The sequence below is a fragment of the Coregonus clupeaformis genome, unplaced genomic scaffold (assembly GCF_020615455.1).
Source record: "Coregonus clupeaformis isolate EN_2021a unplaced genomic scaffold, ASM2061545v1 scaf2489, whole genome shotgun sequence".
NCBI lineage: Eukaryota > Metazoa > Chordata > Actinopteri > Salmoniformes > Salmonidae > Coregonus > Coregonus clupeaformis.
In genome coordinates this window covers 1-71758 of record NW_025535943.1, presented here as the reverse complement: position 1 = coordinate 71758, position 71758 = coordinate 1, and the positions used below count along the sequence as shown (strand labels likewise).

At 43.1% G+C, this 71758-nt stretch overlaps 1 pseudogene; it reads right to left on the bottom strand.

Moving 5' to 3' along the window:
* Positions 1-21865: 21865 nt before the first annotated feature.
* LOC121532981 lies at positions 21866-70566 on the bottom strand (annotated as a pseudogene).
* Positions 70567-71758: the final 1192 nt, after the last annotated feature.

Here is a 71758-nt window from a genome sequence, read left to right as displayed (position 1 = left end):
AATGTCTGCTTTTTGTGCCCATCTGCAAAGTTTACTAACTGCGAGGCATTGAAAACCTCCCTGGTCTTCATGTGGTTGAATCTATGTTTGAAATTCACTGCTCGACTGAGGGACCTGATGATATAAATTGCATGTGTACGAGATTATGTAGTCGTTCAAATCTGTGCTTTTGCACACGCAGTATCAATCTAACTGATTATGTGACTTGTTAGGCACATTTTACTCCTGAGTTATTTAGAGCTTTACCATAATGAGTTGAAAACTAGTGATTGAAATTACTAGATACTAGACTCTGTCAATATGTTTTTTAGGAGAGTGGCTCTGCATTTCTTACACTTGTATCATATTATTTTAAGGATTATACGACTTTCTAAAGGACAAAGCTGTTTCTGTGTATCCCTTGTCTCCACTGTCACTCACCACATCCCTCGTGCGTGCAAACAGAGCATCTATATTAGGGATAGGCACTCCAGTCCTAAACCTGATTGGTGTTACACTTTCTAGCCCACTAACACGTTTGACTCTAATAATCCCAAGTACTCATGGGTTTCAGTTTAGGGTACAATAAGTTTAATCATCTGTTTGCTAGGGATGGGGAAAAGAGTGTGTTTCACCTCCACTCCAAACTGGAGTGTCACATCCACAGTCTATCTATGTAGACCATACCAACCTGAATGAATGTGTCTGTTTTGAATATTCACGAGACGAATGATGTGGTTGATAGCAGAGGCAATCATGCCCAAAGGGGGCTGGTCACTTGCCCCCTCAGATTTGCCGATGTTTAAATTTGTCTTGTTATATTTTCTCTGTCCACTTACTACTAACCACATGAAGATGGCTTCACTAATGAATGATCCCAATCTCAACCTAATAACTACACTGAACAAAAATATAAGCATAACATGTAAAGTGTTGGTCCCATATTTCATGACTGAAATAAAATCCCAGAAATGTTCATTAACTTCAAAAACATTTCTCTCCAATTGCCTTTTCCAATTTGTTTACATCCTAGCGAGCATTTCTCACTTTGCCAAGATAATCCATCCACCTGACAAATATGGCATATCAAAGAGCTGATTAAACGCACATGATAATTACACAGATTCACCTTGTGCTCACCAATAAAATGCCACTCTAAAATGTGATACAGTTTTTTCACCCCTAATCACAGATGTTTCAAGTTTTGAAGGCGGCGATACCGTTGGCTTCTACACTGCAGGGAATATCCCCAGGAGCTATTAACAGATATCTTTTTATGTTAATTTCTCCCATGCCAAGGCGGCTTTGACTGGCATACTTCTAACTGGCCTCCCGACTTCAACCATTTAAAAAAGCAGCGTACTGGGCGAGCTGTTGGCTGATTCCGTTGTGAATGCTCCATGGTGGCGGTGGGGTTATGTATGGGCAGCGCCATACTCACAATACTATTCATATTTATCCAGAGATGGTGGATTTACGTGCACAAGAGTAGTTTTACATTATATCATTCTTACTTTTTGTTCTTTATATTTACTACCATTCCTATTTTTGCCTCTCTGTGTTTACTCTGTTGTGTAATACTCATAGTAGCATTATGCACCATTAATACACCCTTCCTTTGTTAATAAGCGTTTTGCTCTACTTGTGCTATCAGTTGTGTGCATATTCATGTACCCTTTATCTGTCATTACACCACTATCATTCCACTATTTCCATTCCATTTCATCCGTGTGTGTCAATAAAGTATCCTTGAATTAACTCTGAGTTCCTTATTCCCCTCTACTGAAGCCAACCTGGTCTCAACATTCTATTATTCTGTATGTACAAAGCTGTGATCAAGGCAGAAATTTGGCTACTTTAAAATCTCAATCTGAAATATATTTTTGATATTTTGACACTTTTTGGTTACTACATGAAATGCCATATGTGTTTATTTAATAGTTTTGATGTCTTCACTATTATTCTACAATGTAAAAATACACAAGACACAAGGAGAATTCCAACACCCTGGGAGAGAGCAGTACCTCAGTCGAACTCACGCCAAAGATTTAATGGGGGGGGTTACCATCACCCCTGCTCCCTGTCAGACAAGGATAGGAGGAAGCCTTCTAATCAGGCCAGCGGGCAGGCGGAGGCGAGGTCATAGTATTAGTATTCACACCCAGAGACGAACCACAACCCATCACAACCTCTTGCTGAATTAACCACACAGAGGTAGAGGCAGAGGGCCTTCAGGGCAAGCTCAGTCAGCCTGCCTGCTCTGATCCTCAAGTCAATTGTATTTAAATTCATATTCATTAAGATTTTTATCAAGACTTAAAAGTGCCATTTATTTCAAATGATAATTATTCAGTGTCTGCAACCCTCAAAACCAGGGTGAGTCTGGGTCCCCCTTTACTGAGAACACTTGCATATACATCATGTGCTCTTAATCTTTTAACCTTTGCTTAAATACTCATTTTTAATAGTAGAGTTTTCTATGATGATGAAATTTTTTGTCGCCCCTCCACTTTTTTGTCAAATAATACATCTAAAAAAAATGTAATAAGTTAATTATTGAAAGCATTAAAATTGGGATTGGATGTTTCCCCTTATTTTATACAACCTACTCCACAAAGCTTAGAGAGAAATGTTCTGAAATTCGTTAAGAATTAAACAGAAAAAATCAGAATTGAAGGCAACTATAATGCAAAGAATTTAATGGTCTATGGTTCAATCCTGTTTCTATTTCTAATAATAATTAATATTGTTCCCTCCTCTTCTTGTCAGCTCGCAGCTTTTACTCCCTCCAAAACCTACCAACACTCACCTTTCCTCCCCTGCACTGAACATCCAGGTCATCTGGTGCCGTGTGGGGGTGACTCAGAGTACCAACAACATCCTCTGGAAAGGGACAAAGCGGACAAATTAAATAAATAAAATAATTCTATCCACTGGCCAGTTGAATAGATCTTTTATTTCACTCATGAAACATAACCAACACTTTGTATGTTATCACTGATGAACGGCACCCTGTCAGAGTGCTTTCTATAAGTCTTACTCACCTGCTCGGATGTCAAGATGGCAGAGTGGCGGAGGCTACCACAATGAGACTATCTCTTCAGGTATAGCTCCCCCAACCTCCAAGAGTGAGGAGCGGGGGTATGCATCTGTGTTAGGGGTGAGTCCACAAGCTCTAGGTGGGAAGAAGCAGGATCTGCCTCTGTGTTTGGATGATATTCCCCAACCTCAGGTGGGAAAAAGCCAGGTGTGCCTCTTTGTTAGAATTGATATCCAATCTCCAGGTGGGAAACCGGTCTGCCTCTGTGTTTGGGGTGATGTCCCCAAGCTCAGGTGCAGGAAGAAGCTCTGTCTCTGTGTTAGGGTGTTTCCACAACCTCCTAGAACGTCTAACTCTGTGTTAGGGGGTGATATCACAAACTTCAGGTGGTAGAAACCGTCTCAGCCTCTATATCAGCTGGGGTGATGTCCACAAGCTCCTGATGGGAGGAAGCCAGGGTGTGCCTCTGTGTTGGGGGTGATGTCCTCAACTTCCCAGGTGGAAGATACCGGGTCTGCCTCTTGCTGTTTTGTCAGCAACCTCCAGGTGGGAAAACATGTGCCTCTTGTTCAGGTATTCAAAACCACTATGTGGGAAAACCGGTCTTCCTCTCTGCTCCCGGTTGATGTCAACAGCATCTAGGTGGGGAGAGCTGGGTCAAACTCTTGTTAGGGGTAATCCCTCAACTCCAGGTGGGCAAAGCGGTCTTTCTCTGTGTAGGGTGATGTCACAACCTCCGGTGGGAAAAGTGGGTCTCCTCTGTGTTATGGTTTCCCACCTCCAGGTGGAAGAGCCTGGTCTGCATTTGTTGGTGACAGTCCAAATCCTAGATTGGCTCTACTACTACAGCACCGATTCATACAGGCATCTATCAGAGTGCCTTTCCTATCTACTCACCTGCTTGATATCAACTGGTGAAGTGTGGCGGAGAAGGCCACCACTAGGACAGAGGGAACTCTGGGGTGTCTCCCGGTAGGCTGGAGTTTTTCACTCGTCACGCCACAAAGGCACAGACAGGGCTCATAAAGGGAGGTCTTGAGGTCATCAGGGACTGCTGATTCTCCCGAGATCACCTCACAGATCAAGGCGCCGGAGGGGTGTGAGGAAGGGCCTTCAACGTGTTTGGAGAGCTTCTCCTACGACCACCACCATACTCCGCCATCCCGCTTAGGAGGATGGGGTGATCTGAATAGCCTTCCTCTGGCTACCCACAGGGCCAGGAGGATCCTGGGCACCAGCTCCACCACCATGCGTATGGGCTAGCTGTTTTCTAGGAGTTTTGACAGCATTGTCAATGCTCCCTCACAGCTCTCTCCACCATGCTTGACCTTAGAATCGCTGAAATCTACAAAAAAGCAGCAAAAGCTAAGCGATGTGCAATAGTTCACACAGAGAGCCTGCTATTATTTTTGCATAGCTCCAATGTGTAGATGAATGAGCAAGCTTATCAGCAGTACATGAAACTCACATGTCAGGCGCCAGCTGAGAGAGGTGTTGCATACAGCGGCCGAGCTTGCACGATGACAACCTTGTGCTCCATCTCAATCATTTTTAGGCTGTTTACCTTCCCAGAGTCCCGTAGGAAGAAGTCCCATTAGGTGTAATTTCTGTAGATATTTCTAAGTTACTGACTATTGTTAAAGGCTGAAAGACTCACTGACTATTCTTTCTCTCTCTCATTCCTTTTACATTTTCTCTTCCTTCCCACCCCTTCATACAAACACAGTTAAGCATTTCAACTTTCCTGGCTTCTCTATTTATCTGTTGTTTATTTTACCCACCTCTGGGGTGCTGTGGAGGATCAGTAATAATAATCTCTCACCCTCTCTAAGGATTTTTTGCCCTGAACACCCATCCAATCCTCATGTCTCCATGGTGACATGCGGCGAGACCATGTCGACTCTGCAACAGACATACCATACTTCTTCTGCAAGATGAGTAAGTGTGACCGTGCCACTAAAACCATTAATGTATTTCAAGGAGCCTCTCCAACATTTCACAACTTTGCTCATGTCTCACAATTTGTGATATTAAAAACTCTTATACCATCTTCTCTAAACTGTCTTAAATAAAACTCTTGTTTTGGGATTAAAATCTATCTCTTTTTTTCTGTGTTACTGTTTTTGTCAGGATGAATCTTACCTGTTTTATTCTAATATGCTTCCTCCCCGCCAGGCCTGCAGGAGGTCTGAAATAATTAAATTCCTTTGAAGATATTAAAATAATTATGCTTTATTAAATTTACATATGCACTACATTTAATCTCCCAAAAGGAATATCTCCTAAATTACCTTAGTGGGACCATACGTAACTCAGGAATGTCCCAACCCTATCCATGGTCAGGGGGACCCGAAATGCACGCTATAAATATGCAGGATGCTCTAATACAGGAATTACTTAAAGTCGCAATATCAATGCCTGTGAGTCGTCAATATGCTGCTGAGAATTAGTTGTAGGCGATATTTCGATATGTTGGCGCTTTTAATTTACATGTTTACATTCTATTGCCATGAAATTGAGTTTCTACCTGTTTTCTTCTATTCTTTATTTTAAATTTAAGATCTTTATTTTGTCTAATTGTATATGGTTCCGTTCCATTCTTTTCGGTGCATGTTGCATCACCTACTAATCAACCTTGGCCCTACAAGTTAAATTAAATGAGGTATATATGCCTATACAAATCTGTTACCACATCCATTTAAATCAATATTGTCAATTGAAAATTAGTGGTAGTTGTGTTATCCTGTTGTGCGTGACAGGGGCTCCTCTTAAGCACGTTTATTCAATATTTCCTAGAATTACGCCAGGTTACACTTTTTACAAAACTACTAGGTTAAAAATAAGAGCATGAATACAATAAAGGTATTACTTGAATCTAATGTGTAGTAGTGTGAAGTTGTTCCCTATTGCACCAAATTGCACACAAAAGGACAGTTTCAAGTAGGCCAAGGTCAAGAGGGGATGTTAATAAGTTAATAATAATAATATTCATGTGGTTTCTTTATTTAATTACAGCTGCCTACTAATGTTATTTTTGGTGTACAAACATTTTTATTATCTATATTTCAAATACACCTAATTGTAAAAGTTGTGTATATTTTGGTTTGGTCCATCCAGTTATCTGTTTTGTACCCTCTTATTGTTCTCTTTTGCCTGACCTCTCAACTAGCAAGGTATGTTGTCCTTGGCGCCGTAATTTGTCAATATAAAACTGTGGTAAAGTTACAAAAAGTGCTGTTGACGCAACTACAGGTTTTCTGTTACAACTGTGGACAATATAAAGATGTATGTTAACAACTTTCACTGAGCTCGCTAATTAGAGGTACTATTGTAACTCGGGAGGATTTGGGGCAGTGTTTGAGTGAGTTTCTATGTGCTCACGCCCAGGTGTCCGAGAGCTGTGGCTGCACCAAGGGCTGACCCTATTGTGTGTTGTCTCGTGGGTGTGCAGGTATGTCTTTTATTTTGTCAGAATTATGTTGTATATCATTTTACTTGTATTGTATAGTGTGTTGTTAGGCACTGAATGTGCACATGCAGCACCTGTTCTCTTTTGCCTGACCTTCAACTAGCAAGGTGCCCGAGAGCTGTGGCTGGGCACCAAGAGCTGTTTATATTGTGTTGTCTCTTCGTGTGCAGGTCGAATAAAAAAATTATCCAACCATCAGAATTCCAGTTGTGGCAGTAGTCTAATTACGTGACCTGCCGACTGGTCAACTCGAGCCGACCGCCGGAGCTGTGCATGTAGATGAGGTGCACGACCTGCACGCATGTGAATTTGTTGATGGTTTACTGTAAGTGAATATATACTGTAAACAGTGAAAGTGAATGTAGCATATTCATTAGATACAGGTATTCGTGCTTATTTGTATGTTTTGATGAATTTGTTTATTGCATTTTTTTGTTGGGTATTTGAATGCACTAAATTACATTGTATTTTAGTGCTCTGTTGAGCTACGTGGAAGATTCTCAAATCCATAAGACGTGTTATGCTGGGGATTTTAGTGGGTAGAGGGAGGGGTGTCCTTCCATTTACACCAATTGTACAGTCAGCTCCTGGGAGTAGGCGTTTGCTAGTCCTGAGTTTGCAAAGCACTGGGAGGGGGTAGGGCTGTTTGTTCCACCCTGACCAGGGTATCCCACCTCTGTCTTTTGATGTACCATCATCCACAGTACTCGGTGATAATGGGCGCCTCCGAGTCAGCTTATTGACCTTGTATTAAGCAGATTGGTTCAGAGATAGGAGAATCTATCAGAGCGAGTTTACTGCAGCCTGGGGTTTCAAGTCTTTCTCCTGCCCGTCCCCTCACCAACCCCAGCAGTTTCCCCTGCCTGAGCAGTGTGGGGTCAACCCTTATGATGCGTCCAAGCTGAATCTGGTTGTGAAAGTCAGATGTTAGTGCTCCACCTCTTTTTTAGGGGTGATGGCTCAGATAAATACTCTGTCCTGGGAGTGGGAGGAGTTAATGGAAGTCTACCTAGAGAAGAGGGGTTACACTGGGTCTGGGAATGTTTGGGAGGTGATAGTCTAGGGGCTCATGGGGAGGGCACGGGATGTGACCAAAGTCTGGAAGCGTAACAACCTTGTTGTCACAGATGTTAAGGCGGTGTTCAGTGTTTTCAAGCAACACTTTGGGGATACTGTCTGCTCAGGTATGCCATTAGCTGATTTCTATTCAATCAAACCATATGCTAATGAGGGTCCAATAGATTTCTGGATTAGGCTTAACAAAGCTGCAGAGGCAGCCGAACAGTACCTTGTGGAGTGAGGGCAGGACCTTACCCAATCAGTGCTCAGAGTTGGCAGTCATGTTTACGTAACTGTCTCTGATAAAGAGTTAGCCCAAGTGTTCAAGAGGAGCAAACCCATTCGTGACTGGACAGCCAGTGAGGGCAATACAGGATCGGTTGGATGAACTGTTAAGGGAAACGTAAGCATGTAGAACACAACTCACAGCAGGTTGCTGCTGTTTTTGACTGCCCTCAGGAGGAGTGGGTCCTGTGAAAAAGACCTAATGTGTCATCTTTCTCAATGTGATGTGTGGAACCAGACCAGGCACCACGTCTGTATAGAGGTGGGACATTAAAGAAAGTTTTTGACTTTGTTAGAGAAGGCTCTGGTCAGCAATACTCAGTCTGCTGAGTGGCGCAGTGGTCTGGCACTGCATCGCAGTGCTAGCTGTGCCACTAGAGATCCTAGTTCGAATCCAGGCTCTGTCGGTAGCCGACTGGAGACCCATGGGGCGCGCACAAACCAGCGTCGCCGAGGGAATGGCTGGCTCAGGGGTTCGTAGAGCATGGTGTTTTGCAACGCCAGGCTATGGGTTCGATTCCCACGGGGTATGGGAAAAAAATAAGTCGTATGCACTAACTGTAAGTCGCTCTGGATAAGAGCGTCTGCTAAATGACTTAAACATGTTAAATGTAGAGGGCCCCATAAACAGTTCCACAAAGCGTCAGCATGAGTGTGCAGTGTCTGTGGAAGCACTAATCACTGGACCAAAGCTCACTGTCAGATGTCCACCAGCTGTGTCGTCAGTGCTTTTCTCCGGGCCACGAATGAGCTTTGACTGTAGTGAGGCTGGGCAGCGACAGAACCCTGGATGTGGACAGACTGGCAGGTCTCAGGGAAAACTAGAAAGCCTCCGTTCTGAGGGAGGGCAATGTGGGGCATTCTTATTTTTCCTCCACTGATGATGATATCCAATCTGTTTATTCTTACTTTTGTGAGTCAGTACCCAAGAACAACACTGTGTGTTGTGTTTCCTCGAGCAGCTACTTCCTGTGCTACGAGGACGTCCCTGAGGAGCCTCTGAGGGGCGATGGAGAGGGTAAAAGGGGGAGAGCGGTTTGCTATGAGGCAACGTGGTCGGATGTAGTCAATCGGTCAGTGGGTCCAAACGCAGCCTGAACCTGTGACAGACGACATCTACGAATGGTACAAAGTCACACTCAGATCGCCTACACAACACTCTTTCATCTTTGACTTGTTTAAATAAGATTTTTTTGCACAAACTCTACTTAAGACTAAGTACCTTACAAGTACCATGTTAATATAGCTCACATGTGTGTACCTGGTGCGTATGTGTGTTTGTGCGTCTCTGTGTGTGTGTGTTCCAGGGTGCTGTGCTGGGTTCCACAGGCTCAGTACCACAGGGCTTTGTGTCTGGGAGGAGGAGGAGCCCACTGCCTGCAGTGCTACTGACTGTCTACTGGGGCGTTGTTCTCTAACAGAGCCCAGTGGAAAGCCCCAGTCCTGAAACAACATAAAGAACAAGCCACTTTTCTAGAACTATCTTTGACCATAACATGTTCCCATTGATTAAAGGATTTAACATTTACTTATTGTTAGTTTTACATTGTGTTATGTTGACTAATGTTTCAAATCTAAGTAACTATTGGGAAGGAGCATTAAGGACTGAACACTGAAATAGCTCTGGTTCCAACTAGCCAGTCATCCATGACAAATGTTTTTCTTATGGTTCCTTTCCTATTGTATAAAAATAAATATAATTTCTAAAGATAGCAAGTTTTATTACCAAATTCCCACCAGCTAGTGATGACAGCATTTGAACTGTATCTGATGTCTGTTCATATTCAAGGTTATAATGAGCACGTATGTATGTTACTGTATTGTGTGGTTGTTGGAAATCATTTTGGTATGATGTTAAGAAGATAAAAGTATTGACCTGTCTATCTCATTTGTATGGGAGTGTTTTTTTTTATGAAAGAAAACTATTTATTGAAAATAAATCATTGTGTTTCAGAGAATAAAAAAATATTGAATATTTTCAAAACATGGGGTCTCAGTACTGTACTTAAATTGTAAATTATTTGTTTGTAAACAATGTGGGTAATTAAACATTACATTTTTCCATATTATAAAGATAGAGTTAAGATTTTTCTTTATTGATATAATTTCACGTTTGCAGCGCAAAATAGCCTACTGTGACATCTAGGCAGTTCAGAATGAAAGCGTTCTGTTTCAGAATACTTTCTGGCGCTGTCCTTGCCGCAGTTATTTTTTAGTTCACTTGCACACATCTAGTGTAAGGATCACAATGTCTTATGTTTGCCAAAGATTCTAAAGTTCTATATTTGAGCATTCTATAGTTTTATTTTTATACACAGTACATTCTGAATTCAGACTGCTATAATACACTACTTGGTTACATTGCTCGATTGTTTGGTTCTTATTTAGGATTTACAGAAGTTTTCTAGCACAGTTTAGCAGTTTTACCTAGTTGAGTTTTCTGTAAATAACTCTTTTCTAAGCTGTTATACTGGTCTCTTGGTGATACCTTGGGAGCAAATATGGATGACTCTACATCCATCCAAAAGGGTCTTCTTGGGTCGATTGTTACCTTGATAGCAGTAAGTTTGCCACTAATTATTCAATAGCTCTCATGTGTATAAGCATCTATTTTGATGTTCTCCTTTAGTTTTTAATACATTTTACACCACATCCATATAATCTGGTTCTAAAAAATACTTTTTCCATAATAAAATTCCTTTAACATACCACTGCTAATAAACTCCTACTGTGCTACAGATGTTGAAGGTGAGGGAGTCTTCAGAGACTCCATGAATCCGGGGTTCATAGAGGAGCTGACGGCTACACTAAGCCAATGTCACCAGTCCCAGGAGTGTTTTACTCTCTCTTAACCACTAACTCTCTCTATTTTTCTATCATTCTATCCATTTGAAAAGATGGCCGGTAACAGATCATATTTTTGAAATGTAGATAACCATTATGATCTGTTCATGAATTCACACATTCAATTTTGTTACTTCGTCTACTCATATACTTGCTCTCAGATTAGTTGGTTTTGGAGTAGTGTGTTTAATCATTGTCAAGAGTTATGTAGTAGATATTCTTACTAAAATGAGAATGTTGTCCTAGTCACTTTGATGATGTTGTCATTCTTTCTTTCTGAATTCAAAGATGTACTGTACAGTAACTATGCCCTTATTTGAAATATGAATAAACCTCCATATTCCTCACATTCCATTTAGCCTACTCTGTACTTGCTCTCAGATGTTGGTTTGGATAGTGTGTTTCATTCAAGGGAAAAGTTTATGCCAAAACAGCCAGAAAACAGCCAATAAATTGAACAGTTTCATTCCAAAACGCTATATATCAATTTTCGAAATATTGGTAAATTAGCTTTTATTGTTTAAAGACATTTTGAAGAGATTGGTATGTTTTTCACTATCTAATGAGGTTGTTCAATGACAAACATGTATTTGTTAGTACTGCTAGGTTCCGCATAGTCAAATGTAACAAATAACTACATTTATTATAAAGAAATGTATGAATGAAACATTGTGACATCAATATTTCAAATTATTCAGTACAGTAATGTGAGATCTGTCATGTGTAGAACGTTTACATTTGACATTTTAGACATTAGCAGATGCTCTAATCCAGAGCAATTTACAGAAAGTGCATTCATTTTAAACTCAGCTAGGTGAGACAACCACATCCCAGCTAGCACATAACGTTCTGAGAACCATATGTTTCTTAGAAGCTTGGTGAGAGCTTGGTTGTCCTATGGTTTATTCGCATACAACCTTCCCATAACGCAGGGGTTCCTAAAAATGTTGGCCCGCGATTTCATTTTGAAATAAAAAAAATGTGTTTGCGACCCCATCATTTAGAAAAAATGATGTAATCAACGGTCAATATTTACTTTTAAATTGGGGTTATGACAGTCTGATGTTCTTTTCCCCCAGTCTGAGTTAGTGCCTGGTCTTGTCCATTCTGTTCAAATTAGTATTGTGGGTATTGTGAGGGAACATAAGTGTGATGAGGTGGTGAGGTGAGTCAGGGCGTTCAGGAGGTAGTCACCCGAATATAGAGTTTATTCCTTCGTTGACACACACATGAGCTCCAATAGCGATCAACGAAACAGGCACAGGGAAACAAACATCCTGGTAAATACACTGTAACGGAATCCAAATATACATAGGCACAGGGGGAAATCTACCCTGGCAACAGAACGATCTGCGTGGCTCCACCGAGCTACAATACTCTCACAATAAACAATCAACCACAAGGACAAGGAAGCCAGAGGGAACACTTATACAAGACTAATTAGGGGATAGGAACCAGGTGTGTGTGATTGACAAGACGAGACAATTGTGATGATGATTGGGGCGGCAGTGGTTAGTAAGCCAGTGACGACGAACGCGAAGCCTGCCCGAACAAGGAGGGGAGGCAGCCTCGCGAGTCGTGACAATAAGACATATGTGTTCCTGGGAGTCTTGTCTTTCAGTGATGGGGTCATAATATTTTGTGCTTAAACAATGAATTTTTTGGAAGAAAACAGAAACCGCTCTGTTTTATTACCACTGCATCTGACGTAACCCCAGTTCTATGAACCAAAGCGCAATCATTTTTATTAATTTCAGAGTTTGTCTCCCCATTTTATAATCAAGCGACCCGTAGTTTGGGGAAACGCTGCCATAACATTTCCTACAGGTTTCCTCATGGTTCTATTTGAGTCATGTTCTCAAAAAATTCAGAAAAGGTTAAGAAACAACATTCTTTTGTGGGAATTTCTGTACTTCAGCATAACGTTTTTCTCGGGTTTCCCTCATGGTTCTATTTAAAGTCATGTTCTCAGAACATTAAGAAAACTTTCCATAAAATCCAGAAGAAAACATGAATCAAGTTTTAAAAAGTTATAAGAATGTTATTTAAAAACATATACATTCCTTTCTTAGCATCAACAAAACTCTCTCTATACTCTATCTTTGTTAAGTGTGTTCAGGTGTTTTGGCCACGCCTAATAATTGGCCACACCTGATCTTAATGAGTGCTTGTTTCCTTTGAAATAGGATCTGTTTGAATAAACTAAAATGAACAGCTTTATATGAGTAAAAAAAACATGGCATGCTAGCTCCATCCTAGTGCACAGTGAACTTATTCCATGGACAGACGCCATGCCACATAAAACAATTAATTGGTTTTGCATGATTACTGCCTAGGTGAATGAATTTCTATCTGTGCCTGGAGTTCACAACAACAGGACTAGCAGTGTTATTTGAAAGTCTTATTGAAACATGTTCTCAGAACATTATTTAATTACCTTCAAATAACCTATAATTTCGTTCTAACATTAATAAAACCTCCCCAAGGAAAACATTCAGGGAACTATGAGAAAACATTCTCAGAACCTCCTTGCAACTTAAAAATGTATGTTCCCAGAATAGGAGAATAGGAGAACTTTACGTTTCAACTGTCAGGAAACATATCGCTTCGTTCCCAGAACCAATGGGAAACCAAAACGTATGTTCCCACAACTTCCAAGGAAACAAATGTGCTGGCTGGGATATCACATTCAAATATACAGGATACGAACATTCCATTTAGCTAAAAAATGGATTTATAGCATTGCATTAAACGAAAAAAGCTGTACACACCTGGATTGTACAATATTTGCACATTATTATTTTAAAATTCTTCAAGCTCTGTCAAGTTGGTTTTGTTGATCAGTGCTAGACAGCCATTTTCAAGTCTTCTACTAGATTTTTCAAGCCAATTTAAGTCAAAACTGTAACTAGGAACATTCAATGTCATCTTGGTAAGCATTTCCGGTGTATATTTGACTTGTGTTTAAGGCTATTGTCCTGCTGAAAGGACATAAAGTTCATTTCTTTGCCACATTTTTTGCAGTTTTACTTTGGTGCCTTATTGCAAACAAATGTGCTAGCTGGGATATCACAGTCCAATATAGAGGATACATCAAAACATCTAAAATCGAGGAATTAAACATCTGAGAACAGTCATATTTTACAAACAGATGAAGGTACCCATAAGCAATCATTTCTGATGAAAAAAATAAACACTGAAAAATGTGTTGATATAGCTTTTTTTGAAATTAACGCTTCAAATACTTCTCATGATCAAATCAAATGATGTCTACTGATGGACAGATGGACATTTTCTTCTCCCTACATACTGAGGCTGGATTTCAGTCAAACCTGTATGTTTACACGTCTCTTTGTTTAGTAAGAACTGCCCAAGCTCACTATAATTCTGAAAACCATCAAGCATCAACCTGTTAGAGGAGTCTGTAGTTGGATTTTTGCAGTTGTGAAAACCATTATATGATTTTATTTGATCATGAGAAAATGAGCTGCTGTGTAAACACTGCAAGGCAGATTAGACTGAATTGAGCCATTAATGATGATGAATGAGTTCTTCCTTGTCAGAGCATGAACAGACATATCACCAGGCCATTTCACCTGAACAAAAATAATTAGTGATGAATAGCACACAGATACAGAGCTTTCAGAAAGTATTCATCTTGACTTATTCCACATTTTGTTGTGTTTACAGCCTGAATTCAAAATTGAATTCAAAAATAATATCTCACCCATATACACAATACCCCATAATGACAACGTGAAAACGTAGAAATGTTTGCACTTTATTAAAAATGAAATACAGACATATCTCATTTACATAAGTATTCACACCCCCTGAGTCAAAACATGTTAGAAACACCTTTGGCAGCGATTACAGCTGTGAGTCTTTCTGGCTAAGTATCTAAGAGCTGTACACACCTGGATTGTCAAAATATTTGCACATTATTCTTTTAAAAAATTCTTCAAGCTCTATCAAGTTGGTTGTTGATCATTTGCTAGACAGCCATTTTCAAGTCTTGCCATAGATTTTCAAGACAATTTAAGTCAAAACTGTAACTAGTCACTCAGGAACATTCAATGTCGTCTTGGTAAACTAACTCCAGTGTATACTTGACCTTTTTGTTTTAGGTTGTTGTCCTGCTGAAAGGTGAATTTGTCTCCCAGTGTCTGTTGGAAAACAGACTGAACCAGCTTTACTCTAGGATTTTGCCTGTGCTTACTCTATTCCGTTCCTTTTATCCTAAAAACAACAACTCCCTAGTCCCTGCTGATGACAAGCATATCCATAACATCATGCAGCCACCACCATGCTTGAAAATATGAAGAGTGGTACTCAGTTGGATTTGCCCCAAACATAATGCTTTGTATTCAGGCCATAAAGTTAATTTCTTTGCCATATTTCTTGCAGTTTTACTTTAGTGCCTTATTGCAAACAGGATGCATGTTTTGGAATGTTTGTATTCTGTACATGCTTCCTTCTTTTCACTCTGTCATTTAGGTTAGTATTGTGGAGTAACTACACAACCGTTAAACTCTGTAACTGAGTTAAAGTCACCATTGCCCTCAAGGTGAAATCCCTATGCGGTTTCCTTCCTCTCCAGCAACTGAGTTAGGAAGGATGCCTGTATCTTTGTAGTGACTGGGTGTATTGATACACCATCAAAAGTGTAATTAATAACTTCAACATGCTCAAAGGGATACTCAGTGTCTTGCTTTAAAAATAAAAATAAATCTACCAATAGGTTCCCTTCTTTGCGAGACATTGGAAAACCTCCCTGGTCTCTTTGGTTGAATCTGTGTTTGAAATTCACTGCTCGACTGAGGGACCTTACAAATAATTGTATGTGTTTGGTACTGAGATGAGGTAGTCATTCGAAACGATGTTAAACACTATTATTGCACACAAGTGAGTCCATGCAACTCATTGTGTGACTTGTTAAGCACATTTTTACTCCTGAACTTATTTATTTGTGCCATAACAAAGGGCTTGAATACTTATTGACTCAAGACATTTCAGCTTTTCACTTTTAATGAATTTGTAAAAATGTCTAAAAACAAATTTACACTTTAACGTTATGGTGTATTTTGTGTAGGAAGCCAGTGACACAAAATCTAAATTGTATCAATTTAAAATTCAGGCTGGAACACAACTAAATGTGGAAAAAGTTAAGGGGTATGAATACTTTCTGAAAGAATCTGTAAGGAGACATTTTTATTTTTTACCTCAAAGCCACAAAGGTACAAATCATTCATACACGGTGAACCCACAAGACAGACGTGATGAATGATCCCATGCCTCGCTATGTGAACTCATCCCCATCAAGACTTCACTGTCGCTGTCCTCAAACCACCACCCAATTGAAACCCAAAGCCCCCTCATTCAGCCTAGACTCTTCTTTGGCACCGAGTGACGAGAGGTATTTCCAGGGAAACCAAGACACCATTGCGTGCCTAATCACTTGGCAGGCCTTCTGCTACTTCTACTGTTTTCTTTTGATCTATTATCACAGGTAGAGATACAGTGGGGGAAAAAAGTATTTAGTCAGCCACCAATTGTGCAAGTTCTCCCACTTAAAAAAGATGAGAGAGGCCTGTAATTTTCATCATAGGTACCGTCAACTATGACAGACAAAATGAGAAAAAAAATCCAGAAAATCACATTGTAGGATTTTTAATGAATTTATTTGCAAATTATGGTGGAAAATAAGTATTTGGTCAATAACAAAAGTTTCTCAATACTTTGTTATATACCCGTTGTTAGCAATGACACAGGTCAAACGTTTTCTGTTAAGTCTTCAGAAGGTTTTCACACTGTTGCTCCATGCAGATCTCCTCTAGAGCAGTGATGTTTTTGGGGCTGTCGCTGGGCAACACGGACTTTCAACTCCCTCCAAAGATTTTTTATGGGGGTTGAGATCTGGAGACTGGCTAGGCCACTCCAGGACCTTGAAATGCTTCTTCCGGCCACTCCTTCGTTGCCGGGCGGTGTGTTTGGGATCATTGTCATGCTGAAAGACCCAGCCACGTTTCATCTTCAATGCCCTTGCTGATGGAAGGAGGTTTTCCTCAAAATCTCACGATAAATGGCCCCATTCATTCTTTCCTTTACACGGATCAGTCGTCCTGGTCCCTTTGCAGAAAAAACAGCCCCAAAGCATGATGTTTCCACCCCCATGCTTCACAGTAGGTATGGTGTTCTTTGGATGCAACTCAGCATTCTTTGTCCTCCAAACACGACGAGTTGAGTTTTTACCAAAAAGTTCTATTTTGGTTTCATCTGACCATATGACATTCTCCCAATCCTCTTCTGGATCATCCAAATGCACTCTAGCAAACTTCAGACGGGCCTGGACATGTACTGGCCTAAGCAGGGGGGACACGTCTGGCACTGCAGGATTTGAGTCCCTGGCGGCGTAGTGTTTACTGATGGTAGGCTTTGTTACTTTGGTCCCACTCTCTGCAGGTGATTCACTAGGTCCCCCCGTGTGGTTCTGGGATTTTTGCTCACCGTTCTTGTGATCATTTTGACCCCACGGGGTGAGATCTTGCGTGGAGCCCCAGATCGAGGGAGATTATCAGTGGTCTTGTATGTCTTCCATTTCCTAATAATTGCTCCCACAGTTGATTTCTTCAAACCAAGCTGCTTACCTGTTGCAGATTCAGTCTTCCCAGCCTGGTGCAGGTCTACAATTTTGTTTCTGGTGTCCTTCGACAGCTCTTTGGTCTTGGCCCATAGTGGAGTTTGGAGTGTGACTGTTTGAGGTTGTGGACAGGTGTCTTTTATACTGATAACAAGTTCAAACAGGTGCCATTAATACAGGTAACGAGTGGAGGACAGAGGAGCCTCTTAAAGAAGAAGTTACAGGTCTGTGAGAGCCAGAAATCTTGCTTGTTTGTAGGTGACCAAATACTTATTTTCCACCATAATTTGCAAATAAATGTATTAAAATCCTACAATGTGATTTTCTGGAGAAAAATAATCTCAATTTGTCTGTCATAGTTGACGTGTACCTATGATGAAAATTACAGGCCTCTCTCATCTTTTTAAGTGGAGAACTTGCACAATTGGTGGCTGACTAAATACTTTTTCCCCCACTGTATTTATGTTCTGCCTGGATTTGTCTTTGGCCTACGTGCATCCTTCCAAATGTCAATTGGAATGCCTGTGTGTCTTGGCTATTATGATAAAGCAGGTATGGAGGGAGTAGTATACCTCCTTTACTGGAAGTTACACCAGTAAAAGAGGACACAGCACAGACTGATCCAGCACAATTTGGAGGGCTGGAGGTGGAAGGACACTAACAAAATGGGTGTATTTTGATTCTACGACATCAACAATCTTACGTGCTTTTTTGCTTTAATGATCAGTTTCTCCGTAACTCTCTCTTCAACACCTACGTCTCAAAACTGAATGAACAACATCTCGCACGCACCTCAATTACCCCAGTTACCACACACACACCCTCAATCTTCCTGGGAAAGAGCCGCCCTATGCATTATCATCACCCTTGGAGTGACAGAAAAGGACAGACTGGCTGGCAGTTTTTCTATATAAATGAGTTGATACTTTACATTACTGTGAAGTGCACAATGAAAAGAGACATCAGGTCCATGTTAAACCATTATCTCTTGTTTCCCATTTCCATAACAGCATATCACTTTGGCTGTGGTTTCCTGACAACAATTACAGTGTATTTTTAAATGTATTTTTATTGACAAGCTTCATTGACTACATTCTAAATGGATATCATATCTGTATGAATTGAATTAAAAAATGTTTTACAGCTTTTAAAGACTATATTATATACAGAAGCTACTGTCTTAACTATTTAGAAAATCTATAGGTAAACAACTCTAATGTTGGTCCCAGTCAATGATGCTCTCTTTAGTCCAGATAAGAGTGGAGGATGTACGTCGTCACACATTGTCCACTATAACCTTCCTCATCGGTTGTTTAGGTTACGCCTTAACGATATCTCTGTCATAATCATTTTACAACTAGGTCTATATTAAGAACAACAGTAAGGATATGGTGCCTTTGTGTTTCTAAGTGATGGACCACTTGCCACTTTTTCCATGGCATTTTTAATGATCGATCCATGGTTTTCGTTGCATGTCAATGCAAGTGGAAGTTATAGTTGGTGGACCTTGGCCTTGGATACAGCTGTTATGACAGGGTTGTAGACTTCTGCAACAACAACCACTATTGAACGTCTAACTGAGTTTTACTTTATTGTCTCACATTTATGTCTCACATTTCCAGATGAACGATTAAAATATTGATGCGCCCCGCCTGAACGCAGAATGGCACCAAGTATCCATTACGCATGGCGTTTCCATCATCTTTTTCAATCAATCAAGGGATCTATCTTGGACATTGTTATCAGACATTGCTCTTTGACCATATTGGTTACATAGACTTTTGTGTATAAAAGACATAAAGAACTGGCAATATCATTCGCACATGCTGACTTCAATTTGTACAGACTGTTACGTACAATCACCTCTCTTTTAAGGTAATTGACACTCACTTTCACACAAAAATTGCTTTTTGCATTTCCTACTTTTAATAATCTAAAGCTATTTTGTTAGAAAACTCTTCTTCTGCGTCCAGGAATGGCCAATGAGTGGATTGTTGTTGTGCGGCCTCGCTGGCAGCGCTAGTGGGGTTTGGTTTGACATCGCCCGTATCCAAGTCGGATGGCAACACCAAACAGGGTGGGATACTGCCACAGCTACTGGCCAGGAGGAGGCAGTGAGGAATAGTGCAGAGAACGTCGCTAGGGCGGAATAAAGACAGTCAGATGAGCATGGCACGGATGGCGCACCTGTCGGAGGACCAGCGCGAGTTCATGTCCAAGCAAATCGTGCAGGCCATCTCAGGTACGTGGTGGTGTCGAGTCAAGTGCGTGTGTGTGTGTGTGTGTGTGTGTGTGTGTGTGTGTGGAGAGAGATAGAGAGTAAGTGAGTAGAGAGCAAATTTAACTTTTCTGTTTGGTTCATGTTGGTTCTTATTGTTCGCAGAGAGATGATGAACGAGTGTCCGGACCGGGACTACCAAGGATGGGTAGACTTTGGACGGCGGAGTGCAGAGTAGAGACGTACTACAAGCCAACTGAGGAACGTCTGCCTGCACTGGCTTTACTCAGGAATCCATCCCTATTTAAAATATATTGTATATTTTCATTGGCTTATGTCATTTGACTTTTGCTTTTAATCCAAGTGTCATAATAAACATGTTTGCAGTATGTGTGTCTACGGACTTTCTTGTTTTTGTTTAGGACATGGACCGGATTCCACGGACACAGAATATACATTGAGTGTGCTTTTAGTCTAGGACAAGGCTTAATGTGTCCGGGAAACCGGCACTTCGAGTAGAAAAATAACACTGCACGTGTGCCTGATGGAAATACAATGTACTTTTTAATTTACAAGTGGTACAATTTATACACACATACAACTCAGCAATTATAACATATAATTCAGCAAAGAGTAGTCCATTTCAACATCTGAAATATATGCATTGCTGTTTGGTTCATTTTCTTCTGAATACAAATTGTCGTAATTTGCTATCATTTTCCCTTTTGATCTGCAGTATCCTACGCCTTATATATACAACTGATTATCCAAAGCATGCAGTCCATTATCATTTGGTTTTTGTACCTATCTTTTTTCCCGTGACACTTTGCTTGTATTTTTTTTTTTCCTCGTAAGGTATCCTCCTTAGTGCAATCACTGGAGGAATTAACTTTGAATGCCCAACTTAATTTTTTCATACAGCTAACTTTTCATTATTCCTGATGACATTAAATACATTTGTACAAACAAGACTTTAGTTTAAGGTCTGTTAACACAGATCCAGCACATACACTAGTCCCAATACATTTTACAGTCACCTTCTGTTGTCTTTGATACAGCATGGTAGACTACCTGAATGCTTTTGGAGAGGTTTGAATAAATGCACAAGTTCACAATGACTGACATAATTGACAGCATTTGGAGTAAAGCATTTTACAATGACTTGCAGCAGGGGATGTGTGATGCCATGCAAACGCACAGTACTGCTAGTGCTACATGAGGACTTTGGGGAAAGAGCAGAGTAGTATACCTCAGTTAATGTCATTAATGTCACAAACTTTCAGTAAGTTCAGTCAGTGTATCAGTCTCTCCACCATTCTGTAATGGGGAGTGATTGAAGTGTTAGTGGTTTTACCACAGTAAAGTGAATGTGGTTAATACCCACAAATGCTTCATTTTCTAATAGCAGCTATATATTGCAAAAGGACATCCTGAATTCCAGTGCATCTTGTTTTTTTAAGTGTGACAAACTAACTGCTGTGGTCAATCTTTTCCAACATAATGAAAAGGTAATGTGATTGTATTTGATGGTATTAACAAATTATTTTAGAAAACATATGGTGGCTGTCGTTCTAAAAAAAAAAAAACACCACGAGAAGCACCATTCCCTTACTTTCATACCGTGTAAAACCATCGACACGCACAAAACACAGGTAGAAAAAGCAACGCATGTTTCTCAACTTTTTATTTTATTAAAAAAATAAAAAAACTTTCAGCGTGTTCAAGCCAGCCTGGACAGTGATCAGGTGATTCTCCTGAGAATGATCATGATGTCACACATTGTTGTGGAGACCTAGTATCTACAATACAGGGAGTCCATTACAAAAAGAAGAGTGACTGTACACGTGACAGAAACTCAATATGGCTCTATGGTTCTCCCGAGGCTCCGTTTTACAATGTATTGCTGTGGGCCCGAAACACAAAACGGCGGTACAGTGGCATAGCAAGCATGTGGATTGAAGTCAATGACGATTGAGTAGGAAGGGGAGAAGGAGGGGGAAGGGAGTTCTCCCAGTCGTTCTCAGACTCTAGGTGGATGTCTGTATTGCCTGACTGCTTCCTCTCTCCTCTCCGTTCTCTCTCCAGCCCACCACCCCTCGGGCTGCCACCTTGTGAAGTCCCAGACTCCTCAGCTTCTCTACCAGTTTGAAGCTGAAAATGTTCCTTCTCCCTTCTTCCTCCATCTTGAATGTACCTCCATCCTGATCTTCCTCTGCCGTTGTGGGGCGTGTGTGGGCTGTGAGTGGGGTCAGTTGGTGGTAAGGGTAGGGAACGGTGGAGCCGGAGATGCCCTGCTCCTCCAGCAGCCTCAGGAGTCCCAGTGATGAGGAGGTGCTGGGGTGGAGGTGGAGTGGTGGCCGCCGCCCTGGCTAGGGTCAAATATCAGCCCACAGTGCTGCTGTTTGGAGGAGGAGGGTGACGTGGTGCTCAGATGCTCACAGCTCCCACAAGCGGACAGGCTGCGAGAGCAAAGGCTGCAAATACAGGAAAAGAAAAAAGACCAATCAGACACAGGGTGCTGTTATCACACATCCAATAAGATACTCCCGCTTGTCATTTGCCTACTTAAACATACAAAATAAACAAATAGCTATAAGCTTAGCAACATTAGTAACAGTGCATCATTAGTTAAGAGTGGTTAGTTAGTTTAGCTGCCTGTAAGGGTGGATTAGAGAAGATGTTAGTCAGTTCGATAGTCAGCCTGAGAACTCAAAAGAGGATTGCCGTTGGGTCGTGCAGTTTACCTGGAAGAATCTGGAAGGGATCAGGAACTGGTGTCCAAGTTAGCAAGCCAAGCAAGTGTGTGACATGTTGTTTATGAAGTAGATTCAAGATAATGGACCAAATCCTTAATAGAGAAGCAGGCATTAAGATGTTGGAATGGGAAACCTGTGTGTATTAAAGTTTGAGTTACGTGTGTGTATCTTAAAATAGGATTTGGCCCCATTAATCTAATACTAAACCTCAAAGTCATTTAAATAGACACAAGAACATCCATTTGTTTTATGCATGGAAAGTTGAAGCATTGTCATAGCTGCGAGTACATTCATTCCATGACTTTGTAGTGGTGTTTGTTCAAGGCTCAGCATGGGGGTATGATCAATAATTTTACTTAGGGGTTGGGTGGGGTCAGAGTTAGAATGGGAGTGGTTTAGAAAAGTTAGGGGATAAATATATAATTTTCCTGCATCATTCCCAAGATGTCCATGCCTGTTGGATCTTACTTTGCCTAGAAAGTCCACTTTAGAGCTGGAGAAAGTGCTTGAACCAGCGTTTCCTACCACTGAGGGAGAGACATGGGGTAAGGAGAGAGAGATTGAGTAAGGGGAGGAGAGAGAAGGACTGCTATACACACAAAGTAGCAAGGTACTATTGAGGAGAAAAATGGAGCAGCACAGCGAAGCTGCTATTGTTTTCAGAGTGGTATATTGTAAATACCTTTTCACGTTACTACTAATATTGGTCTTTAGTTTAATTAATTAATTAATTAAAGATTGAATGAATACCAAAAGGCAAATTAATGAAAAATAAATGGATTTCACTTCATTTTACAGTCCACTACCTGGGGGATAATAGGCAGAATCTACCGCACACCCAAAACCGATTAGTGAAGGTGCTGGAGGCAAAATGGACAACTGGTGAAACAGGGAAAAGTCTCTGCACACTTCCATTCAGATGCACATTTCATTTAATAGTAGCTGAGCTTTAGGTCAGTCGACCATCAACAGTCCACTACCTGGTAATTACTTATGTTGCTTTGGATTCATTTCAAACACCATTTAGTACCATACCATTTAGTACCAGGTTACCTATTATTTCGACGTCTTTGATGAAACTTCCAGGAAGTATTCATTGTCACCATATATATCGTTCTTAGTAAATACCAGACAAAAAAACATGTAGCTTTTTGCACTTGACTGTACGCTGCTTTCTTGGCCAGGTCTCCTTCGAAAAAAATACCTCAAGGGCCTTCCTGGTTAAATAAAGCATACAAAAATTGAAACCGGACAGTAAAATAAAGTGTTACCAATGAATAGTTGTGTGTGAGTGATTCCCAGATCTTACCTGGTGGAGAAGGAGGGGAGCAGGAGGGAGGGGGGTGGTGGCGCGACAGGTGGTGACGGTGTGGGTGGGAAGGGTCTGGGGGAGGTTGGGGCCGGAGGATAGAGGAGTGACTGTGGATGATGGACACACTTTACACAACTACACACCAACACAAAAACACACACACAACAACAAACACATACACAACTACTCACAATGGATGAGGAAAATCCCAGAGCCACACACCAAATGACACGGATGGGAGAATGTACGATATACAATGACAGTATGAGTTGGAATGACTCAAACTGTTTAGTAACATCACACCTACCACACAGGTGAACTTAGGAAAGTTGGAATGAGTTGGAATGACACAAACTGTTTAGTAACATCACACCTACCACACAGGTGAACTTAGGAACGTTGGAATGAGTTGGAATGACACAAACTGTTTAGTAACATCACACCTACCACACAGGTGAACTTAGGGGGATATGGACCACAGTAGACATGTTATCCAAATAGAAGGTTCCAGTGTCAATGCCTGATCGCTCTCCCTTGCAATCTGACGGACCTAAAGAGTTCCGTCGGAGGAGAAGGGAAAACGATCAGATTTTCACACCAGACTAGAGGGACCAGAGGAATGAGTGTGTACTGTGTGTGTATGAGTGAATGTCTTCACTTACAATTGACACCCTATCAACCGTATCTACTAAATTCAACTAAACACTACCCTGTGGCCTCTTTTCTTACCCATGGCTCCGGCAGCCAGGCTGTGGGAGAGCTGTGATAGGTCAGGCTCGTCCTCCTCCAGGTCGTTGAGGCTGTAGACGTGTTGGAGGTCGATCTCCAGCTCCCGGAAGTCTTTGGTGAGGACCCCCGGGCGAGGTGCAGGATGCCTCCCAGGTTGGGCTTGGCCAGCTGCTGCCAGTGGTGTAGGGTCACTGAACCTGTTGTGGCGAGGAAGGGCAATATAGTTAACATTGTTGTATGTTGGGAATAACACATTTATTTATTTATGTAATAAACTGTATTTCTCTAATCATGCATATTTTTCATATTAAAAGAAGGAAAAAATGGTAAAGAGTGTCTACTTTCAGCTGTAGAGACTACATTCATAGTTTCACCTGTAATTGAGTCTAGCAACCTTAGGCAAGTTACCATAAAACTGACAGTCGAGTTACCGCACACCTAATATCTCAGCAAAGAACACAAACAGGGTCTCCCCCTCCCTCCTCACCTTCCAGGGGCTTGACAATCTGCAGGCGATCGGGTAGGTAGGAGCGCGAGCCCCCCGATCCGGCCGAGGAGTGCATCGAGCTGCCATTGGAGTAGTTGGTGCCTGTCGACGCCGCCGAGCTGGACACCAGGCTGTCGTTGGGCGTAAGGAACCCGCTGGAGCCCAGCTCGCCCACCTCCTCACCCTCCTTGCTGCACCCCTGGTAGGCGGCGGCCAGGGCGCAGAGTTTGCGTTCGCGCTCCACCTCAAAGAAGGAGCGCTCTGAGGCGTGGCTCTGCTGGCGGTCAGATAAACAGCGGAGCGCAGCTTCTAGGTCCTGGCCTCCAGGCATGCCCGGCATCCCCAGACGCTTAGGGCCACTAACACTGAGATCAGAGAGAGATAAAGGAAGGTTAGTGATGTACTATACACTGTTGATGCACTAACACTCAGAGTAGAGGAGGTAGAACAGGTTTTGAATACAAATGCACTGTTGTTATTAGTACACATAGACCAGAGAAATAGAAGGTGTATGTTTGAACATGTAGGAGTGAAAGAAGTCCATTAATATACTATGGAAAAGCATTTCACTGTTAGTCTACGCCTGTTGTCGGCGAAGCATGTGACAAATAAAATTTGATTTGATTTGATGTGAAAAGTAAATACCCTGTGTGTCTGCTGTCTGTGTAGACTCTGTATGAGAGTTAATGAATTCAAACATACAGTACCAGTCAAAAGGTTGGACACACCTACTCATTCAAGGGTTTTTCCTTATTTTTCCATTTTTTCCCATTGTAGAATAAAAGTGAAGACATCAAAACTATGAAATAACACATATGGACTCATGTAGTAACCAAAACGTGTTAAACAAATCAAAATATATTTGAGATTTGAGATTCTTCAAATAGCCACCCTTTGCCTTGATGACAGCTTTACACACTCTTGGAATTTTCTCAACCAGCTTCACCTGGAATGCTTTTCCAACAGTCTTGAGGAGTTCCCACATATGTTGAGCACTTGTTGGCTGCTTTTCCTTCACTCTGCCGTCCGACTCATCCCAAACCATCTCAATTGGGTTGAGGTCAGGGGATTGTGGAGGCCAGGACATCTGATGCAGCACTCCACATCACTCTCCTTCTTGGTAAAATAGCCCTTACACAGCCTGGAGGTGGGTTGGGTCATTGTCCTGTTGAAAAATAAATGATAGTCCCACTAAGCCCAAACCAGATAGGATGGCGTATCACTGCAGAATGCTGTGGTAGCCATGCTGGTTAAGTGTGCCTTGAATTCTAAATAAATCACAGACAGTGTCACCAGCAAAGCACCCCCACACCATAACACCTCCTCCTCCATGCTTTACGGTGGGAACTACACATGTGGAGATCATCCGTTCACCCACACCGCGTCTCACAAAGACACAGCGGATTGAACCAAAAACCTCTCATTTGGACTCCAGACCAAACAACACATTTCCACCTGTCTAATGTCCATTGCTCGTGTTTCTTGGCCCAAGCAGGTTTCTTCTTACTATTGGAGTCCTTTAGTAGTGGTTTCTTTGCAGCAATTCGACTATGAAGGTCTGATTCACATAGGCCCCTTTGAACAGTTGATGTTGAGATGTGTCTGTGACTTGAACTCTGTGAAGCATTTCTTTGGGCTGCAATTTCTGAGGCTGGCAACTCTAATGAACTTATCCTCTGCAGCAGAGGTAACTCTGGGTCTTCCATTCCTGTGGCGGTCCTCATGAGAGCCAGTTTTATTATAGCTCTTGATGGTTTTTGCGACTGCACTTGAAGAAACGTTCAAAGTTCTTGAAATGTTCCGTATTGACTGACCTTCATGTCTTAAAGTAATGATGGACTGTCATTTCTCTTTGCTTATTTGAGCTGTTCTAGGGTTATCTTCTGTATACCCCCCGCCATGAGGTCGAAGGAATTGTCCATGGAGCTCAGAGACAAGATTGTGTCGAGGCACAGATCTGGGGAAGGGTACCAAAACATTTCTACAGTATTGAAGGTCCCCATGAACACAGTGGCCTCCATCATTCTTAAATGGAAGAAGTTTGGAACCACCAAGACTCTTCCTAGAGCTGGCCGCCTGGGCAAACTGAGCAATCGGGAGAGAAGGGCCTTGGTCAGGGAGGTGACCAAGAACCCAATGGTCACTCTGACAGAGCTCCAGAGTTCTTCTGTGGAGATGGGAGAACCTTCCAGAAGGACAGCCATCTCTGCAGCACTTCACCAATCAGGCCTTTATGGTAGAGTGGCCAGACGGAAGCCACTCCTCAGTAAAAGGCACATGACCGCCAGCTTGGAGTTTGCCAAAAGACTCTCAGACCATGAGGAAGAAGATTCTCTGGTTTGATGAAACCAAGATTGAACTCTTTGGCCTGAATTCCAAGTGTCAAATATGGAGGAAACTCAGCTGGTAGAGCACGGCGCTTGTAACGCCAAGGTAGTGGGTTCGATCCCCGGGACCACCCATACACAAAAATTTATGCACGGATGACTGTAAGTCGCTTTGGATAAAAGCGTCTGCTAAATGGCATATTATTATTATTATTATCCCTACGGTGAAGCATGGTGGTGGCAGCATCATGCTGTGGGGATGTTTTTCAGCGGCAGGGACTGGAAGACTAGTCAGGATCGAGGGAAAGATGAACGGAACAAAGTACAGAGAGATCCTTGATGAAAACCTGCTCCAGAGCGACTGGGGCAAAGGTTCACCTTCCAACAGGACAACGACCCTAAGCACACAGCCAAGACAACGCAGGAGTGGCTTCAGGACAAGTCTCTGAATGTCCTTGAGTGGCACAGCCAGAGCCTGGACTTGAACCCGATCTAACATCTCTGGAGAGACCTGAAAATAGCTGTGCAGCGACGCTCCCCATCCAACCTAACAGAGCTTGAGAGGATCTGCACAGAAGAATGGGAGAAACTCCCCAAATACAGGAGTGCCAAGCTTGTAGTGTCTCGAGGCTGTAAATGCTGCCAAAGGTGCATCAACAAAGTACTGAGTAAAGGGTCTGAAAACTTATGTAAATGTGAAATTTCAGTCATTTATTTTTAATACATTTGCAAAAATTTCTATAAACCTGTTTTTGCTTTGTCATTATGGGATATTGTGTGTAGATTGATGAGGGGAAAAAAACAATTTAATAAATTTTAGAATAAGGCTGTTACGTAACAAAATGTGGAAAAAGTCAAAGGGTTTGAATACTTTCCAAAGGCACTGTATATATACAGTGAGGGAAAAAAGTATTTGATCCCCTGCTGATTTTGTACGTTTGCCCACTGACAAAGAAATGATCAGTCTATAATTTTAATGGTAGGTTTATTTGAACAGTGAGAGACAGAATAACAACAAAAAAATCCTGAAAAACGCATGTCAAAAATGTTATAAATTGATTTGCATTTTAATTAGGGAAATAAGTATTTGACCCCTCTGCAAAACATGACTTAGTACTTGGTGGCAAAACCCTTGTTGGCAATCACAGAGGTCAGATGTTTCTTGTAGTTGGCCACCAGGTTTGCACACATCTCAGGAGGGATTTTGTCCCACTCCTCTTTGCAGATCTTCTCCAAGTCATTAAGGTTTCGAGGCTGACGTTTGGCAATTCGAACCTTCAGCTCCCTCCACAGATTTTCTATGGGATTAAGGTCTGGAGACTGGCTAGGCCACTCCAGGACCTTAATGTGCTTCCTCTTGAGCCACTCCTTTGTTGCCTTGGCCGTATGTTTTGGGTCATTGTCATGTTGGAATACCCATCCACGACCCATTTTCAATGCCCTGGCTGAGGGAAGGAGGTTCTCACCCAAGATTTGACGGTACATGGCCCTGTCCATCTTCCCTTTGATGCGGTGAAGTTGTCCTGTCCCCTTAGCAGAAAAACACCCCCAAAGCATAATGTTTCCACCTCCATGTTTGATGGTGGGGATGGTGTTCTTGGGGTCATAGGCAGCATTCCTCCTCCTCCAAACACGGCGAGTTGAGTTGATGCCAAAGAGCTCGATTTTGGTCTCATCTGACCACAACACTTTCACCCAGTTCTCCTCTGAATCATTCAGATGTTCATTGGCAAACATCAGACGGCCCTGTATATGTGCTTTCTTGAGCTGGGGGACCTTGCGGGCGCTGCAGTATTTCACGGCGTAGTGTGTTACCAATTGTTTTCTTGGTGACTATGGTCCCAGCTGCCTTGAGACCATTGACAAGATCCTCCCATGTAGTTCTGGGCTGATTCCTCACCGTTCTCATGATCATTGCAACTCCACGAGGTGAGATCTTGCATGGAGCCCCAGGACGAGGGAGATTGACAGTTCTTTTGTGTTTCTTCCATTTGCGAATAATTGCACCAACTGTTGTCACCTTCTCACCAAGCTGCTTGGCGATGGTCTTGTAGCCCAGCCTTGTGTAGGTCTACAATCTTGTCCCTGACATCCTTGGAGAGCTCTTTGGTCTTGGCCATGGTGGCGAGTTTGGAATCTGATTGATTCATTGCTTCTGTCGACAGGTGTCTTTTATATAGGTAACAAACTGAGATTAGGAGCACTCCTTTTAAGAGTGTGCTCCTAATCTCAGCTCGTTACCTGTATAAAAGACACCTGGGAGCCAGAAATCTTTCTGATTGAGAGGGGGTCAAATACTTATTTCCCTCATTAAAATGCAAATCAATTTATAACATTTTTGACATGCGTTTTTCAGGATTTTTTTGTTGATATTCTGTCTCTCACTGTTCAAATAAACCTACCATTAAAATTATAGACTGATCATTTCTTTGTCAGTGGGCAAACGTACAAAATCAGCAGGGGATCAAATACTTTTTTCCCTCACTGTCCATACATACGCTGTTGCCAGTCTCACCTGTTGTCCTCAGTATGTGCCACCTCTGCCAGTCTCGAAATGGCACTAGGTGGTTTGTCCTCCAAGGTGAGGCTGGCGCTGTCTGAGCCGTAGTAGCTGGTACGGGGGGTGGAGGCGCGGCTGGAGTGCAGCGACACGGGGCTGGAGCCGGGCACCTGGCCGGGGGAGTGGCACCGCGACCGCAGCCTCGACGCTTGGTTCACCACCTTCACCGTCTCAAACACGCGCCACGGATGGTTCCTTTGGCAACCATAGATAAACCATGTAGATTAGTGGTGGCGACAAAGTTTATGTCAGTGTATTTGTGCTTGAATATTAGATCTTCTTTAGTGTAATTTTGGAAACATTTTAAACATTGTATTTGACATTCTATATTTTTGATCAATAGATGTGCTTTGTTATGTCATGCTGTTTTCGTTCAATCAAACATACTTGGTAACACTTCACCTTTGGCACATAACTGACATACCGGTATTGTCATTCAACTGAGCTTAACAAGTTGGAAAAAGCACATTGTCACCGGTGTTTTATGTTTTCACAGTGACATCATCACTCACTTGTACTCGGACGGGGCAGGGACGTCCAGGCCCTTGCGGAAGGTGCCCTCTATCTCTGCTGCCAGGAGTCCATGGGGAACACGGCTGATAGGGCGCTGCAGCGCTGCACCGTGCTGTTGGCAGGCTCTTGTTGCGCAGGTTCTTAATGTCCTCTCTGGCCTCCCGTAGCATGTCCTCGCACTCTGAGTACTTGTCCTGCAGGTAGTTTAGCTATAGCCAGGGAGTGCCAGAGGTCAGTTAAACACACACTACTACTGCAGTTAAGTACAAGCTTGACTTGAGGGACAGATCTAGGGTCAGCATAGCCTCCCCAAATCGTTGCCTTAACAATAAGGGGGGAAATCCAAAAACCGACCTTAGATCAGTGTTAAAGAGCAACATTATCCTACTTGTTATAGATAGCTCATTGGAGGGTAATGAGCTGTGGATTGTGGGTAGAGTGTGAGGGCGGGTCTTACCTCTGATTTGAGCTGTGATTGGCTCTCCCGCGAGGCACTCAGGTGCTGGGTTAGCTCTTCGTTGTCAGTGGTGAGCTAGATGAACAAAGTGGAGAGTTAATACCATGATCGTATCAGTGATACTGTAGATACCAACTTCAGTGCACATGTAAATATTTGATGTACTCCATTATAGAAGTGTTCGGTGTGGGTGAGTCTTGAGTCTTTTGTCCTTGTGGAACCTCAAGACATGACAGGAGTGCCATGTCAACTCTGATGTGTGTGTGTGTCTGTGCACTGCATGCTTGTGTGTGTGTGGATTTGTATTTAGGTGTGTGTGTATGTGTGTGCGTTGTTGTGTCTGTGATCACTCACCCCTTTGCAGCGTGCCTGCAGGTCGACTATCTGTCCAAGCAGGGAGCTGATCTCCTCCTGCTGCCTGAGAGTGTCCTCCACCTTACGGGCCAACTCATCAGACAGGTCCACCACCTGCTTATTCACAGAGGCTGGGAAGGAAGGTCGAAAAAAATTGAGGGAGAGAAAGCGAGAACGAGACAGAGAGAGAAAAAGAGGAGGGAGAGGGTTAGTATGAATACACAGTACAAACACATACTGTTTTCACTGTATTCACCCACTCAACAATTCACTCTCCCCTCAGGAACACAGTAATACCGTATACATTATCAAATATGTATAGTAGTACATTATAGTATACTTACTGAGTTCCTCCACACACACCATCATCAGCTCCTGCTCTTGTTCCTCATAGTTAGCAGTCTCTGACGTCAGTTCATTGGCCTGTGGAGTAACAACATCAATGGCATTAGCAAGGTTCCTATCCACTTCAATGAATCTGGTGTATAGTACAGTAGCCATCATTAGCGATTAGCAAGTTTCCCATCCACTTCAATGACTTCAGGTATTTAGAAGTAGACAATGTTACACACCTCACAGCGTAGTTTGAGGTTCTCCTCCTCCAGACCTTTGAGTTTCTGCTGTATGAAGTCATAATTGACAAAGTTACTGAGGGAGTTAGACGACTCGTTCCTCTTCATTCTGAAAACCAGGAGAGAGGGAGAAGGCAGTCAGAATTTAAGTCTTACGTTTACCTGCCGAAGTTGTGTTGATATGCCTGAAGGGATGTACGATGTGTATGTGTACTCTGCAGTGTGTGTGTGTGTACTCACAGTGAGAGTGAGTCGGAGGCGTTCTCAATCTCCTCTGTGCTGGCGTACAAGTGGAGCAGGTCGTCTCTCATGGAAAGCTCATGACGCAGCTGGGCTATCTGATGAATGGGAAACAGGAACCAGGGAATCTATCATGTACAGTGGTCCCCATTCCTGGTCTGGGCGAGAGTTACCGGGTGTGCAGGCTTTTGATCCTGCCTAGCACTTATGCAATGATTCAACTGATAAAAGGTCTAAATCAAAATTGAACCAAGGTGTGTTAATGCCAGGCTGGAACAAAAGACTGCATACGGTGTAAGTTTCATATTCCAGGACCAGAATGAGTGTGTATTTTCTCTTGCTAAAAGCTATGTTCCAGCGCTACTGTATTCTGTCTGTAATAGGTGAGATAAATCAAAGTAGGGCTACAGTGATGGTTTCATACCTCTTCCTTAGCGATCTCCAGCTGTTCGTCCATTAACTCATTCCGTGCCGTTAGATCCCAATTCTGCTTGAGCAGCGATTGGCCGATCCGGGCCGCCAATTCGAGGTCCCGCTCTTTCTGCAAGACGACAATGGTTTGATGAGGATTTTCCTCATTCTGTGATGTAGTTACAGTTTCTAGTAGAAGACTTGTTTATCATTCTAGCAACATGGTTATGTCTGATGACTATCGGGATTTGCTCAAATGTATAATATATTCAGTTACACATTTTTCAATTCGATTCAATACAACTTAATTAGTCCCAGGGGCGATTAAGGGGTTACATACGGAACGTTCCCGTTATATTTACTTACCTCTTCCAGTAGGTGGGTGACAGCCTCGATGTCATGGTACGTCTTAGTGACCTGGCCCACTCTCTCTGAACACAGCACTGTAGGAGGGAGAAAATAAAAATACCTGGTTAATATATAGTTCACTGAAAAGTAGGAGAGGCCATTGGACAGTGAATTATTCAGACAGTATAGAGACAGTAACTTTCTGGTTAGAAGTTTCATTGGTCACAGGAGCTAAGATAATGTCTGGCCTACACTGACCACACAATTCAGTTAATTTGACCACGATATCGGGAAGTAAAACTTTGAGAGGTAAAAGCTAACTGCCCGGTGGACTAGGTCATCATTGTCCTCAATGACCCACAACTATCCCCTCTCTTTCTGTGAATGACTCATGGTCAACAACAAGTTGAAAGGAAACAGACCGGGGCGCTGACCACAACATTACCATGTAGCCAGTTAGTTAGAGCTTATCCTCTTAGCCTGATCCTCATTACAGGGATAAGACCCATCTCTCTCTTTCCCTCTGATATAAATAAACCTCAGCACTAGCTGCTGTTGAAAACTGTAATGAGAACAGTTAACACTCAGAAGGAAGTTAGGCTGGATATCTATGGCCATGATTATAGAGCGATCTGGTTATAGACAGGTCAGTTTGTTTACTGGTTTGTGAATGGACACTGCGACCCTGTTCAGGACTGATGGGCGGGTGAATAGTGGTCATCCTGTTTGGAAGCCGAGTCATCATAGAGTTACAGTTGATGCTTTGTTCATCATAGGAATTATTATAGTGACCTAAAGAAGTGGGGCCCATGGTTTCTGTGCCAGGGCTCATCTTTGTTTCATGTTTTCTTGTGACCCTCCATATATAATAAAAAATGTGTTTCTATCCAGACCAATCAACCGGGACCAATGGATTGTTCTAATTTTTTTAATGTGTATTTTTCCATATATAGACACACCCTATGTATTTTAATAAAACTATATGCATTGAGCTTGTCTGATGCTTTAAGCTTACGGTTTGATGCCTCAAGAGGGTGCCAGAGATCTAGCTAACCAGAATTTTAACAAACTTAAACTGACCCAACTATTCTTCTCCTGCTCCTGCTGGTTTTCGCAGATTTTGCCATTACTCTCCTGAAGTTGCCGGTAATAGGCTACACTAGGAGTCGGCAACCTTTCTCATGTGGAATGCCAATTTATCTTACCATTTCTACTGATCTGTGTGCCAGTTACATTTTCGTGAAACAGTTTCATTTAATTTATAATAACGTCTTCATATCTCAAAATCATTGTCATGTGGTTAATCAAAATTCTATACAAATCTAAATGAAAATGATACAAACCTAAAAAGTAACTTTGATTGCCATTGCCAATATGTAAAGAGAGCCTACATAAAGCCAAAAAATAAAAACATTGCAGGTAGAAAATATCCTGATAAAAATAAATCTCCTATAAATCACATTGACTACACATGGCCTGTCTGCAACGAACTTTAAACACTGTATCAACTATTAATATGAAACTTGCAACATTGTATAAAATATTCTGGGCCTTCAGAGTTTCCCATGCCAGTGAGCTCGGGACAGACACAGCTGTAGGCTATTTGCGCAAGGGATAAGCAGTGCTTGACTTGGGTACCGGCACCTTACATGTTCTACTGCTTGAGCTCCTGTTCCTCCTATAGAATATTAGCTCAAAAGAATTGTGGATCTCCTGCACCTAAATATAAACAGCACCCAAAATGAGTACCGGAACCTATTTCAGTCCAAGTCAAGCACTGATAAGAATACTATTTTATTACTTTCCACTGGATCAGAGCATGACATTTTTCCCTTTCACACTGAGTGGTTATCGAAAGGGAAAGATCTTTCAAATACATTGAGGAACTAATGTAATTCTCAATGGATGTAAAAACACACTTTGATTGCTTGCTGTCTGAGGTGAAGAAAACATTACTTAGAGAAGCTCCACAGGTCATTAGTGGTGGTGCGTTAAGCCAATCAGAAATACTATCAGATCCCCAAATGGGCACATTTATATGCCTACATTTGCACGCAGGCATCTACGCATGTGCGTCCTTACTCAACATTGACAGGAGCGCTTCAAACCAAAGACAATGACAAAATGACAGAACTCGTAAATGTTTCTCACAAGTTTAGCATAGGTTGTGCACTCTGCAAACAATGTGTCCACTCCGACAATGAGAACAGGAAGACTGGAATAATAATATTGAATGCATTCAAATAAATTACCGTAACCAAAGTAACAAACATTGTAGATGAGAAATTATAGGAATTAACGGTAAATGTACTACTGGTGATATATGTAATGGGGAATTGATATACACTAACAATCAAACGCAAACAATTCACACAATGAAGTTATGAAACAATGAATGTGCACAAATTGGCGGGAGAGAGCGCATTCTGGAGAGAGAAGTGCATTGTGCATCTGGGCGCATGGTCAATCCGACGTCCCTTCGGATTGCTACAAAATATGGGAGGTGCATGGCGATGCGATACAGAGCTCGATTTGGCCTCTGTATCGCATTTGCTTCACACCCTCCATATGGAGCCTCCGACCACATTTTTGAATCAAGCATGAATTGGCTTTTAATCTAGGCCTCCGCAATGGATTAGTTCACTGAGATGGGCGCAAATATATATATATATATATATATATATATATATATATATATATATATATATATATACACACAGTTGAAGTCGGAAGTTTACATACACTTAGTGATACACTTACATACACTTAGTTGGTGTCATGCCCTGGCTCTGGGGACTCTTATATGTTGAGCCAGGGTGTTAGTTTATATGTGTAGTGTCTATGTTTTGTTTTCTATGTGTTCTTTTCTAGATCGTGTGTTTCTGTGTTGGCCGGGGTGGTTCCCAATCGGAGGCAGCTGTGTCTTGTTGTCTCTGATTGGGAACCATACTTAGGCAGCCTGTTGTGCACTTGTCATTTGTTGGGATCTTGATCCATAAGGTTTGTGTTTAACCCTAGGACTTCACGTATCGTTTATTGTTTTGTTTGTGTGTGTACTCATTAAAAGAATGTACGCTTATCACGCTGCGCCTTGGTCCGCTCATTACGACGATCGTGACAGAAGATCCCACCATAACAGGACCAAGCAGCATGTCCAGGAGCAGACAGCCTGGACTTGGGAGGAGATCTTGGACGGGCAGGGATCCTGGACTTGGGAGGAAATCCAGGCCGGAATGGATCGCCGTCCGTGGGAGGAGACGGTGGAGGCGCGCCATAGAGAGGAGCAGCGGCGCCAACCGTGCCAACGTCGGACACGCAAGAGGCAACCCCAATAAATTTTTTGGGGGGGGCACACGGCATGGACGACGGGGCTGCTGGAGGCAGCTACAGGGCGAGTTTGTGGATTAGGAGAGGAGGCCACCGGGTTTGGGGGTTGGAAGGGAGGTTGGCGGAGCCTAGAGGTAGAGCAGAGCCAACTCCCCGTACTCAGGCTAGGCAGCGTGAGACTGGGCAGGTTCCGAGGTATGCAGAGCTGCGTACTGTGCCACGAGTGGTCCGGCACAGTCCTGTACGTCCTGTGCTAGCACCACGCACGTGTCGTGCTAAGGTGGGCATGCAGCCAGGACGGAGTGTGCCGGCTCAACGCTCGTGGCCTCCAGTACCCCTCCTCGGTCCCGGATATCCTGCGCCAGTGCCACGTGCTGTAGTGCCAGTATGAGTACACAGCCCTGTACGTCCTGTGCTGATGCCTCACACAGAGTGTGTAAAAATAGGCATTCAGCCAGGACGGGTTGTGTCAGCTCTTCGCTCCAGACCTCCAGTCCGTCTCCACAGCCCGGTCCGGCCTGTTCCTGTTCCCCGCACCAAGCCTGTGGTGCGCGTCGCCAGCCCGGACCGGCCTGTTCCTGCTTCCCGCACCAAGCCTGTGGTGCGCGTCGCCAGCCCGGCCCGGCCTGTTCCTGCCCCTCGCACCAAGCCTGTGGTGCGCTGTCGCCAGCCCGGCCCGGCCTGTTCCTGCCCCCTCGCACCAAGTCTGTGGTGCGCGTCGCCAGCCCGGCCCGGCCTGTTCCTGCCCCCTCGCACCAAGCCTGTGGTGCGCGTCGCCAGCCCGGCCCGGCCTGTTCCTGCTCCCTGCACCAAGCCTGTGGTGCGCGTCGCCAGCCCGGCCCGGCCTGTTCCTGCTCCCCGCACCAAGCCTGTGGTGCGCGCGAGAGCCCGGTCCGGCCTGTTCTGCTCCCCGCACCAAGCCAGTGGTGCGCGTTGTCAGCCCGGTCCGGCCTGTTCCTGCTCCCCCGCACCAAGCCAGTGGTGCGCGTTGTCAGCCCGGTCCGCCCGTTCCTACTCCCCGCACCAAGCCAGTGGTGCGCGTCGTCAGCCCGGTCCGGCCCGTTCCTGCTCCCCGCACCAAGCCAGTGGTGCGCGTCACCAGCCCGGTCTGATGAAACAAAAATAGAACTGTTTGGCCATAATGACCAACGTTATGTTTGGAGGAAAAAGGGGGGCCTTGCAAGCCGAAGAACACCATCCCAACCGTGAAGCACGGGGGTGGCAGCATCATGCTGTGGGGGTGCTTTGCTGCAGGAGGGACAGGTGCACTTCACAAAATAGATGGCATCATGAGGAAGGAAAATTATGTGGATATATTGAAGCAACATCTCAAGACATCAGTCAGGAAGTTAAAGCTTGGTCACAAATGGGTCTTCCAAATGGACAATGACTCCAAGCATACTTCCAAAGTTGTTGCAAAATGGCTTAAGGACAACAAAGTCTAGGTATTGGAGTGGCCATCACAAAGCCCTGACCTCAATCCTATAGAATATTTGTGGGCAGAACTGAAAAGCCGTGTGCAAGCAAGGAGGCCTACAAACCTGACTCAGTTACACCAGCTCTGTCAGGAGGAATGGGCCAAAATTCACCCAACTTATTGTGGGAAGCCTGTGGAAGGCTACCCGAAACGTTTGACCCAAGTTAAACAATTTAAAGGCAATGCTACCAAATCCTAATTGAGAAACTTCTGACCCACTGGGAATGTGATGACAGAAATAAAAACTGAAATAAATCATTCTCTCTACTATTAATCTGACATTTCACATTCTTAAATTAAAGTGGTGATCCTAACTGACCTAAAACAGGGAATTTTTACTAGGATTAAATGTTAGGAATTGTGAAAAACTGAGTTTAAATGTATTTGGCTAAGATGTAAAATTCTGACTTCAACTGTATATATATTTGTTACTGCTCAACTAAAACAATCTCGGTCGACCAACAGCCTAACGACCAAACAAATCGACCAGTCGACTAATTGGGGTCAGCCCTACATCCTGCAGACGTAGTCTCATGCAGGTACATGCAGTAACATACCCCTTTGTTCAAATCAGCCATTCAAATCTCCCTTTAATCAAAAGCCTGGCTGGCACCAAGGAGATTAGGTACTCATCAGTACTGTATGGTACATTAGAATAATTAAAGTGAGGGGCAGAATTTGGCTGAAAATGGGGTGACTGTGTAACAGTATGCATGAGCCAATTATTTAATGGAATGAAATGGTCCTGGTCCAGATCTACTGTATGCCTACAGTCATTAATCCTTTGAAACCTTTAAGAAAATAGTGTGTGTCCTTGTTTAGAGGTGATGGGGGTCTACAGTGTGGAAAAAGAGATATAGGGAGATAAAGAGAAAGAGAGAAAAGAGAGAGATGGAGGGAGAGAAACAGAGAAAGAGAGAATGAAAGGAAAGGAGAGAGCGAGAAAGAGAGAAAGAAATAGAGCGAGAAAGAGAAATAACATCTTGTTCTAGCATACTGAGACCAGTCCACAGCAGCGGGTGGTGGTTGAGTAGGAGGCAACGGCTTCCTACAGCACTGGGCACGGGCACTGGCAGACTGCAGCTACAGTGCCAACCTAACCCCTGCAACAGACAGAGCTGGTGCTTATGCACCAAAAGAAGATGCTGCCCGTATTGCATAAGTGCAAATAATACATTGCAGTTATTTTGTTTATCGTTGAGTCTACAATGGTACTTTCCTACAGTACAGTATATCATAAAGATAAACCCTAATTGTGTTCTTTATGAAGATTAACATTCTGTAAAATACCCTGGAATACCCTAATCTGGACAGTCAGTCCGATCAGGTAGCCTACCATTTTCAATGGTAGAGCAGAGCAAGAGTGACCATAAGTAAGTATAGCTTCCTAAAACACTGCTGTCCTAACTGCTAATGTTCCCATCTGGAACTATAATTAAAATTGCTTCCTCCATAGAACAAAGGCTAATTTTCTAATATGGCTAGGCCTACTACAATTAAAGTAGCTTCCTATTACAAATAATAATTATAAATCGGGTCACTACAATTGAAATAGCTCTATCCATGTAACAATTCCTAATTGTACTATTATCAAAATAGATTCATCCATAGAACAAAGGCTAACAAGCTAACTGGCTAACTTCCTGCAAATCCAATGGTTACATGGTAATTTACTGGGGGTACATACTTATGCTAATGCTAAATCCCCAATTAGCTTCCCCAATAGCTTCTCAATCTTTACAAACTCAAGTTATCCTTTTTGTATTCAGGCTAAAACAACATTATAGACTGGACTACTTTCCAGACAAGGAAAAGGTATTTAATACAGACACACTGCAGACAGAACATTGTGTTGGATTATCGAGAAGAACTAATGCTGAATTTGTAGCTGTCAACTTATTTTCTTAATTTCTTTTCACAGTGCCAAGCTTTATTGATTTCTTTGGAAAGAAAATGTTTCAAGAATGATGACGTCTGAGAGGACTATCCCTTTAAAAGCTATGTCACAGTACAGTACAGTAGTTGACTGTCTGTGAGCAATACATATTGTACTATATTACCGTCTAAGACCACGCTATAGATAGCGCAGATGGTCTCAAGGGGCTCTTTGACTGAGGGATTTCCTAGCTCACTGTACCCTAACCGAGAGGATTCAGAGTGGATCCTGTACAGTACACAGGAGCCTACAGGATCAATAGGGATCCGTAGGGATCAAACCCACAAGCTCAACTCTGTCCTCTGTCAGTCTGATTCTCGCATCACTACAGACGTTATCATAAGCCTTTCTCCCGATCCTCTTGGGGCGTCCCATTCTGAGGTATTAGGCTACTAATACAGGACAGGCCATTGTATCTGCCTGGGACAGGTTGCAGAAACCTGCATGTGACATCACAATACCTCCGTCTTCCTGCCCTGATCCGTTTAGCTGTGTGGTGCAGGGGTCAGGGAGAATGAGACAGCCAATGTCCTGCCTTGTGGGTCATTGAGGCCTACTATGAGTGCTTTAAGGAGGTATAGCAGTAAAGCGCCAGTGAATCTCAAGATTGAACTTGGGTCTATAACCATTAAAACCCAATTGACTATTTGGTATGAAATATTAGACCTCTACATAATATATGAAATATATTAGAACTCATCAAATATATCCGGCCTCTAGCTATACATAATTTATGATTACATCATTAGCCTAGTTAATTCCACGTAATACTAAATGACAACAAGGGAGATAAGAAAGCATAATTTGTGGCAGAAACTGCACCCAGGTTAAAGTTTCAGCCTGTCTGTGGTGTAGGCAGCCCTGAGGACATCATCATCAAATCCCTTGCGTACATTCCCTTGAGTAGCAGTGCCTACAGATTACAGCTGTACTGTATTTGTGTCATGAAATATTATAATTCATCCAATTGTATTTAGCCTTTGTGTAACAGTCATCTAAAGCCAGAGATTTTCTAGAAAAGTCTGTTCACTTTCTGGATCTGCGCCAGCATCTATGCCAGTGTCGCAGTATACTGACAGAAAAGGTGCCAGCCAGCCAGCACGCTGCCCATTCAGACAAAGGACCAAATGGAGGCTGAAAAGAAAGACATACTCTAGCTAAAATAGGCTGCTTCTTAGCAAATATATATATATATATATATATGTGTGTGTGTGTGTGTGTGTGTGTGTGTGTCAAAGCAGGGTGCCCCTTTTATCTGCAAGTCAAACCCTTCATATTGTACAATCATTTCTGATTGATATTGCAATGAATCGATCTAGAATATTCTGAGGTATAATGAATAATCTGCCGTATTCTTATTCATATACTCAGTATTATACTGTAGTAGTCTCAGTATTATACACTCGTTGGCCAGTTTATTATGTACACCCATCTAGTACCAAGTCGAACCCACATTTGCCTCCAGAACAGCCTGAATTCTTCGGGGCATGGACAGTTTGCTCAGTTGGTATCAAGGGACCTAACGCGTGCCAGGAAAACATTCCCCACACCATTACACCACCAGCCTGTACCGTTGACACCAGGCAGGATGAGGTCATGGACTCATGCTGCTTATGCCAAATTCTGACTCTGCCATCAGCATGACACAACAGGAACCGGGATTCGTCAGACCAGGCAATGTTTTTCCACTCCTCAATTGTCCAGTGTCGGTGATCGCGTGCCCACACGCTGCTTCTTCTTTTTACCTGATAGGAGTGGAACCCGATGTGGTCGTCTGCTGTAATAGCCCATCCGTGACAAGGACCGACGAGTTGTGCGTTCCGAGATACTGGAACCGGCACGCTTCGCACCACGCTCAAAGTTGCTTAGATCACTAGTTTTGTCCATTCTAACATTCAATCGAACAGTAACTGAATGCCTCGATGCCTGCTTTATATAGCAAGCCACGGCCACGTGACTCACTATCTGTAGGAGAGAACCATTTTCATGAACGGGGAGGTATACCTAATAAACTGTGTATATTATACTGTAACCCAGCATATGGAGTATTGCTAGAGGCACTGAGTGAAGACAATTAGCGTGTGAATCTAGGGCATCATCATGACACCTGCCACATTGAAGGACCATAACAGAACAGCATGGTTGGGACCAGCCTTGTCATTTCATCATTTAATTAATTTAGGGCATGAATTGAAAATTCTATTAAATGCCCACTGAAACAATGATCAATTATGGACAATTACCCAATTCAAACATGAGGGGTTGATTCAATTTCTTAATTCAATTGAGTTAAGATGATATGATAGATCCCATCTTTACAAAACATTATTCTCATCAGGGCAAATGGACAGTTCTAGAACATACCCACTGGGCAAAAACTGGTTGAATCAACATTGTTTCTCGTCATTTCAACCCAAAAAAAATCTATGTGATGTCGTTGAATCAACGTGGAAAACTAATTGGATTTGCAAAAAGCCATCAGCGTAAAGGCATTCATTTAGACAACCAACTTATAACCTAAAATCCAATAACATGGTGAAATGTATTTTTTATTTCACCTTGAATACACGTTAGTTGACAACTTAACCAAAGGTAAATCAAAACTAGACGTTGAACTGACATTCTGTGCCCAGTGGGTAGCCAGTACTTCCATGTTTTTGACCTTCATAGAGTCCTAAAAGTCCACAACCTTTTCCAGCCAGTCTGTTCACTGCAGCCCAAAGTCAATGACACTCAAAGGCACAGAGACAATACACCACAGAGAACACTTCTGCTGCTGCTGGAAAACACACAGACTGCTGCTAAGAACACACACTCTGGCACAGTGACCTTCACACTCTATGGGGAGAAATGCAAGATCAGTATATCTGGCAGCCCGTGTACACTGGAGGTAAGTTATACATTTGGCATTTGTGAGTTCAATATCTCAAAGGTAGAGACAAAGATCAGACTTCAGATGTTCATATACACACACGTAGCCAGTCAATAACCTAACCATGTGTTACTGTATGTGAATGAAATCACAGCTGAATGAAATCACTCATACAACAAAGAATCCATGCATAAGCGCCTTCACAGCCATACCGTCACTCACTTAGCTTGACTGTAAGCTGCACAGATTCTACAGTATGTTTACACCACAGCAACACTGCCTATAAAGCTGATCTATGGCTGCAGAATCAGCCTGATTGCCTGCAACCACCTCACTCCCTTCTTTGCCCTTTCTCTCATCCTCCTCCACTGCTCCCTCCATCCTTGCTCCTCTCTCAATCGCTCTCTTTTCTATGTCTCTCGCCCTCCCTTTACTCCCTCACCTTGCATCAGTTCCCTGCACAGAATCTCCTTATTGTGTTGCTTTTCTCCCTCCTCCACCTCCTCTTCTTCCTCCTCCTGGCTCCCGTGGCCGCTCTCCTTCTCTTCCTCCTCGGAAGCAGAGGAACTCCACACCTCCACGGTGACCGGACAGAAGCCTTCTTCCATCCCCCTTTCCGTTATATTGTTCTTTTTATTCTCTCTCTTCACTAACTCTCTTTTGTTCCCTACTTCAGCTCTATGCTCATTCCAATAAGCCAATGCTCTGTTGCGTTTTCAAAACAGTACCTGTGTCTGTGTGGGTGTGTGTTAAGTGTGTGAGAGGAGACTGAGCTGTCCTTAGTGTTAATATGTAATCCCTCTGACTGGGAGGTCCATCTGTCCTCACCCTCCTGCTTATATTGACCTGGCCACACTGAACTGTGGGAGCGCAGAAAGAGAGGAGGAGGAGGAGGGATGTCAGAGGTAGCTTGAGATCAGAATCACGCATAAAAGCTCAAATAGATCATACATAATTTTGCCTAAGAACTATACATATAGAAATGCAAGGCTTTAATATAAAACACAATACAAATTATAATCTGGTTTAACAAGAGAATGCACTTAGTCCCTGCACCCCCGTGAGGCAGAGTGAGATGGTACGTTCCAGCCAAGGCCATGACCGTTGTCTTCCTGCACACGTACTATTGGTGCAGACTGATCCACACCCACTTCTAGAGGGAGAGGGATGCAACACTGATACTGTACACATAGACTGAGATTGTGAGTGGACTGTTGATGTTTGTGTGAACTGTTGCTGTTTGTCTGGAGAGGGAAAGTGATATATGAATTGATGTCAAGCTGGGTTTTCAGCTGGCCAGCGCCTCTCGATTTAGTGAGCTCTTTGGTATATTAGCACTGTGCAATCCTCACATGCACAGTAAAATAATGCAAACACAATTGTTCCTCAATTCTCAACGCAAATACATTTTATGAATTAATTCACATGAACTGTGAATGTACAAACTGGAGAGATGCCCATTGTTTTCATGTTTTCCAATTAATGGTCTGTATTGACTGAGTTAAAATAAAGTAATCCCAAAGTACTAAAGCTGCTTATTTCACATCAACTGATACGTTTCAAAACAATATATCAGATATATGCCAGGTATGCTTTATTGACATATAACAACTTAGTACAGGGAAAAACACACCCCTGAAGTCTAGCCTTCATCACCACCAACCATCATCATCACTTCATCCACCCAGTGCCCTCCCTGTTGCTACCCTGGCACTCAAGGTGTCCTCTCCCAATCAAATATTAACCTCTCCCTCATAAATATTTCACCCGCAGGCAGCTTCTTTCAGGTCAGGTACGGCACACAGGGGGCGGGTACTTTCACTGTCTCCCCCTTCTCTTCTCCTTTCTCTCTTTACACCCCCCTGGCCCGTTTCATCCCCCTATCCACTTCGCTTTCCTACCAGGGTTGTGTAACCGCCTCCCCAACACAACGCATTAGACAGGCAGGACAAAATGGAGGATGCCAGCGCCTAAAAATACCAGCCCATTCAATACAATTGGACTTCCTTACTCTTCCAAACCTAATTGATTGATTTAGTTAACAAAATCAGGTCACTGCTACAATAGAATTAGATAGACAAAGGAAAGTTAGATTAAGCTGGGGCCAAGATGGCTAAAGAAGGCTACATTACAGAATATACAGTGTGTCAGGCCCTTTGTCTCCAATAAAAAGAGCACAGACCCAAAGCTCATTAAAACCCTTGTAGCAGTAAAGCTTGGTAACATTTCCCTCACATTATCTATGACAAACCTGACGTTTTTTCATAAACATGACATAACAGATACCATAAGCACTAAGCAGTCATAATTAGCTGACTGACTTGACACAGTCAAGACTATGCTAGCCTAGCCATTGTTAGCGTGCATAAAATAGCACTGCAAGCAACCTGACAATGTTATACTAACATAAAATGATGTCAGTTATCATGACTTCTGTAATACTATGCTAATAACAGTGGAAGGATCAAGTAAAGTGTTACCAAGAGCTGCTACACTGATTCATGGACAAATCCATTCTGCCTCTGCAGATATGGACAAAAACATAAGTTCCAAGTCAATATTCACACGAAACCACTTTGAACTGATATCACTTCCTTGCAATCAACAAATGGAGAGCAATTCACGGTTCAATATTTGACTAAGATGAAAGAACACACCCTTAGGAGGTCGATGGCCAAATAGTTTCATGGGCGGCTACGGGTTCAGTGGAAACACAGTCAGAGCAAAACAATACCATAAGCTCCATATCACTGATCAGATAAAGAGAGACTGATCCAGTCTAAAGTACCCTATAAAGTGGTAACATAGACTACCATTCAAAAGTTTTAGAACACCTATTCATTCAAGGATTTTTCTTTATTTTTACTATTTTCTACATTGTAGAATAATAGTGAAGACATCAAAACTATGAAATAACATGTAGTAACCAATAAAGTGTTAAACAAATCAAAATATATGTTATATTTGAGATTCTTCCAATAGCCACCCTTTGCCTTGATGACAGCTTTGCACACTCTTGGCATTCTCTCAACCAGCTTCACCTGGAATGCGTTTCCAACAGTCTTGAAGGAGTTCCCACATATGCTGAGCACTTGTTGTTGGCTGCTTTTCCTTCACTCTGCGGTCCGACTCATCCCAAACCATCTCAATTTGGTTGAGGTCAGGGGATTGTGGAGAACAGGTCATCTGATGCAGCACACCATCACTCTCCTTCTTGGTAAAATAGCCTTTACACAGCATGGAGGTGTGTTGGGTCATTGTCCTGTTGAAAAACAAATGATAGTCCAACTAAGCCCAAACCAGATGGGATGACGTATCACTGCAGAATGCTGTAGTAGCCATGCTGGTTAAGTGTATAAATAAATCACAGACAGTGTCACCAGCAAAGCACCCCCACACCATAACACCTCCTCCTCTATGCTTTACGGTGGGAAATACACATGCGGAGATCATCCGTTCACCCACACCTTATCTCACAAAGACACAGCGGTTGGAACCAAAAATCTCAAATTTGGACTCCAAACCAAAGGACAAATGTCCACCAATCTAATGTCCATTGCTCGTGTTTCTTGGCCCAAGCAAGTCTCTTCTTCTTATTGGTGTCCTTTAGTAGTGGTTTCTTTGCAGCAATTCGACCATGAAGGCCTGATTCACACAGTCTCCTCTGAACAGTTGATGTTGAGATGTGTCTGTAACTTGAACTCTGTGAAGTATTTATTTGGGCTGCAATTTCTGAGGCTGATAACTCTAATGAACGTATCCTCTGCAGCAGAGGTAACTCTGGGTCTTCCATTCCTGTGGCGGTCCTCATGAGAGCCAGTTTCATCATAGCGCTTGATGGTTTTTGCGATTGCACTTGAAGAAACTTTCAAAGTTCTTGAAATTTCCCGGATTGACTGACCTTCATGTCTTAAAGTAATGATGGACTGTCGTTTCTCTTTGCTCATTTGAGCTGTTCTTTCCATAATATGTACTTGGTCTTTTACCAAATAGGGCTATCTTCTGTATACCCCCCCTACCTTGTCACAACACAACTGATTGGCTCAAACGCATTAAGAAGGAAAGAAATTCCACAAATGAACTTTTAAGAAGGCACACCTGTTAATTGAAATGCATTCCAGGTGACTACCTCATGAAGCTGGTTGAGAGAATGCCAAGAGTGTGCAAAGCTGTCATCAAGGCAAAGGGTGGCTATTTGAAAAATCTCAAATATAAAATATATTTTGACTTGTTTAACACTTTTTTGGTTACCACATGATTCCATATGTGTTATTTCATAGTTTTGATGTCTTCACTATTATTCTACAATGTAGAAAATAGTGAAAATATAGAAAAACCATTGAATGAGTAGGTGTTCTAAAACTTTTGACCGGTAGTGTAGCTAGATATGCATTGATCAACAACGACATATGAAGAGTGGAATCAGTCACGTTCTGCTCTTAGAAGTGGTCAGCCGCCCAGTGCAATGGCAAAACACAAAGGCTGCACCTGAAATGTCACCCTACTCCCTGTCTAGTGCGCTACTTTTGAACAGAGCCCGGGTCAAAAGTAGTGTACTACATAGGGAATAGGATGTCATTTCAGACGCATCCAGAGACTGGGTTGTTTATCATAGGGGTTAGCTCCATTTCAGGTGTATTTATTGACATGGGCATCCACCCATATCCCTGCCGCAGTTAGGTTAAGACTGTAAGCTGAACCGGTATTTAAAGCAACAGAGCCAGACACAAAGGATTACTTATTAATAAGTCTATAACTGGAATGAAGTTGAATCTTTTAAAAGGCTGGCAGAGACGGAGAGAAAGTTTTTGAGACGGAAAGAAGAAGACAGAAGGTGCATGAAAGAACAGAGAAAGGAAGTAGAGAAACATCCTGAATTGTTATAAAGGAGACAGCTAGAGGAGGGTAGAAAGTGAGAGAAGCGGGGAATTGGTCAACCCACAGATGGAACACAGAGCAAAACCAGGAGGGAGGGAGAGATTCAGATCAGAACAGGTGTGCACCAAGGTAGATTGACACCCAAATAAGAGATGTACAGAAGTTTAGGGCACGTGCCGCCTGCTAAGTATCTAATGTCAACAGAGGACCAGATATAAGACACAGCTGTGTGTCGGCTGACTGGCTGTGTACAGTCGTGGTCAAAAGTTTTGAGAATGACACAAGTATTGGTCTTCACAAAGTTCACTGCTTCAGTGTTATGAGATATTTTTGTCAGATGTTACTATGGTATACTGAAGTATAATTACAAGCATTCCATAAGTGTCAAAGGCTTTTATTGACAATTACATTAAGTTTATGCAAAGATTCAATATTTGCGGTGTTGACCCTTCTTTTTCAAGACCTCTGCAATCCGCCCTGGCATGCTGTCAATTAACTTCTGGGCCACATCCTGACTGATGGCAGCCCATTCTTGCATAATCAATGCATGGAGTTTGTCAGAATTTGTGGGGTTTTGTTTGCACCTTGAGGATCGACCACAAGTTCTTAAGTCTGGGGAGTTTCCTGGCCATGGACCCAAAATGTCGATGTTTTGTTCCCCGAGCCACTTAGTTATCACTTTTGCCTTATGGCAAAGTGCTCCATCATGCTGGAAAAGGCATTGGTCGTCACCAAACTGTTCTTGTATGGTTGGGAGAAGTTGCTCTCGGAGGATGTGTTGGTACCATTCTTTATTCATGGCTGTGTTCTAAGGCAAAATTGTGAGTGAGCCCACTCCCTTGGCTGAGAAGCAACCCCACACAAGAATGGTCTCAGGGATGCTTTACTGTTGGCATGACACAGGACTGATGGTAGCGCTCACCTTGTCTTCTCCAGACAAGGTGTTTTCCGGATGCCCCAAACAATCGGAAAGGGGATTCATCAGAGAAAATGACTTTACCCCAGTCCTCAGCAGTCCAATCCCTGTACCTTTTGCAGAATATCCGTCTGTCCCTGATGTTTTTCCTGGAGAGAAGTGGCTTCTTTGCTGCCCTGCTTGACACCAGGCGATCCTCCAAAAGTCTTCGCCTCACTGAGCTCTGCACTGGTGGTGCCCCGATTCCGCAGCTGAATCAACTTTAGGAGACGGTCCTGGCGCTTGCTGGACTTTCTTGGGCGCCCTGACGCCTTCTTCACAACAATTGAACCTCTCCCCTTGAAGTTCTTGATGATCCGATAAATGGTTGATTTAGGTGCAATCTTACTAGCGGCAATATCCTTGCCTGTGAAGCCCTTTTTGTGCAAAGCAATGATGACGGTACGTGTTTCCTTGCAGGTAACCATGGTTAACAGAGGAAGAACAATGATTTCAAGCATCACCTTCCTTTTAAAGCTTCCAGTCTGTTATTCTAACTCAATCAGCATGACAGAGTGATCTCCAGCCTTGTCCTCGTCAACACTCTCACCTGTGTTAACGAGAGAATCACTGACATGATGGCAGCTGGTCCTTTTGTGGCAGGGCTGAAATGCAGTGGAAAAGTTTTTTGGGGGATTAAGTTAATTTTCATGGCAAAGAGGGACTTTGCAATTAATTGCAATTCATCTGATCACTCTTCATGACATTCTGGAGTATATGCAAATTGCCATCATCAAAACTGAGGCAGCAGACTTTGTGAAAATTAGTATTTGTGTCATTCTCAAAACTTTTGACCACGACTGTACCTGTCTGTCCTGTTCTCTGCAAAGAAGACGGAGTGGACGGAGGGTACAGCCTATCCTGCCTTATGGGGGAGTAAGCCATGCAATCCTATTGGACATCGCAACTCTGGCACTGACTGTACCCCCAGTAAAAATCAGCTTGAATGAAAGGAGAGTAAAGCCTACCCTGCCTTATGGGGGATTATTCTCACTATCTTATTGGAATCTGGCAACCCTAGTATCCCTGGCACTGTACCCCCAGCTACGATCGGCTTGAGTAAAGGAGAGTACAGTCTATCCTGTCTTACATGCAATCCTATGGGAACCAACATGGCAACGTACCCCTAGTCACGACGGCTAGAGTGTAGGGCCGGGACAATACCAGTATCACAATACTTGTTAGTATCGTGGCAAGGAAACAAAACACAAAGCAAATTTAACTTCTTTAGGAAAACAGCCCTAACGTTATTATTTTGTCATCCAGAGTCACATGTATTTATTTTCCAAGCTATAGTACACAATATTTTACATACAGCAGGTTTTTAAATATTGCGATACTGGTATCGTCCCAGCCCTACTTGAGTGAAAGGACGGTATAGCCTATCCTGCCTAATGGGGGAGTTAGCCATGCAATCTTAGCAACCCTAGAACCGCACCGATGAGGTCAGAAGTTGAAAACATCCAACTAACACTGAGGTTAACACCAATTCAGACTTCTGTGCCAATGTGAAGTCAACAGGTGAAATCCGGTCGCTGTGCCCAACTAAAGCTCTGTATGCTTTCCTAATAACATAGACTGCATCAGATACAAGAAAATGCCATCTTTGTTAATATCACACAGTCAGAAAAGACTGGCATATCGTCTGTTTAGCAGGCGCCCACTTGTTTTGTTTTGCGAATGCATGGCAACGTATATTTTAATTTCTTCAACCTTTGTCACCAGGCTGTCCCATTGAAGTAAAATAAACAGGGGAGACCTGGCCAACATGTTCAACCAATCTAAAAACTCTGTCTATATTTGAGACCATCGACTTGCTTTCACATTAACCTCTTCAGGATGTCGCTCTAAAAATGACACCAAAGGCCACAAATACACACTGTTTACACAGCAAACCCAATCTCTGAGCTTTCAACCTGTCACCTTTCTGACACCTCTCTGGTCTAGACTATGCTCACAAAGATATCTTGAAAATGTACACTACTGATGGGTTGCTAGGACGACCAAGTCCAACACAGTGACGAAAGAATACAGTCAGTGTCACCGTGGCGTCGGAAGAGCAGTCAGTGCTCAGGGCCAAGCCCTTTGTAAAGGCTACTGGTAAAGTCTGTTCTGGACTCGAGGTGCAGAAGGAAACTGATTATAGCTAAGAGGCTAATCAGTTTAGTGGCATTTGGCATCTGTGGCCCCAAGCATCAAGAGAAGGAACGGGGCTAGAGGATTAGACACCTCCCCTAAAGTCACCAGAGGGGGGTTGGGGCTTCTGTCAGTTCCTCTACTAAACAGACCATACATACATACATACGTGGACTACTGTACAGTATTGATAAATGGAGATTCTGATATTATAGTGACCCTTTAAGGTGATTATGACAGTGGAGTAGCATTGTAATAGTCAGTAGCATGATCATGTTGAGTGTTGGATTTGGGTAAACTCAGTGTTTGTTCTGTTGAGGGATACAATATGCAGGCTTCCATGTACCGAATCAATTGTTTCTTCCTAGAATCTTGTGACTATGATCAATTCCACCCATATCTATCTCTAGCTCATATTTTAGCATTTACATTTATAACATGACCCCATTAAAACAATCACAATATTGTTGAAAAAACATTTACAAATCTCATTAGATTTGTTTTTCCACGTCTACGTAGGATAGTCAAGGGAAAACACTTTGTTGAAAGGACAATTGAAACAGATAAAATCTTCAGCCAGACCTTAACTCTGAATCTACGTCAGACTGATAGGAAGAATGTTCACCTCAGATTTAGAGTTGAAGATAAACTAGCAGGGGTTGACCATGGTCATTATCTACAGTACTTCCTGTTGGCAACGTGCCGCCAACCAAACCCTTTGGACCCATACCACACCATCCAACTCCAATCATTTAGTCACCACCACTGTGTGGTTCTGTTATGAGGATGTTTTCAAGTGTGATTTGAGATGTAATTTTAAACACACCAGGATAAATTGGTCCAATATCAGATATATTATTGCAGCCCATATTGCTACTTATTCACAATCAATGTCTTCTCTTGCGGACACTACTAATGCATACACTGTGTATTGAGATATATTTTTCTTCCAATTGTATTTGTCTTACAGGCAAGGAGACAGTCCACAAGCTCTTTAGATCCACACCATATGGATGGCCTGATAATGGCAAAAGAGAGAGAGATTATCACATCAATGTTATAGTATAAAGTCCAGTGATTAAAGGATATGTGTAATCTGTGTACACGTTTCCATTGACCAATTACAAAGCAAATGTGAGGGGTCAATTCACAGTAGGACTTTAAGATGGAATTGCTGTAGGCTATTCAATTCCGGTCCTGGAGGGCCAAAACATTTCTGGTTTTTGTTTCTACCTGGTAATTAATTGCACTCACCTGGTGTCCTAAATCTGAATTAGTCCCTGATTAGAACGAGAGAATGCAAAACAGAAGTGTTTCGGCCCTCCAGGACCGGAATTGAATAGCCCTGCCGGACATTCAGTACATATTCAACTGAGGACCTCATTTTACCAGGTTAGGACACTAGATAGTGGATAACATGTTCTCAAACCTGAAATATAAGACATGCCTCCACAGGGGTACATGCAATAGCTTTGGGAGTAGGCAGCCCTGTTCCTGAGTGCCACAGGTATAGTACATCAAGTTGTGTATTTCTAAGCATCAGTTCCCGTAAGGGCTGAAAGTAGAACAAATATCTTCCCGGTACGGGAACTCCTATATGTGCATGCATTTGCGTGTGTCCCAAAAAGATATATGGGCCTAAACATACAATTAAATATATAATCCCCATCAATTCAATATGATCTTTGTGGGCCTAGTCGTAAAGATTTGTAATTTAACTTAAGAAATTTAACTTTAAATGTTGCAAATTTATATATATATATACAGTGGGGAGAACAAGTATTTGATACACTGCCGTGAGAGACGGAATCTAAAACAAAAATCCAGAAAATCACATTGTATGATTTTTAAGTAATTCATTTGCATTTTATTGCATGACATAAGTATTTGATCACCTACCAACCAGTAAGAATTCTGGCTCTCACAGACCTGTTAGTTTTTCTTTAAGAAGCCCTCCTGTTCTCCACTCATTACCTGTATTAACTGCACCTGTTTGAACTCGTTACCTGTATAAAAGACACCCGTCCACACACTCAATCAAACAGACTCCAACCTCTCCACAATGGCCAAGACCAGAGAGCTGTGTAAGGACATCAGGGATAACATTGTAGACCTGCACAAGGCTGGGATGGGCTACAGGACAATAGGCAAGCAGCTTGGTGAGAAGGCAACAACTGTTGGTGCAATTATTAGAAAATGGAAGAAGTTCAAGATGACGGTCAATCACCCCTCGGTCTGGGGCTCCATGCAAGATCTCACCTCGTGGGGCATCAATGATCATGAGGAAGGTGAGGGATCAGCCCAGAACTACACGGCAGGACCTGGTCAATGACCTGAAGAGAGCTGGGACCACAGTCTCAAAGAAAACCATTAGTAACACACTACGCCATCATGGATTAAAATCCTGCAGCGCACGCAAGGTCCCCCTGCTCAAGCCAGCGCATGTCCAGGCCCGTCTGAAGTTTGCCAATGACCATCTGGATGATCCAAAGGAGGAATGGGAGAAGGTCATGTGGTCTGATGAGACAAAAATAGAGCTTTTTGGTCTAAACTCCACTCGCTGTGTTTGGAGGAAGAAGAAGGATGAGTACAACCCCAAGAACACCATCCCAACCGTGAAGCATGGAGGTGGAAACATCATTCTTTGTGGATGCTTTTCTGCAAAGGGGACAGGACGACTGCACCGTATTGAGGGGAGGATGGATGGGGTCATGTATCGCGAGATCTTGGCCAACAACCTCCTTCCCTCAGTAAGAGCATTGAAGATGGGTTGTGGGTGGGTCTTCCAGCATGACAACGACCCGAAACACACAGCCAAGGCAACTAAGGAGTGGCTCTGTAAGAAGCATCTCAAGGTCCTGGAGTGGCCTAGCCAGTCTCCAGACCTGAACCCAATAGAAAATCTTTGGAGGGAGCTGAAAGTCCGTATTGCCCAGCAACAGCCCCGAAACCTGAAGGATCTGGAGAAGGTCTGTATGGAGGAGTGGGCCAAAATCCCTGCTGCAATGTGTGCAAACCTGGTCAAGACCTACAGGAAACGTATGATCTCTGTAATTGCAAACAAAGGTTTCTGTACCAAATATTAAGTTCTGCTTTTCTGATGTATCAAATACTTATGTCATGCAATAAAATGCAAATGAATTACTTAAAAATCATACAATGTGATTTTCTGGATTTTGGTCTTGGCCATGGTGGAGAGTTTGGAATCTGATTGATTGATTGCTTCTGTGGACAGGTGTCTTTTATACGGGTAACAAGCTGAGATTAGGATCACTTGTTGTTATTCTGTCTCTCACTGTTCAAATAAACCTACCATTAAAATTATAGACTGATCATTTCTTTGTCAGTGGGCAAACGTACAAAATCAGCAGGGGATCAAATACTTTTTTCCCTCACTGTATATAAAAACAAAATATTACATTTACATAAGTATTCAGACTATTTACTCAGTACTTTGTTGAAGCACCTTTGGCAGCAATTACAGCCTTGAGTCTTCTTGGGTATGACACTACAAGCTTGGCACACCTGTATTTGGGTAGTTTCTCCCATTCTTCTCTGCAGATCCACTCAAGCTCTGTCAGATTGGATGGGGAGCGTTGCTGCACAGCTATTTTCAGATCACTCCAGAGATGTTCGATCAGGTTCAAGTCCGGCTCTGACTGGGCCACTCAAGGACATTCAGAGACTTGTCCCGAAGCCACTCCTGCGTTGTCTTGGCTGTGTGCTTAGGATCGTTGTCCTGTTGGAAGGTGAACCTTCGCCCCAGTCTGAGGTCCTGAGCGCTCTGGAGCAGGTTTTCATCAAGGATCTCTCTGTACTTTGCTCCGTTCATCTTTACCTCGATCCTTACTAGTCTCCCAGTCCCTGCCACTGAAAAACATCCCCACAGTATGATGCTGCCACCACCACGCTTCACCATAGGGATGGTGCCCGGGTTTCCTCCAGACGTGACGCTTGGCATTCAGGCCAAAGAGTTCAATCTTGGTTTCATCAGACCATATAATCTTGTTTCTCATGGTCTGAGAATCTTTAGGTGCCTTTTGGCTAACTCCAAGCGGGCTGTCATGTGCCTTTTACTGAGGAGTGGCTTCCGTCTGGCCACTCTACCATAAAGGCCTGATTGGTGGAGTGCTGCAGAGATGGTTGTCCTTCTGGAAAGTTCTCCCATCTCCACAGAGGAACTCTAGAGCTCTGTCAGAGTGACCATCGGGTTCTTGGTCTCCTTCCTGACCAAGGCCATTCTCCCCTGATTGCTCAATTTGGCCGGGCGATCAGCTCTAGGAAGAGTCTTGGTGGTTCAAAACTTATTCCGTTTAAGAATGATGGAGGCCACTGTGTTCTTGGGGACCTTCAATGTTGCAGAAATGTTTTGATACCCTTCCCCAGATCTGTGCCTCGACACAATCCTGTCTCGGAGCTCTACGGACAATTCCTTCGGCCTCATGGCTTGGTTTTTGCTCTGACATGCACTGTCAACTGTGGGACCTTATATAGACAGGTGTGTGCCTTTCCAAATCATGTCCAATCAATTGAATTTACCACAGGTGGACTCCAATCAAGTTGTAGAAAATCTCAAGGATGATCAATAGAAACAGGATGCACTTGAGCTCAATTTCGAGTCTCATAGCAAAGGGTCTGAATACTTATGTAAATAAGGTATTTCAGTTTCAGCCCAGGTAAACCCCTGCATTAATCCAGCCCTGCTTCAAAGGGCTGTTTTACTAGGCTACCCGTGCACGTTCATCCATTAGCAACATATTTCCAGCCTCCAAACAGTGGTGAATTGAAAGAAACATCTGTTACACAAAACACCAAAAAGTATAATGACATTTGGTGATTGTCATTAGGCCCGAATGTAAGCCTCCACTGCTGTCCATGTGCGTCTCAGTGTTGGCCACTCATCTCTGCCTTGGCAAAATGTCAGTGTTTTCGTCGAATCACATCGCATTTTGGAGCGTAGGCTATACCAGACATTTTCAAGTCCATCCGCGAACTGTTCATGCCTCTGACATGTGGTAATGATAAATAATGGTGTAATATAGCCTACTGTTTTCTTGACATTTTGTTTGAATTATTGTGATAGGCTCGTGTTTTACCGGTAAGGCGTACCCCCACTATTTATTTTACCGGGACGCTATACCGGACTGTACTGCCTTACGTTCACCCCTGGTGCCCGTATTCATAAAGCATCTCTCAGAGTAGGAGTGCTGATTAAGGATCAGTTTCGCCTTTTAGCTCATAAGGAATAAGATTATATAAACAGGCAGACCTGATCCTAGATCAGCACTCCTACTCTGAAACTCTTATGAATACGGGGCCTGATTTAGATCTAGGAGACCAGGTAGGTGCTTTCACTCAAGCCAGCCGCTGCACATGGGTCAACTCATCATTGGATTGAACTGGTTGATTCCCATCCAAGCTCAGTTGGTGAGGTGATTAACTAGCAAAATCAGGTGTGGTACATTTGGCACTCCAGTACCAAAGTTGCCTTCTCCTGTGTTAGATGCCTAGCGTGGACAGAGTGGGGGACTTACAGAAGTACTTGAGCGTCTCTTCTATCTGGTCGTGCGTGAGTCCCAGGGCGACCTCCGGGGGCAGCAGAGGGGTGTGGAGCCAGTCGTCGTGGTCGTAGCCAAACATGCAGTCCGCCCGCAGAGTGTAGTTAGGCAGTCCCTCAGACAGCAGGCTCACTATCTCCACCTCACTATCGCCACCTGAACAAAGTTCTGACAGTAGAAAGGGAGGGAGGGAGGGAGGGAGGGAGGGAGGGAGGGAGGGAGGGAGGGAGGGACATGAGTGTGTGGCAGGGGAGATATGGGCAGCATTCAATCACATTGGATTGACCACTCTGAAATCTACAAGTCTCTGCTGCCCCCTTGAGGCACTGACTGGATGACACAGTTCCCACATCACATTACAATGCATTACGTTAAAAAATATGTAATTGAACACTATTCCTGGATGCAGGATGATATTCCAATCTAATGTCCCCTGCAATGGTTCTAAGAGACCCATCTTCCCACTAGCTTCTAACAAGTGCTGTCCAACATGAAACTTAACCCCTTATCCAATCCCCTATAACCCATCTACTACATTCATTCACTGTGACCTACCAGTGAGGGTGGACACATCATGGCTTCCCCTATCCACTCTTTCCAGGGGGTCCCAATCCATATTAAGGCCCTCATAGAGGGGCAGGGTCTCCTCATCGAGGCCCCCGGACGCCTCCTCCTGCCCCCAATTAAGGGAGAGGGTTGACAGGGGGTCCAGTGGGGAGTGTGGGGGCAAGAAGAAGCAATGAGGAGGAGAGGGAGAGGGATGAGGGTGGGACAGCTTGACTGGAGCCGGGGTGTTCAGGGTGAGGGTGGAGGACTCAGGGCTTGTCCCTGTAAGGGACTGAGGCCCCCTGGTGGATCAGGGAGAAACAGCAGGCTGACCGCACATCTGGTACCAACGCTGGTCTGAGAGAGGGAGAGAGAACAAAAGTGTGAGTGTTGCTTGGTTTCCATTCAATTGGCGACAGATTTTCATGGGAATATTCTAAAATCCGCATAAAAACATTTTCCCACCAGAGATGTGTTTCCATCAAATTGATTTGTTGCAGATTAAAAGGTGTGTGATGACGTAATGCACAACAAAATACCTTTTGCAGTTAAAAATACAAGTTACATTGATTTCCATCGCATTTTCAACTCTATTGATGGGTTTATCACAAAAACAATTCGATACATAGCGAATGTGCCCACTCTGGTATTGGCACGTGCTCTCTAGCCAACAGCGCACATATACAGTAGGCTACTGAATCTGCGCCAAAAGAGCGATATTATTTATATTTGTAAAACGGCAGTCAAGCATTGATGTCACCAGAATAAGACCCTCGATATTTATTAGAAATGAAAATCAAGCTCATTACATTGCACTTTCAACACCCTGTGAAGTTCATTTTAATTTATTTCATCTGTAGCCTAATAAACTGCATGCATGACTCCAAATGTACTTTGACATTATGGTTATTATATCAATATTTGCATAAAAGCGCTTCCAACAACATTTCTCTGATAATTCATTTTGCCGAGACAAAAAGATCCCACCTTGCCTAGTTTATTTTGTTTTGTCGACATTTGGACATGTTCTGTTTCCATCAGTCTTGTCATTACAATTTTTTTAATCCGACATGTACTTTACTCGCATAAAAAGGTTGTATGGAAACCTGGTTAGAGATTAATTCAAACCGACCATCTTTAATTTAGCAACATCACGTTTTAGTATGGAATAGCATAACATTAAATGACGTTTTACATTTTAACATGGAAGGCCATCAAATATTGATGTATCAAGAAAACTCCCATCCCTTTAATGAAATGTATTTCACCTGTTTTTCCAGGTGAGATACTGAAATGATACTCTCATTTTCTATAACAACCTGGTTAAAAGACATACAGATATAGGTCAAGTTTAAGGACCAGTTAAAACAAAACTTACTTCAGACTTGAACCACTAATTTACAAGCATCTTAATCTTTTTAAAGCCATGTACAGTGCCATACATGCTCCAATTGTCTCACTAGGCTTGGCCTTTCCCCTGAGTTTTTAGGGTCAGAAAGCTAGAGTTACCCTGGCCAAAGCTACACACAGATCAAGTTACAACCGGGGCACAACACACCACCTTATGACATTTAAACCAACATAGTTACAAAAAAAAGCTTTACGAGGCATAATACAAAGTACTGTACATTCCAACTAGGACTGCCTGCTAAGGCTAGCTGCAACCTGTATTAGAGTAAATGCTCATTCATACTGTTTACAAAAGCAAAGAGAAACAAGAGCTTCCCTCTTCATAAGGCATATCACATTCACCTACATGTCTGCCAGGAAATGCTGTGGGCAATTGTTCTGTAACTGAATAGCCTGGCTAGTGACATAATTCAAAGAGAAAATGGCTTGGGGGGAGTATTCAGGACATTCTAACAATGGACAGCAAAAGTAGCCTTAGTTTATTGATGGAACTCTAAATAATTGTCACATCCAGTTTTATTGTCATATAGTGGTTGTTAGTGTTTAGATACATCAGACCTAGGCAATATCAAGGCCAGTGGTAAAGGATAGTGGATGTTATACAATACATTAGCTATGTATTGCAGTCTGAGTCAAGGGAATATTGTATGAGGACTATTAGTGCAATGGGTTAATAAAGTACTGACCTTGCATGTGGGTAGACAAAACATGTGACACACGCACAAGCGTGCACACACACACACTCAGCTGTCTGCACACACACCCACTCAAGAGACAGATGAGAATGACAATCTCTCCTCCTTCCTCCCCCTCTCCAACCCCCTTAATTAACTGGGTGTATTGCTCTGGTCACTCCTGCCACATCCATCCACTCCCTTCACTTACAGCTGTCAGAGGGAGCAGCAAGGTCATATACATACTGTAGGTCTGGGTTTTACTGTATCCAACCTACTGTATCCAATCTAACATTTGTGGATAATTGGCCCTCTTTCTGGGACTCACCCACAAACAGGATCAAGCCTGACCTGCTGAGGAGTGACGGACTCCATCCTAACTGGAGGGGTGCTCTCCTCTTATCTACCAACATAGATAGGGCTCTAACTCCTCTAGCCCCACAGTGAAATAGGGTGCAGGCCAGGCAGCAGGCTGTTAGCCAACCTGCCAGCTTAGTGGAGTCTGCCAATAGCATAGTCAGTGTAGTCAGCTCAGCCATACCCATTGAGACTGTGTCTGTGCCTCGACCTAGGTTGGGCAAAACTAAACATGGTGGTGTTCACCCCTAGCAATCTTATTAGGATAAAGACCTCCTCCATTCCTGCCATTATTGAAAGAGATCGTGATACCTCACATCTCAAAATAGGGTTACTTAATGTTAGATCCCTCACTTCAAAGGCAGTCATAGTCAATGAACTAATCACTGATCATAATCTTGATGTGATTGGCCTGACTGAAACATGGCTTAAGCCTGATGAATTTGCTGTGTTAAATGAGGCCTCACCTCCTGGTTACACTAGTGACCATATTCCCCGTGCATCCCGCAAAGGCGGAGGTGTTGCTAACATTTACGATAGCAAATTTCAATTTACAAAAAAAAATGACGTTTTCATCTTTCGAGCTTCTAGTCATGAAATCTATGCAGCCTACTCAATCACTTTTTATAGCTACTGTTTACAGGCCTCCTGGGCCATATACAGCGTTCCTCTCTGAGTTTCCTGAATTCCTATCAGACCTTGTAGTCATAGCAGATCATATTCTAATTTTTGGTGATTTTAATATTCACATGGAGAAGTCCACAGACCCACTCCAAAAGTCTTTCGGAGCCATTATCGACTCAGTGGGTTTTGTCCAACATGTCTCTGGACCTACTCACTGCCACAGTCATACTCTGGACCTAGTTTTGTCCCATGGAATAAATGTTGTAGATCTTAATGTTTTTCCACAAAATCCTGGACTATCGGACCACCATTTTATTACGTTTGCAATCGCAACAAATAATCTGCTCAGACCCCAACCAAGGAGCATCAAAAGTCGTGCTATAAATTCTCAGACAACACAAAAATTCATTGATGCCCTTCCAGACTCCTTCTGCCTACCCAAGGACGTCAGAGGACAAAAATCAGTTAACCACTTAACTGAGGAACTCAATTTAACCTTGCGCAATACCCTAGATGCAGTTGCACCCCTAAAAACGAAAAACATTTGTCATAAGAAACTAGCTCCCTGGTATACAGAAAATACCCGAGCTTTGAAGCAAGCTTCCAGGAAATTGGAACGGAAATGGCGCCACACCAAACTGGAAGTCTTCCCGACTAGCTTGGAAAGACAGTACCGTGCAGTACCGAAGAGCCCTCACTGCTGCTCGATCATCCTACTTTTCCAAATTAATCGAGGAAAATAAGAACAATCCAAAATTTCTTTTTGATACTGTTGCAAAGCTAACTAAAAAGCAGCATTCCCCAAGAGAGGATGGTTTTCACTTCAGCAGTGATAAATTCATGAACTTCTTTGAGGAAAAGATCATGACCATTAGAAAGCAAATTACGGACTCCTCTTTGAATCTGCGTATTCCTCCAGGGCTTAGCTGTCCTGGATCTGCACAGACTCTGCGAGGGCCTGGGATCGGGAGAGACACTTAAGTGTTTTAGTACTATATCTCTTGACACAATGATGAAAATAATCATGGCCTCTAAACCTTCAAGCTGCATACTGGATCCTATTCCTACTAAACTGCTGAAGGAGCTGCTTCCTGTGCTTGGCCCTCCTATGTTGAACATAATAAACAGCTCTCTATCCACCGGATGTGTACCAAACTCACTAAAAGTGGCAGTGATAAAGCCTCTCTTGAAAAAGCCAAACCTTGACCCGGAAAATATAAAAAACTATCGGCCTATATCGAATCTTCCATTCCTCTCAAAAATTTTAGAAAAAGCTGTTGCGCAGCAACTCACTGCCTTTCTGAAGACAAACAATGTATACGAAATGCTTCAGTCTGGTTTTAGACCCCATCATAGCACTGAGACTGCACTTGTGAAGGTGGTAAATGACCTTTTAATGGCGTCAGACCGAGGCTCTGCATCTGTCCTTGTGCTACTAGACCTTAGTGCTGCCTTTGACACCATCGATCACCACATTCTTTTGGAGAGACTGGAAACCCAAATTGGTCTACACGGACAAGTTCTGGCCTGGTTTAGATCCTACCTGTCGGAAAGATATCAGTTTGTCTCTGTGAATGGTCTGTCCTCCGACAAATCAACTGTACATTTCGGTGTTCCTCAAGGTTCCGTTTTAGGACCACTATTGTTTTCACTATATATTTTACCTCTTGGGGATGTTATTCGAAAACATAATGTTAACTTTCACTGCTATGCGGATGACACACAGCTGTACATTTCAATGAAGCATGGTGAAGCCCCAAAATTGCCCTCGCTAGAAGCCTGTGTTTCAGACATAAGGAAGTGGATGGCTGAAAACTTTTTTACTTTTTAAACTCGGACAAAACAGAGATGCTTGTTCTAGGTCCCAAGAAACAAAGAGATCTTCTGTTAAATCTGACAATTCATCTTGATGGTTGTAAAGTCGTCTCAAATAAAACTGTGAAGGACCTAGGCGTTACTCTTGACCCTGATCTCTCTTTTGACGAACATATCAAGACTGTTTCAAGGACAGCTTTTTTCCATCTACGTAACATTGCAAAAATCAGAAATTTTCTGTCCAAAAATGATGCAGAAAAATTAATCCATGCATTTGTTACTTCTAGATTAGACTACTGCAATGCTCTATTTTCCGGCTACCCGGATAAAGCACTAAATAAACTTCAGTTAGTGCTAAATACGGCTGCTAGAATCCTGACTAGAACCAAGAAATTTGATCATATTACTCCAGTGCTAGCTTCCCTACACTGGCTTCCTGTTAAGGCAAGGGCTGATTTCAAGGTTTTACTGTTAACCTATAAAGCGTTACATGGGCTTGCTCCTACCTATCTTTCCGAGTTGGTCCTGCCGTACATACCAATACGTACGCTACGGTCACAAGACGCAGGCCTCCTAATTGTCCCTAGAATTTCTAAGCAAACAGCGGGAGGCAGGGCTTTCTCCTATAGATCTCCATTTTTATGGAACAGTCTGCCTACCCATGTGAGAGACGCAGACTCGGTCTCAACCTTTAAGTCTTTACTGAAGACTTATCTCTTCAGTAGGTCATATGATTGAGTGTAGTCTGGCCCAGGAGTGTGAAGGTGAACGGAAAGGCTGGAGCAACGAACAGCCCTTGCTGTCTCTGCCGGGCCGGTTCCCCTCTCCACTGGGGTTCTCTGCCTCTAACCCTGTTGCAGGGGCTGAGTCACTGGCTTGCTGGTGCTCTTTCATGCCGTCCCTGGGAGGGGTGCGTCACTTGAGTGGGTTGAGTTACTGACGTGATCTTCCTGTCCGGGTTGGCGCCCCCCTTGGTTTGTGCTGTGGTGGAGACCTCTGTGGGCTATACTCGGCCTTGTCTCAGGATTGTAAGTTGGTGGTTGGGGATATCCCTCTAGTGGTGCGGGGGCTGTGCTTTGGCGGAGTGGGTGGGGTTATATCCTTCCTGTTTGGCCCTGTCCGGGGTTTCTTCGGATGGGGCCACAGTGTCTCCGGACCGCTCCTGTCTCAGCCTCCAGTATTTATGCTGCAGTAGTTTATGTGTCGGGGGCTGGGGTTAGTTGGTTATACCTGGAGTACTTCTCCTGTCTTATCCAGTGTCCTGTGTGAATTTAAGTATGCTCTCTCTAATTCTCTCGTTCTCTCTTTCTCTCTGAGAACCTGAGCCCTAGGACCATACGTCAGGACTACCGGGCATGATGACACCTTGCTGTCCCCAGTCCGCCTGGCCTTGCTGCTATTCCAGTTTCAACTGTTCTGCCTGCGGCTACGAAACCCCTACCTGTCCCAGACCTGCTGTTTTCAACTCTAAATGATCGGCTATGAAAAGCCAACTGAGAGACCTGAGCCCTAGGACCATACGTCGGGACTACCGGCCGTGGTGACTCCTTGCTGTCCCCAGTCCGCCTGGCCTTGCTGCTATTCCAGTTTAAACTGTTCTGCCTGCGGTTATGGAACCCCTACCTGTCCCAGACCTGCTGTTTTAAACTCTAATGATCGGCTATGAAAAGCCAACTGAGATTTATTCCTGATTATTATTTGACCATGCTTGTCACTTATGAACATTTTTGAACATCTTGGCATGGTTCTGTTATAATCTCCACCCGGCACAGCCAGAAGAGGACTGGCCACCCCTCATAGCCTGGTTCCTCTCTAGGTTTCTTCCTAGGTTTTGCCTTTCTAGGGAGTTTTTCCTAGCCACCGTGCTTCTACACCTGCATTACTAGCTGTTTGGGGTTTTAGGCTGGGTTTCTGTACAGCACTTCGAGATATTAGCTGATGTAAGAAGGGCTATATAAAATAAAATTGAAATTGAAATTGAAATTGAAACCCCACTACCATGATGCATAATGTCTGGTGAGGTAGTTCTGTTGTATGTCGTGTCTAGTGACTAGAATGATAAGTAGTACTTGTGTTTTTCACTAGAAAAAATAAGGATGCAAAATAAGGACGCATGGATGAAGTCCAAAATATAATGTTATTATACAATTATAAATGTCTTATTCCCACATCTTAAATGACAAATAAAAAGATGGAGGGGAATCAATTGGCATTTGGTACTGGCACTTAACTAACCTGCAGCACACAGTCTCACACACAAAACAAATGGAGTGTGCCCATGCACGCACACACACACACACACACACACACACACACACACACACACACACACACATCTTTTCTGTCATATTTACATGCTGCAAAGGCCAAGTTGGCAGGCATTGTACTGTAACACTGTGGGTCTATTAACTACCCAGCCAAGCGCAGCCTTGTATCCCATTTAGAGGGGTCACCAGTGGGCATGGTTATTGGCCATCTCCCCCGGTCTCTGTTTGTGTGTGGTTGTCACTGGGCCAGGCAGAATGTCAAGTGAAAGACCCTGTTATGCTGCCCAACATGCTGTTATGCTGTACAACCCTGGGCTCCACTAGGCCCTCGCTCCCCAGATCTGCCAGCAAATGAACAGTCCAGAGAATCCACAGGAACTGTGAGAAAATATTTGTCCAGTTCCATAGACAAACACACACAGTGGGGTGCGGAAGACTGGTCCACTAAGGACAAAGCCAAAAACATCTGAGCCCTGAGGATGTGTTCTGTACAGTATATCCATAAGGATATAATCAAACATCCAGGCTATTTTTTATGTAGCCTATACAAGTTACTCTCATCTTGAGAAATGTGGAATGCACAGAAATAAATGTTTACAGTATGCTACGTGATTCAACTCAAACAAGGAAAGTTACTTCAATCTGAATTTCAAGGAATGCAAACTCCTTTCCTAATGTAAATGAGAAGTTAAAACGTTACCTTAATGTGTTATAGTTGCATAGGCCGTTCATCCAAGATGAGCAGTTCCAAAAGTAAAGGAATAATAAGGTGACTTTTCTGAGTGAACTTCAATAAGTCACTATAAGTGTAACTCTGTAACTGTAATGGATGTCATTCTGAGTCTGACTGACCTTCCAGAGGACTCACGCTGAACTCGTAAACGCCGGTTGGAAAAGCCTGTCTTAGGTGCTCTTTGGCCGTTCAGAAGGGGTGTGTACGTGTGTGGAGTCACACAGGAACAAGAGAGGAAGGAAGGGCAGATGAGGGTGCTAGAGAAAGAAGCGAGGGAGGGTGGGGGGGGGTAGAAAAGAGACAGATAGAGAGGGTTTAGGAGGGAGGAGGGACACTTGCAGGGTACAGTACTTAGGAAAGTGGGAAGGGAGGGGGTAGGAAAGAGTGGGCAAACAGACAGAGAGAGAGGGCACAGGGGGGAGGAGAGGAGCCCTTAGGAAAGAGGGAAGAAAGAGATGAATGGGTCACACTCGATTTAGCCTGTCACCACCAGATTGAATAACAAAATCAGAATTTGCAAACCTGAGAGGGAGAGACTTGTCAAATGCCAATCTCACCTCTAATTGGCTGAGAGGGCTAAGGACTCTGGACCCATGGTCGCCCGGGCAACAGTTTGGTCATGTGACGAAGCCCAACTGATGCCTCTGCCAGTAAGGATTTTATTCAAATGGAAAGTACGTAATTATTCAACTTCAAGGTAGAAGTTTGTACTTTAACCACAAACCAGAGAAAAGCTCTGCACTAAAATGGGGCAAGATTTACAAGACCCTTTGACCTAGAGCGAAATCTGCACCTTTTTCCCCCAGAGGGAATACAACAGGAAAAGGTAGAACAATCAAAGTCAAACAATTTAAGACTTCCACATAAGAACAAGAAAGGAAGTACACCTTTGAGATCGCTTTAGTAAATCTAAGCCAGATCACCCCCACACAAGCTAATATTACATTTACATTTTCGTCATTTAGCAGACACTCTTATCCAGAGCGACTTACAAATTGGATACAATGTATCAGTGATGAAACTTGTTTTCTGTACCCGGACAGGGCTTCTATCCAATAACTTCAAAGCTCTTTCACTGAGGGTGTAACTGACCCCATAACTGGCCTCATTTACTTCAAGTGGTGCCACACAGTCCATTACTGTGGTGGCCAGGCAGGGCAGTGAGGGCACTAGGGGATAATTAGATCAGATAAATGGCCAGATAAACTAGTGCTTGAATGATAGCCACCATTGAATTATTAAACTCTACCCTGAGATAGTCTCTCCTGACAGGCTTAAATCAAGTAGCTGACCAGCCAGCATGCACATGAGATTTGGTTCTGGGTGACGAGATTAGAGCCTTTCTAATGACTAGGGTTCAGGCTAATTATAGTGGAATCATACTGGAGTGGTGCTCCCATATGGCCGTGTTTCGACTTGACAGTTAATGCTGTTTTTGTATTCTGATCATGGAGTTCTGATCATGGAATTCCGAACACATCATGCGTCTACACCTACATTTAAAATGTGTCCACATTTTGTCCGGATTCCCTTTTCCCGCACTATATATTAAAATGCCAATATGCATTCTGTAAACGGTAGAATAGGCTAAATATGATAATAACACAACAACAACTGATGGCAGTAGCTAACTACTGTAGCTAACTAGCTAGCTTACCTCTGTAGCTAGCCAGCAAGCTAGCAAGTGAAACTAAAGGGATTGCAAACAGGTTAGCATAACTCTAGCCAAACAGAAAATAATTGTTCTAAATATTAACTAGCTGGCTAGCATTTATGAGGCCAGTAAACATGCTCCCCACACGCTAGGAACGTATTTCCTCCAACGTTATAATGAAAAGGTGCCTCTCGGTCCTAAAACACACATTTTCAAGAGACTTATGGGCGGAGTGCTGATGACGTCGCCCACTGTATGCGCTTTCGGTAGCCTGATTGCATTCAGACTGAGGAGAAATCTGCACACAATTCATCCCTGACCATCTCCTGAAGTGGTCAGCCAGATCTGAACACAATCAGACCACAATGCATCTAGACACGTCTTTTCAATGCAATCTTCGTATTCTGATAGCAGAAGTCGCATGTAAGTGTCAAGTGTAGACACGACCATAGAGAGGTGTCCCCCAAAATAGAACAGGTAACATTAGTTCCTACTAGGTAAGCCTTCAAACTAAATTGTGGAAAGACATCGAAAACTGAGAAAATACAATAATTAGTCAACACACTATACTAATAAAAAGCAGGAAATTAACTATTAAAATAGTCGATGGCCTATGATCCAGGTGGAGTAAAAGGCCTGAGTAAGTAAGTAAATACTATACGCATCTCTGGAGCCAAGCAGCCAGACAACATGGGTTGTGGTGGGCGAGGAGAATGCAGAGACATGTCGCTACTAGAGTCTCATTTCAAACAGATGACCTTAGCCACTGTCTGTCTCATGGTCAGAGATAAGCTGTTGTGTTGTATCAGTTGAGTATCTAGACACGGTGTTCACTCCCCAAACAATAAACAATGCCTACGAGACCTTCTGCACACTTACCATGGCTGAACTGCCTTCACTACAAACCTGATTAATCAAGTCACAAGGCAATTATGACTCAATTATATCTCAATTTAAAAGGTAGACTCAGCTAAGTGACGTTGCCACGAGCAGCACCGCAGATATTGAGATAAGTGAGATGCAAGACTTCGCCTCACGCTTCAACGCTCTTAGTTGTTGCGGAAACTGGCCCACTATACTGTTCACATTCTGCAACCTACATCATATCGCTGAGTCTACCTTTAAAGTAAGCGAAGTTTCCTGAGTCCAATACAATAAAACAAATTCAAGCTTCTCAGAGGACAAGGAAAGTCATAAATGTTCTAAAGAATATCACAACTCCTGTCAATCCCCTCAAGCCTAATATTTTCCCCAGTTAGCAGTCGCCGTGACTGCAAACAGCTTCCCCTGCTATCGCTAACCTGATCAAAACTGTTTACAAAGTCATGGACCCTGTAAACAGACTGCCATGACATATAGTCCCGTGTGGCTAAGTTGGCAGCGCATTGCAACGCTAGGGTTGTGTGTTCGATTCCCACAGGGGACCAGTATGAACAAATAAGAAAATGTATGCACTCACTACTGTATGTCGCTCTGGATATGAGCGTCTGATAAATGACAACAACAACAACAAAAAGACTAACTGACAGACATCATCCCATCCAACAGATGACATCACATCTATCACACCCTGTCAACATAGGTCTTCTCACAGACACTTTGCTCTCATTCCTATGAAGCAACTTCCCCTAAACGCACTGCAATCTCCATTAACTCAAACTGGGAGCACTGATTGGTTAACCATTAACTTCCTCATTGTACTATTTCCCATAAAGACCCAGTCTATCAACCGCCTCACTGATAAAGGTGTGGTGTCTCTTAAATGTATATTGTTTAAACTCTGGCACAGGGAATAGAGGGGAAAGGAGTAGGACAAAGCATTTGCAGATCATTGTTTGTGCATTTCCACAGTGATGTTTCAGTTATTCTCATGGCTCTGCCTATCTAACAATACGCACTATTTGGATACTTTGGATACTTTGAAAATGACTTGTGTGATGATTATATGACATCTGTTGTTATGTCTGTTTGGTCTCTTTTAGAAAAGATCCTATGGATGGTACAGACGAAACCAAAGTCTGGACAAACATTGAAGCCTCTGCATCTACAGAGATGCAGCCACAGATACTATTGACATGATCAGGCACAAACCAATGCACAATGCAAATCACCAAGCCTGTCATGAGTCATGACAAAAGGCAGGATATGAGGGGAGAGATAACTTTCCACAAAGCACACACAAAGCAAATGAGGGAACACTTAGTCTAGTATGAGAGAAAGACAAAACAGGAGAGTGAATGAGAGAGAGAGAAACACTTAGTCTAGTATGAGTGAAAGACAAAACAGGAGAGTGAATGAGAGAGAGAGAAACACTTAGTCTAGTATGAGTGAAAGACAAAACAGGAGAGTGAATGAGAGAGAGAGAGAGAGAGGGAGAAAAAAGAAAGAAAGAAAGAGCGAAAGAGTAAGAAAGCTAGAGAGCGATACTACACAGACACCAGCAAGTATCTTTAAAATGACCTCTATCTAGAAGATTTGTTACAAGCTAATGAATACAGCTATGATCCAGAGGCATGTATAGGGCATGGGATACAGAGACACAAAAAGAGACAGAAGGGGGAGAGAGAGAGAGAGAGAGAGAGAGAGAGAGAGAGAGAGAGAGAGAGAGAGAGAGAGAGAAACAACAGCACTGTATCAGGAGAACCTTTACTTGGACAGAGACTGGTTATTTTTACAACCCACTAGTCACCCAGACAACTGGAACAGCTATATCCGGACTCCAACTACAGTGTGAATAGAAAGTGGCCTTAAATACCTAAACCTAAATACCAACACACTCTCAGTCTCAGCTGATTCTCTCAGTGTAGACATTTACATTTTAGTTATTTAGCAGCCGCTCTTATCCAGAGTGACTTACAGTTTGTGCATATTTTATTTTAGGATCTCTAGCGGCACAGCTAGGACTGCGATGCAGTGCCTTAGACCACTGCACCACTCGGGAGACAAAGGTCACTAGCCCTGCTCCTACAGAGCTACTACAAGGGTGCAGGCTTTTGTTCCAGCCCAGCTCTAACATACCCAATGACGTGTTTGGATGAATCTACTACTCACAAAGACCTTGATCAGTTGAATCAGTTGACTTAGTGTTGGGCTGCAACAAAAGCCTGCACACCCTGTAGCTAGAGACAAGAGTCTGTGACCAAAAGCTACAAGTGATGAGAGGATGAAGGATTGGGAGTCGCACACTGTAATCATTATGTCTGTCAAGTGGTAATTCTCATCAATGTAATGTCATTCACTGTCCACATTAAGAAGACAAGTAGGACTATTCAAGCTTAACAGAGTGGCATTCTACCTCTAATATGCTAACATATAGAGAGTTGCTATTTTAGCCATATGGTTGTATTTGAAGAGAGAGCACATTACATTTTACATTTTAGTCATTTAGCAGACGCTCTTATCCAGAGCGACTTACAGTTAGTTTATTTTTCATACTGGCCCCCCGTGGGAATCGAACCCACAACCCTGGCGTTGCAAACGCCATGCTCTACCAACTGAGCTACATCCCTGCCGGCCATTCCCTCCCCTACCCTGGACGACGCTGGGCCAATTGTGCGCCGCCCCATGGGTCTCCCGGTCGCGGCCGTCTACGACAGAGCCTGGATATGATGGTTTGGGTAGTTTGGAACTCCAATGCACTCACTATATCCTTTATCATGCACACATATGGTCTGCACTAGTGTGAATTGCTGCAGATACAATGTGGCTAAAATAGACTTTCACACAAGATGCAATTCAACTCATATTAACTTTACTCTGCACAAATACCATGGACTACTACACTGTATTACTTTTTTTCTTGTCGTTTTTAGTAGGAAGACGGTATTACAAATTGAAACCACTCTGCCAGCTCACAAGATATTTGTCTGTGGTTCAACAGGCCTACAACCAAATCAACCTGTGGTTCAACAGGCCTACAACCAAATCAACCTGTGGTTCAACAGGCCTACAACCAAATCAACCTGTGGTTCAACAGGCCTACAACCAAATCAACCTGTGGTTCAACAGGCCTACAACCAAATCAACCTGTGGTTCAACAGGCCTACAACCAAATCAACCTGTGGTTCAACAGGCCTACAACCAAATCAACCTGTGGTTCAACAGGCCTACAGTACTTCTGAAGGCTCTTACACAACCTAGCAACCTAATAAAGACCAACAATACACACATGACAACACAGTACATCAGCTATGAAATGAACCTCAGCCTCCATGATCTTCCAAATAACAGGCTTCTTTACTGTGCTTCTGGTCAATGTTTGCAACGTTTTCATTAGACTGAAAGCATACTGAAACACACACACAAGCACACACACATCTCTATCACACACATCTCTAGCTTCCAGTCAATTTGTGTAGTCGGCCCCAAATGTATTGACATGACTAAGTTGCAGGGAGGGGAGAAGAACAAACACAGAAGTCCTCTGTGCCGGCTCTCTCAGGGACAATGAACGCAAACAGAGTCAGAGGCTAACTACAGTAGCATAGACACAGAGACAGTACACTAATAATGCTAATAACATTAGGTTATTAGCGTTAGTGACTAACTGAGTATATCACGTACTGTGGTAAATGACAGTTACTCACTGTGCTGCTAGGAGTATCCTTACATTGATTTGACGCAGGTATTGTTGGTAGGAAAGGCTCTCTTTGAGAGTGAGAGAGCCAGAGTCAAATCCAATGCCCTCTACAGCTGCTGCTTTTCCTGTCAGCTACCGTAGCCCTCATCCAGTGTGGAGTGTCCTGGCTGAGAGGGAGAGCGAGAGTGAGAGCAAGAGCGAGAGCGACGGAGGGAGGGAGGGAGGGAAAAGGGATGGAGGTGGGGTTATAATGGAGAGCGGTGGGAGAGGGGCATAGAGAGTGTGTGTGTGACAGAGAAAGAGAGAGAGAGAGAGAGAGAGAGAGAGAGAGAGAGAGAGAGAGAGAGAGAGAGAGAGAGAGAGAGAGAGAGAGAGAGAGAGAGAGAGAGAGAGAGAGAGAGAGAGAGAGAGAGAGAGAGAGAGAGAGAGAGAGAGAGAGAGAGAGAGAGAGAGAGAGAGAGAGATGGAGAGAGAGAGATAGAGAGAGAGAGAGGGGAATAGGGTGTGTTATGCTTGCCCATACAAGAAAACCAGATGGATGTTCTGTTTTTGATTCTGGAGAAAATCTTTGAAATTCTACCTCAATGGTCCCACCTTAACAAAGAGTCAATACCCGTCTTTGAAGGCCCCAAAACAGGTGGCAAGACCGAGTCAATGAGTCAAAAACCCACATGAACCCCACACTTTAATTTCTCTTGGCTAATGTTCAAGGACAAAGCATGCAGTGTTTAAACAACAGGACCATTCATCTCACTGAAAATCCTACGGCCACTTATCCACAATATGCAGTAATCTGTAAAGAAAGCTTAGCAGAGTTAATGATATATAATTAATTTAAAACAAATGAAGGAAATTCTGCCTTTTTTATTGTAATACACAATTGTAATCATGTTACACAGCATCAGAAGTGTTGATTCACGAGTGGACCAGTCAAACCAAATCTCAACTTTGGGAGACATTGCAGGTTCCCTGACCAATAAGTTATTGATACATTCTTCCTAATAGGTTTGCATGTTAGGTTCTAATAGGTTCACTCAAAATGGCAATTTACTAAGAGTAGGCTAGGCAACACAATCACAAAGTACACAAGAGAGAGAGAGAGAGAGAGAGAGAGTGTGTGTGTGTGTGTGAGAGAGAGGAAGACAGTCTGTGAGTCAGCACTTGTACACCCTGTCATATTGCAGCTGCAGGCAAGGAATTCCCTCTCCCCTCTCTCTCTGTCATACTATCTGCCTCAGTCTGGTGCTCTGATCAGAGCCATGCATTTGCGTCAGTCATATCAGACATCTCACTTTCTGCTTTACACACGGTCGTACACTAGCCAAATCAAATGCATTGCTCATGCACAAGTTCAACATTT